Source organism: Phragmites australis, chromosome 6 (genome assembly GCF_958298935.1).
Source record: "Phragmites australis chromosome 6, lpPhrAust1.1, whole genome shotgun sequence".
Taxonomy (NCBI): Eukaryota; Viridiplantae; Streptophyta; class Magnoliopsida; order Poales; family Poaceae; genus Phragmites; species Phragmites australis.
The window spans coordinates 13,028,137-13,097,088 of NC_084926.1; the positions used below are offsets into that span (position 1 = coordinate 13,028,137).

General features: G+C 44.8%; 5 protein-coding genes and 1 long non-coding RNA gene across 8 annotated transcripts in view; 1 reads left to right on the forward strand and 5 right to left on the reverse strand.

The window, feature by feature from the left end:
• Positions 1-312, reverse strand: part of LOC133920470 (probable inactive histone-lysine N-methyltransferase SUVR2) — an 11,054-nt gene extending 10,742 nt beyond the window's left edge. The window contains exon 1 of the mRNA XM_062365088.1: positions 1-312. This exon is cut by the window's left edge and continues 62 nt beyond it. The gene's annotated coding sequence lies outside the window, so the exon portion shown is untranslated.
• An 11,348-nt stretch (positions 313-11,660) lies between these two features.
• LOC133921752 (pentatricopeptide repeat-containing protein At1g33350) lies at positions 11,661-16,953 on the forward strand. Of its 3 annotated transcripts, XM_062366755.1 has the most exons (4): positions 11,661-13,538; positions 15,132-15,214; positions 15,583-15,877; positions 16,108-16,953. In XM_062366755.1, the coding sequence occupies exon 1, from the start codon at positions 11,724-11,726 to the stop codon at positions 13,302-13,304; it is 1,581 nt and encodes a 526-aa protein (XP_062222739.1). In that variant the 5' UTR covers positions 11,661-11,723; the 3' UTR covers positions 13,305-13,538; positions 15,132-15,214; positions 15,583-15,877; positions 16,108-16,953. The 3 variants fall into 3 exon arrangements, with proteins under 3 accessions (XP_062222739.1, XP_062222740.1, XP_062222741.1); XM_062366756.1 differs by lacking the exon at positions 15,583-15,877; XM_062366757.1 differs by lacking the exons at positions 15,132-15,214; positions 15,583-15,877.
• A 40-nt stretch (positions 16,954-16,993) lies between these two features.
• LOC133921753 (ammonium transporter 1 member 2) lies at positions 16,994-18,810 on the reverse strand. Its single transcript, XM_062366758.1, has one exon. It carries the CDS (start codon positions 18,618-18,620, stop codon positions 17,157-17,159), a length of 1,464 nt encoding a protein of 487 aa, XP_062222742.1. The 5' UTR covers positions 18,621-18,810; the 3' UTR covers positions 16,994-17,156.
• A 12,174-nt stretch (positions 18,811-30,984) lies between these two features.
• On the reverse strand, positions 30,985-32,875 carry LOC133920471 (ammonium transporter 1 member 3-like). Its single transcript, XM_062365089.1, has one exon. The coding sequence runs from the start codon at positions 32,822-32,824 to the stop codon at positions 31,235-31,237; it is 1,590 nt and encodes a 529-aa protein (XP_062221073.1). The 5' UTR covers positions 32,825-32,875; the 3' UTR covers positions 30,985-31,234.
• Positions 32,876-43,765: 10,890 nt separating this feature from the next.
• LOC133920472 (uncharacterized) lies at positions 43,766-44,687 on the reverse strand. Its single transcript, XM_062365090.1, has 2 exons — positions 44,381-44,687; positions 43,766-44,294 (listed from the first exon to the last, which is right to left on the reverse strand). Exons 1-2 carry the CDS (start codon positions 44,500-44,502, stop codon positions 44,084-44,086), a joined length of 333 nt encoding a protein of 110 aa, XP_062221074.1. The 5' UTR covers positions 44,503-44,687; the 3' UTR covers positions 43,766-44,083.
• A 7,576-nt stretch (positions 44,688-52,263) lies between these two features.
• On the reverse strand, positions 52,264-53,418 carry LOC133920474 (uncharacterized). The gene is made up of 2 exons (XR_009910104.1): positions 52,952-53,418; positions 52,264-52,824 (listed from the first exon to the last, which is right to left on the reverse strand). It is a non-coding gene; the product is annotated as an uncharacterized LOC133920474 (long non-coding RNA).
• Positions 53,419-68,952: the final 15,534 nt, after the last annotated feature.

Sequence of the window (68,952 nt, forward strand, 5' to 3'; positions counted from 1 at the left end):
CAGCGACGTCCGGCGGCGTGATCGCGCCGCCGGCGCCGCACTCCTCCTACGCGAGCCGCCCCGGAGGCGACGAAGCAGGTGCGACCGCCGCCGCCGCACCCTCCTCCAATGGCGATCGCCACCGCCGAGGCCCGCGGCTAGGGTTTGGGGTTGGCGATCCGGAGAGGCGTCGCAGGCGAGTGGGGTTTTGTAACGAGCCGCGGCGTGGGAGAGAGCAGGTTGGCAGGCACGCGTGACAGGGGGGAGGGGGAAGACGGAGGGTCGAAAGAAAGAAGAGGAGATGCCAGTTGGCGAAAGAGGGGTTGAGAAACAGAGCGCGGATGCCAAAAGAAGCAACCCGGTCCGCTGATCCCGCGGTGAGCCGGTGACTGATATGCTCCGCTTGCTGCCTGTCTCCAGCACCCCCGGGTTGGGTTTTTGCAGGTAGCTCCTTGTGTTATCTTGGAATTGGACCTGTTTTGGGTAACCCTTTTTTGTTCCGTTTGTTAGCCTCACCAGCATTTTAGCACGTTCATTGTGCAATGAACTATGAACTTGTCAAGAAAAATATGGTCGAGTGATAAATATTTGGTGCAAATATTTACCATATCTGAATGATGAGATCAAGAGGTAAGTAAAGAAAAAATTATGGACCCATAATGGAGATGAGTTTGCTAACAAGAGCTTGTTGGAAGGGATAAGTGTGTGAGTTGGTTGAGACTTGGGAGTTTGTTTGAGGAAGTTTTGTTTTGATTTTGAGATATGGTATTTTGTGGGTTAGTTGTAGTCGCATTTTCAAAATACTAACTGGGTGCCCATGGGTTGTAACATATCTTAAATAAAAGGTTTCTAGGAGGTTGTTGGGACATATTGTGCTACATTGTTGAATCTAATTAGCTCGGGGAATATTTTCTAGTTCTAATGGGACCTTTGCGATTACGGATCCAAAAAGGATGCTTCTACTTACAATTGCATCCATAATTAGAAATAAAAAAATGCTTTTGAAAAGCCACCTCAATACCAAATGGAGGCAAAGGTAATTACAAGTCATAAATTTCATGCTAACATATTGATTCTATACAGGTAATTATATATAAATATAGTAATTATGGTCTGTTTGGTAGAACTTTAACTTCAAAGATTTTTGGAGCTGGTCACTCTTAGTTCTAAAAATTCTTAATGTTGAAGTTATCGACAGATTGAGGGTCTTTATTAAAAGATCTTGTTCTTATTTTGAATTAAAAATATATAATTAAATCACTTCATTTTATCATACAAATTCTAAATCCTATATGAATCACGAAACTGAAGCTGTGCAAAATAGAGTCTATATTGAAAACTTCCAACTGATGATCAAAGCATATATATTTTGTTGGGGAATCGCTCAAACTAATCACTCGAACTCACCAGAATCATTGGAACTTCACCGGCTCGGTTTTCGCAGCGCAACATCAGTGTTCGTCAGGTTAGAATGTGCGCTTGTTGAGAGAGAGAGAGGGTGAGCAGAGTGTTTGCGATTTCTTGAGTGATTATTGATCCCCAACATATTTTCGTAAGTTGCTTGAAGGCAACCGTGCGTAGATAATTCCATCATTTGCTGAGGATCCTCCATGGCACATACGTGTGGTAGAACCTACCCACTAGCAACTCTACCATTTTTAATTGGTAAGGATAAAAGAACCATCTCTCTTCTTCTTCTTCTTTTTGTTCAAACCAAGAGCTTTGAAGCCATCTTTCTTTCTTTCTTTGAAAAAAAAACAAGAGCTTCAAAATTCATCAACCGGTAGGATTGTAATCATTATGTAAAAATACATAGATATATGACATCTGATTAATCCAAGTGCATAAGTGTCTACCGGATGATGCTTGCTTGGCACAAGACTAAGTAACCAGGTTTGCATTTCTACCCATATAGAAGTAAGGCATGACTAATTCATCCTAGATCACTTTTTTCATCACATAAACTTTTTTCATGGTTTGATCTTATCCCCTATACGCATAGGAGCAGGTCTTATAGAATTATCCCTCTTCCTGTGATGTTGCCATTGATGCTACGGAGGACAGACGGCGTTGCTACAAAATCAACTACACCATTCTCTCCCAAAACAGAGTTCGAACAAATATTGAGCCAAGAAATCATACCTTCGGAATTGTGCTTCGATTACTGTATCCGACAGGGTGGAGATGACCGAGTTAGCTTTTCCGATGAACAATGCCACTCTTCATGGCTAGTTTTGATGCAATCGCTTCAAGTGGTCACGACGGCGGCACTACGAATGGGTGGGCGAGGGTTAAGGTTAGTAGGTAGGGAGAGACTATATATGAGAGATTGAGAAGGAAATTTAGGAAAGAAAAATCTTGCTTTGATTCTAATCAGACTCTGATTGCTAGCTAATATTTAGGGAGGGGAGGTCATATGGCTCCTTTCACACGAATATAAGGAATGTCATCGTCACCGTCCATCACTGCAGAAGTTGCCGCGTGATTCTTTTTAGGAGAATCTACGAAATAAAAAAGAAACTTGTTTTTCTCCAATATGTGTAATTTGGAAAGGCACTAATATCTCTAATTATACATTATTATATTAAAGACAAGCCGTCAGCCAAACATTAAAATTTGTACAGACAATTTCACCAGCAGAGATTATCATAACCACTTCGATTCCAAACCTAGCCTAAACGTGCTGCTTCAAGTACCTTTGCTGGAGATGAAAAATCTGTGAAGTATACTATCCGGCAAAAATGAGGTCGAAGAGGGCAATGGGTACAGCGTACCGCATGGAGAAAACGACGTAAGATGGTGGATTGATTCCTTTTTCTTGTTGTCAATCTCATTCAGCAAACGTTGCATGCTTCCACGTACCAGCAAAAGTTCGAGTCGAAACGCGAGCACACAATGCGACGCCCTGAACTCCTCGTGTATGTTTGGTTGTTCAAAATATTCTCTTACGTATAATCTAATAAGTATATTTAATTGTTTATATCTATTATTCTAATTTATTTGATGAATGCAAATATATAGTCTTATTTTGATCTAGGAGTGAAGTTTGATTTGAGTTTTATCATACAGACTAGTCTGATGAATACATTTTTTACATTCGCTCGTACAGACAGGTTTACTTACAGATATTATGAAATTATCTTTATACAAGTAACCAATTACAATATCAATATTTATCTTCACTCATATGACCTCAAATTCAATCGAAGAAACAGAAATTTAACTCAATCTATACAAACAAATACAACTTATCAATCTACTTATATAATATAAGTCTCCGAACCTCCTCTAGAAAACCAAACACACCGTGATTGCGTCATGCTACGCCTTCGTATCCGGATGCCAATTGCCATCCATCGATTTGACAGGTATCAAGCGATCAACGATGAACGCGACTCGACGAACGCGGTAGAATTAGGCCCGGGGTGAATCAGGAAATATATCAGGATCTTTTTCTGAACGGAGGAAATATATCAGATTGATACGCACTCGATTTGTTCCTAAATATTGTTCCATGCATTCTCAAACTTACCGCTTTTAACTTAGCTTTTCCCAGTGTAGTTCTCGAAAATATTTTCCAAATCACTCCTCCGTATTTTGTTCTTTCAACCAAGTCATTTATTACCAACTGTCATTTCCAAGGTCATTTACTAATAAGGATAGAAATACAGTAACACATGTCCCAAGATCCCAAGGACAATAAATAAGGTTCTTTGTACGGTTAAGATCTCTCTTAATGTTTCACCTTAACAATTGTTCACCACATTAATTAGATGCCCAACTATACAAAAATTTAATGTGGGGGAGCAAGCTATAGAGTGGTAGGCTCTTTGGTTCGAGGTTTTCAAAATCATTTTACAAACGGTAACTAGATCCAAACGGTTACCAAAAATCGCTGTTATCGCGATAATCGCTCAAAATTTGGTTATAATTTGCTCAAAATTTATCGGTAAAATTTAAAATTTTAAAAAAATTGTCAGATTCACCGTTCGGTAACCGGTCAAATTGGATTGGTTACCGAGCGATTTTTGCGATAAACCAAACGGTTTTTAAGATAACCGAATCCCTAATAACCGAGCAATTTTGATCGAAAACCGAGCGATTTGAAGCGGTAACTAACCAGATTAACTCCTAATCTATGAATTTCTAGAAAAATAAAAAATCAGAAAAAAAAATAGTAACAAATATGGCATGAGATTTGCTATGTTTTGTTGAATAATTTTTTTTGGCATGACCTTTGCTATATTTTAGATATTTTTAAGAAAACAAATAAATACCAATAACAATACGAGCATGACCATATAATTGTTTCATCGAATATATGCATACATTGCATATGTAGCACCTCAAATTAATAAATATGTTGAATTGTCCATACAAAAGTTAAAAACACAATCACATATCATCCATCAGTACTTACCAAAGTGATGATCGATGCTTAAAATGTAGTTTGCATAGTATCCACGCCACGTGCAACCTACAAGATTGAAAAAAATTAGTATAATATCATGGTATGGAAATAAAGTAGTCGCATAAAGTAAATTATCATCACCTTTAGAACCACCAGCTTAGGGGGCGATTAAATTCAGCTGTATTGTACTCCTCGGTGGATATGAGCATTATCCGTTGTGTATTTGCCTTAAACTCTGCCCAAGTTCGCCCCGTCCATGCAGAAGTGGTTGACCAATGTCCTTGCAATATGGCATAAAACTCAGGATCTTACCACTCATAGACCCACTGAATAGGAGGATCTGACTGAGTATCAAGGACAGGATAGTGGTACAGATATGATCCAGAACTACTCTACATGTCATAGTTACTAGAATAGCTCTCACTATCTTATGGTCCATCATGGCCACCCTGAATAACATGACTTTGTGAGGATGGGGCACCGTGGTCCTGGTCCTGTGTGGCATGCAAAAACTGATTCTCACCAGTGAATTGCACGGGAGCAACGATAGATGATGGGCATGGAACATCGTCTCCCTGACCATTATCGTCAGCGATATCTGTCTTTGAGCTGTTGTCATTCGATTCTTCGTAAGTTGGGCTCTTTGGGTCACTATCCGTGCTCTCATCGCTTTGCACTTGTCTTTTACCCTTACCCTTAATCTTCCTGCTCTTCTTTAGATGTGCCATTTGCTTCTTCCTCTTTCCCGTGTGTGTGTCACCTATCACTTTAACAGTCCACCGTTGTAAATCTTGTGGGTTCACTGTGTCTGTCACCAGGTGAGTTGGCAGGGGTATGTCACTGTCTGTGTCCTCCTCATCAAGCTATGGGGCAGCATTTGATCTACCAATTTCCATCCAGTCCCAGAGCAGATTGTTCTCCTCGTTCAATGTGAGCTCCATAAGCCACTAAAATGGATCATCATCAACAGTCGACCTGATGTCTGCATCCAAATTATTCTGTATTCTCAGGTTGTAGTTGATATATACTAACTTATGGAGCTTCTGCAGCTTAAGCGGTCGCGAACTTTCGTGTGGATAAATACAAATATACTCCAATTCCTCTCACACCCACTAGATGAAGTGCACTGAGACACTAGGCGCCTGGCAAGCATCATTAGTGTAGGTGTAGACAAACTAAATATAGACCATCATTGTGCTGCAAGTAGGTAAAGTGATATAACGTTTGGAAAAGTAGATAAAGTGATGCAACAATTAGATATGTCAACACAATTCGTACCAGGTTGAATCTTGCCGTCACAAGCCATCCGTGAAGCGAGAGAACCAGCGAATGACAGAGACTTTATCCGATATATTTCAACCTCAATAAGTGCTTCCGTGGCAGTACTAACATCGATCATCCTCTTGAATACCTCCCGGAGATCTTCGAACAAGTTTGGACCCGTTCCATACACGTAGTGCGTGCGGGGGTTCAATGCGGCTGCTACAAGTTGATGATCAAAGCATTAGTACCATAAACATTAGAACCATAAGCATTAGTACAATAAGGATGCAAGTGGTAGGAGTGTATCACCGGCATTCATGCAGGTCTCATTCGCTAGATCATGCATTCTGCGATCAACAATTGTCATGTACTTTTCAAAAGAATCCCTATCATTGTGATACAACGAATCGTACTCCTGCTTGACAACAGTGTATCTCAGGAGCACCTCACTCAATGTTGGCATATTATCTTGATCAGCAAATCGAAGGAAGGCATACAATGATCAAATGGAATCGACAACTATTTTAAAATTGTCCCACCATGGTAAGCTGGATAGATAACTATGTGCATATCTCCCAATATCAGAACTAATATAATGAGACTGCTGAAGCTCACTAGATGCCATCCATTGCATGAACATATCCTTTCAGCGTAGAAAGCTTTCAAGAAATAGATAGTTTGCGCCAAATCTTGTGGAATTCCATCACACCAACTCCACCATTCGCAATCTTCATCATTTCATGTAGCATTGAATGACTGTAAAGCCATCGCGATATGGACCTTGCACTTTGAATGATAATGTCATGTTCTCTAAATTCACCAACTGATTTCAACATTAAATTTATCGTATGTGCTACCACGCGATAGTAGGATATTCGCTTTTGAGAACCTGATAGGCCTTCTTATAATTTGACCCATTATCAGTCACAATCTACACAATATTTTGTGGCTCCAAATCATTGGCCACTGCTCTTATCTCTTGCATAAACGAATCAACCAAAGAAATATGCAATAATTGAAATACTATGTTACCAACTCAGCAAAATAATATACCTTGTTCAAATACTTTGCATCTTGACTGTAGCCAGTAGCATCTACGGACTTGTAAAAAAACATACGATCATTGAAATAAAAAAGGAAATTAATAGTACTCATGTGCGTCGATCCAGTCCAAGAATCACACATGATGGTCACACCATACTCTGACCATTCTAGCTTCCACTTGTCAAATATTTTCTTCAATGCACTCTCGTTTTCGTCCATGTACTTACCATCTATATCCCGGCCAGTTGGAGATGGTACACTCTCGCCTGTTATAGAACAGATGATCATAAGTCAAAAAGAAAGAAATATGACAACAATAAATTCATTACAAACTTAATCACTCACCCTATTTCTGTGTTTCTTTCACTGCAGAAACAAAGAATGCGTCGTCCGTCCTTCTACCAGGAATACCTGAAGTGTGAAAAAATTTGGAACATACCAAACCAATAGCTTCCTTCGCTTTCTTTCCCTTCGCACTCCATGACCCGGTGTCAATCTCGGCTGCACAGGGGTTTTTGCTACAGCAACATTGTAATCTCTGACACAGGGGCTTTTGCCACCTCTATGCTCATAGGACTTACCTGCCCTTCTTCCGAACTCTTCCCCGTCCCTAGACTGAGCCATGACATGCTACACCTGTTCCTCTTACATGTCCTCATTATCGCTTTGTCAAATCTACCTGAACTCTGGCTAACTCTTGCCTCCGAAACCTCTCCTCAGCCTTTCCCTTCCTCTTATCTCTTGCCTTATCCAGTTCACGTCTGAAATAATCACGTACATGTGGAGGCACCCTATCACAATGTATAATATTCGATCCGCGCCCCTGCCTAATTTTCTTTCAACTTTGTGGCACCATCGCCTTTCTTTTCCTTATTGCAGTAACTGCACCTAAACCCCGGGGCCAAATTATTCCCGTGCTGCCACACCACATCTCTGTCCGCTATCGATTAGTTTGTATTGTCTGTGTTGGAAGAAGAAAACTCAATGGTTAACCTACTAATAATTATGTTCATACATGTTAAATTGATAAACATGTGCTGTCACGTTGCTAGTCATGCATAAATGTCTCAAGAAATAATTAACTTGACCAATATTAACAACCCTTGCCAATACAAGGTAACAATCGTGCGCATCAGGCTAAAAACCGAAAGTAATAGGGTCAGTAACCGAGTGAATCAACCACTAAATCGTCATAATTGACCACACAACAAATTGCCGACCTCCTAATAACGATTACTGAACGAATTACATTAAAAATCGCTAGTAAATGATCGATAACCGAGCAAATCAACCACTAAATCGTCTTAATCGACCATACAACAAACAGCCGACCTCCTAAGAATGATTACCAAACGAATTACATGAAAAATTGCTAGTAAATGGTCGCTAACCGAGCGAATTAAGCACTAATTCATCCCAATCGACCACACAACAAACTACCGACCTCCTAAGAACAATTGCCGAATGAATTACATGAAAAATCGCTAGTAAATGGGTGGTTACCGAACAAGGATCTTCGAAAATTGCTTGGTGTCAGGCGCTCCGCACTGCTCTTTGAAGGCGGACAGTAACCCCTCAGATGCGGTCGGTTACCGACGCTAATCGCTCGATAACCGAAGCTTCAACACCGGATTTTTGCCAGATTTGAATTTTTTGAATTCAAATTCCACTTGATTTGAATTTTTTGAATTCAAATTCGTTTACCGAGCTCATTATGAAACTGAGCCGGACCGGTAAGGTCGGTTACCATGCATTTTGAGCGGTAACCGACGCATTTTTAACCCTGCTTTGGTTACGAGCTCACATGTTGGTTCGATCTCCATATCGCCCATATTTTTTCACTGAGGAACCGATGTCTGTTTGGCTGGGAGTGGGTTCCATTGACTAGTTGAGCACTCCATCGAGGTTCGAATCCGGATGTTCCATCTTCTTCTTAGAGCATCTTCAGCAGCATTAGTAACCGGCTCGTCATCAATAAATCTAGTTAAAAGGTTGAAAAACGCGGTTCTAGCAGGCTCGTCAAACGGCTGGTCATCCCTATAGGCTCGTCATCCCTCTCCACTTACTTGGCAAATTAGGCAGTCACCTCCCTGCTCACCTTCTGGCGACAACACCATGCGGAACATAGAAAACTAGCTGGCTATGTGTGCATATGTGTTTATTTTCCCATTTTATTTCATAATTCTATTTGATGATCTAAAATTTGTCTACAGTTCAAACTAATTTTTTTGGTAATAACATAACTCGCAGGAACCCATTTTGATAAGTTGCACGCAAAAAGCCTGAGCTAAATTTGAACAAAAAATATTCAAAATGGACTGTTTTTCAACTTTCACTAAATTTTTAAAGGTTCAAATTGACTTAATAAAGTTCTGGAAAATTCACTACAAATCTTCATCTTGATTATAGTAATTTATACAATTATTTCCAACCCTATGTTGCATAACTAATTTGTGAGTTTATTGACAATGCACCATTCAACAATTTGAAAAAAAAATAGCCATTACAAAAAATAGCTATTTGAAAAAACCAGCCGTTATGAATAAAATATAGGTAAATAGAATATAGAGAGTGGGATTTGGAAAGTCCTTAGTATCCAGAAATGTGAAGAGAGAATTTTTTAGTAGATAGCCCAATAAAAATATAGAGGATGGAAATTTAGCTAGTCTGCTAAAGATACTCTTACATGATCAGCTAATGTTCCTAACATGGTTTTAAAAATAATAATGAGCTAGTGTCTCCATGAAGAAACTGGAAATCCAAGACATTAGAAACCACAAACATGCATGGGGAAAATGTAGTGTCCAAGTAGTTTTGTGTCTTTTGTCTATTGGCCTTGAAGAGTCTCAGAGAGTATGTATTGGGGGAGGGTGATTATTTCTACACAAAAACGAACTGCACTCTCTCACCTCATAGATATCACAATGGACGTCATGCATTATGTGTGGCTGATCAGTTTAGTTAAATAGGTGCGTAAGATAAAAGGGCAGCATTTGGGAGTACTCACCTACAACCATTTCGATACATGGCCTTGCCGAAGGAGCTCCTCAGCAATGTGTCAACCATGACGCACAGTGTTGTAGCACTGCCATGGAGCAGCTGTTCAAGATCCGCTCCTGCTTCTGCCGGTACGGTTCCGGCTCGGCCGCTGATCACCAGTCGGACGGTGACACGGTGGGCGCAAGGTCTGGTCAGCGTAGGACGACATCAACGATGGCCACGACTCTGTAACAGAGTGTGGTTGGTTGTTTATATAGATCGTATATAACAGGTTGAGGAGTAGATTGAGTGGTGCTATATTTATTGATATAAAAGTGTTTAATTGAATGTATCTGTTTAGATATGTTAAGTTGAATTTTGTTTAGTTGATCGAATTTGATACCGTAAGAGTGGATGCAAGAGTTGAGATTATGATTGGTTATTTGTATGAATGTGGTTTTATGACACTGACATGAGGATCCATCTGTATGAGCGAATGTATGAGTTTGTATCCGTTGATTTAGGCTACGAAAAGAAACTTGAATCGAGCTTTTCCTTCTGAGACAGCTGTGGGTGTACATTTTTATCCACCGAGTCAGTTAAAATGGTGCATATGAGCAATCAAACATGCTTTTTTTCGAGATTATACGCATCCGTTAAGTCAGATTGCTCCCATATAGGCATCCAATCACATCTTTATTGGACGTGTCGGTGCATGGGATGTTGAGGATGCACTGGCATTGATCATGGAAAATGGGGCGGCAACGAGGTGAAGATGAGTAATATAAAACTACTATATATAATTATCCTATACATATACAGATTTTCTAAGATGTCCTATATTCTTAGAACATATATTCGTGTATGAGAAAGAAATCGTTAAACGTACGAAAACTACTTGTAGGTACTGAGTTATCCTGTAAAAAAAATATCTATAAAGATAGTAGAATACTACTTAGAAAGAGGTTCAGAGGAAACACAATACATACATATATATATTTAAAGCCATGGAATCTTGTGGAGGATAAGACAATTCAAGTTACAACAAGCCAAACAGAAACCACAAGTGTTCCATAAACATCAAGCATTCTGTAATTATAATCTACATCAACACCTCACCAAGACCATGGTTCACAAATGTGTTCCCAGCGTATTATTCGAATATTACGAATATGGATCGAAATTCAAAGAATTTGGTGAAAATTCAGCTCAAATTCATACTTTTTTGAATTTAAATTCAAATCCGATCGATAAGCATCGGTTTTCATAATGCGACTGGGCTCGAATTTGTCAATATTCATTTATATTCACGGATATCGTTCGAATTTATGAACTATGGCTGAGACTACACACGAGAAGCCCTTAACTAGATTTTAGATCCTATCTAAACTATCTAAGATCTCTGCTTGTAATCTGTCTCAAAGATCAATACATAAATATATATTGTCCTTTAGAGATCTAAATCTATATAAATTTTTATCTTCCGGTATACAATTCGGTAGGGGAGTGTTCCTACTCTTATGGCATATTTTTAAGATCGTCAGTTTACTGATCGTTGACACGAGGCAAAGACGAGGCTGCAGCCGTGGAGACGTCTGAGCAAGTTGAAGCTGCAGGGGATTCGTCGTGGATGACGATGCGGTCTCGGAGGTCCTAGTGTTCAATCACTTGCGACCTAAGAGATACCATCAGAGCAAATGGGGATTGCGAAGAGAAGCACAGAACACAGGGGCACACCTGATCACGTATCACCGGCACGACGCGCGCAGGTTTTGGCTGATGCTCAGTGGCATTCGAGTTTAGACAATTAGACTGTACTTCCTCCGATCTCAAATATATATTCATTTAGATTTATCATAAGTTAAACTTTTTTAGTTAAAATGATATATTAAAGAACGTGCTAATGTCTTAATGATACGAGGGAACATAGAAGAAGCCCGGCAGGCGTGCCCAGCCCACGAAAACCAAGCACAAGGCCAAAAAAAAACGCCCTCTAAACCGCACGCGAACCGAGCCCCGCGCCCGCGCGGCGCCACCGCACGGCATAATGCGCTGCGCGCCACCGCTCTCCCACCGCGACTTCGTCGCCGTCCTCACGCGCTGCTCCACCCGCGCGCACCTCGAGCAGCTCCACGCCCACGCCTTCGTCGCCGGCCGCGCCGCCGCGCAGCCCACCACCTTCCACCTCCTCCGCTTCGCCTCCATCCGCCTCTCATGCCTCCCCTACGCGCGCCGCCTCTTCGACGCCACGCCCCACCCCAACGTCTTCCTCTACTCCGCCATACTCTCCGCCTATGTTTCCGCCTCCGCCGCAGCCTCCTCGCCCGCGCACGCCCGGGACGCCCTCGCTCTGTTCCTCCGCATGCTTCGCCGCGGCCGCCCGGCCCCCAACCAGTTCGTGTACCCGCTCGCGCTCCGCGCCGCCTGCGCCGTCGGCGTCCTCCTGGTCAGATCGATCCATTCCCACGCCTGCAAGAGCGGCTTCTACGGGTACGATGTCATAAAGACCTCGCTCCTCGATGGGTACTCGCGGTACGGGATGATGGCCGACGCGCGGAATCTGTTCGACGGTTTAACCGAGAGGAACGTGGTCTCTTGGACTGCGCTGGTGTCCGGGTACGCAAGGGCCGGGAAGGCTGGGGATGCGATCGTACTGTTTGAGTGGATGCCGGAGAGGGACGTGGCTGCATGGAACGCAGTGATCGCTGGATGCGCGCAGAATGGATTGTTTGTGGAGGCAGTGGGGATTTTCGGGAGGATGGTGGGCGAGGGGTTCCGGCCGAATGCAACCACAATTTCTTGTGCGCTATCTGCATGTGGGCATCTCGGTATGCTGAAGATCGGGAAGGTGATCCATGGGTACGCATGGAGGACCTGTGTTGGTTTTGGTTCATCTGTTGTGAATGGGTTGATCGATATGTACGGTAAATGTGGGAATTTGAAAGGGGCAAGATGGATGTTCGATGAGGTTTCAGACAGGGGCCTGATCACGTGGAATTCTCTGATCAATTGTCTTGCATTACATGGGCACAACAAGTGTGCAATTTCGGCGTTTAATGCGATGAGGGATGAAGGGGTTGAACCTGATGAGGTCACTTTTGTTGGACTGCTGAATGCTTGCACTCATGGAGGGTTCGTTGATGAAGGCCTTAGATACTTCGAACTGATGCATCATGAGTACGGAATTGAACCAGAGATTGAGCATTATGGGTGTATTGTTGACCTTCTTGGTCGGGCAGGCCGGTTTCAGGATGCGCTGAATGTTATCAACAGCATGAGGGTTGAATCAGATGAAGTCATTTGGGGGTCATTACTGAATGCCTGTAGAATACACAGACAGCTAGAACTGGCTGAGCTTGCTGTCAGAAAATTGCTGGAGTTGGATCCAAATAATGCTAATTATGTGGTGATGCTGGCAAATGTATACAGTGAAGGTGGCTTCTGGGAAGAGGTGAGGAAGGTAAGGAATCTCATGAAGGAGGAGACTACAGGCAAGAAGCTTCCTGGTTGTAGCTGGATCGAGGTGGACTCCAAGACACACCGGTTTTTCTCTGGTGATGATGCTCATCCTGAGACAGAGGTTATATATGACACTCTTGAGGATTTAGCAGCCTCAATGGAAATCTGACAAAATATAGTGCCAATTAACCATATTCTCAGAAGCTTAATAGTTGAATAACTTTCATAGTTTGGCTTCTACAGTGGAAAGTCACGGGCTTAACATATATTCTGTTAACAAAGTGGGCTAAATTAAACATTTGACCTAGTCGACAAATTTACATTTGGAGGCAGACACGAAGATTTTCCATTGAAGCCAAGCTACTTACACAAATTTACATCATGGCAAGAGCTACAGCAAGAGGTAGTATTTGTGCCTGTATTGCACTGTAGTTATGCAGTGCAATACCGATGCATGAAAGCTATTACCGATGCATGAAAGTATGCACATATTTTTCATGTCATTCGCGTTGCTTGTTTAAATTATGTATGTGCAAAGATACGATGTTCATCTTCTTTATTTGATACCACAGTAGGAATGCTGCTATATTCTATCAGCCCCATATTCAACCCACATCTTGATGAGCTTTTCTATCTTCTGTCTTCAGTTTCTTTTGAAAGTTCACTGTTTTGCGTTGCCAATCATGCCGTTAGTTTGGGGTTCTCTTGCCTGACATGTGATTTTTTCCTTACAAGTAGTCAATTGCCAAATATGGCTACTTTTGGAAGAAATGGACAGATGTCAGCTAGCATTTTTTATCTTCTACTACCTCCGTTCTCTTTTAGATGTCGTTTTAGGATTTGAGTTTTGTTCTCAAATAGATGTCGTTCTTGGTTTTTTCTAGACATTCTCTTCCCAAATAGCCCCTATTAAATTTTGAGGAGTCACAAGGTTTTGGTGAGAGATTAGTGCACTGCAGGTGTATTAGCACAAGCTTTTGACTACTAAGGAAACAATTGTGTTAATTGCTGCTGGAGATCGTTCACTTGCCATCATTAAAGCTCAGAGACACCTCCGGTTCATGGTCTCCTCGCTATGGACGTGCTAATGACAAGATCATGTTTAGTCGCCTCTTTAGCTTTGCTTACCCGTGACCTCCACCGCACAAACGTGCTCTCAACCTTGTCTCGCTCCGCCGCACTATCGTCGATCAGTTTAACTCGCTTTGCCACCCAGCAAGCAACGCAACCTACCAGCTTGCTCACGCTTCAGGCTGCAGCACGCCAACAACCTCTCCTCTACGCGCAACTCCCGTCGAGGCAAGAGCCGCTCGAGCTCAAGCTCGAGCAGCGCCCGCCGCAAGTCATGGCCGATCCCATCCAGAGGCCATGGTTCTTGGTTCTTGGTTGAGATTAAAGCAGTGCCCACGTGCTGGTTGAGACTGGCTGGGATTATGGAAGGGCAGGACCGGTGAAGTAAACGAAGCGACGGGTCCATCAAAGGAGGGCAGACATGTCAAGTGATACGGTATTAACTGCTGCCTTGTTCTGTGTAGCGAGGTCTAAAACGACATCTAAATCCGAACGGAGGTAGTACTTATCAATTGTTAAATGTTACATGTCAAGCAGAGATTGGTAGGTGCCTGCTCGCATATGTCCTGTTGCCTGTCAAAGAAACTCAAATACTTGGTAACAAACAGATAGCACTGAGGACAACATGGCAGGATTTGTCGGATTGATTGATATAAATTCCGTATAACTATAATATATGTCGATAATCATCTTTTTATGAAAAAGAAGTGATTTCTGTCCATCCTTATTTGGACCAAGTGTGCCAGTGTGTTTTCAGTTCAGTTCCAAAGTGGTGTGAAATGTTAATCACGATTCAATGTGATATTGATAAAATTTAGTGCGAAATGACTGAAGTAAACTAGATAGCTGTTGTCAAATTACTTGAACTAGTACTTGCTTGGAACTGCCTGTTCCTGACAGTAGATGTTTGTCCACAATGATGCAGATCCAGATGAGAATGGAACATGGAAAATAATCTAACAATATATGTGAAGAGCCTTGCAATTGCTGATAATTGCAAGACATCTGGTACAACTTGTTACACCAGTTAGTGATTACGGCGATGAGCCTATCATTTTGTAACAGTTGCTGCTCAATGACTGTTTTAGACGGATGCTTTTGACCAAAAAACCTTTTCCATTTAGTGACCATGTTGTTCGCCCTCATCTCTGCTTGACATTATCTCACTGTTCGTAGAAAATTATTAGGTTACTGTTTTGTAGTCTGATTTTAATGAATCTATATGCTCTGTTCTAATTTATACTCTGTGTTATGTGTAGTCTGATTTTAATGAATCTATATGCTCTGTTCTAATTAATGCTCTGTGTTATGTTACGTGAATGATGCTCCTGGCGTTTAGCATTATTTGATTATTCATGCCTCTATTTCTTGTACAGTACAGCGAGTAAAAAGGAAAGATGATGAGAGAAGCTGAATATTAACTGAAGAACAAATAAAAATACTTGTCCATGCATTTCCACTTATCGATATAGCATGTAATTCAATATTTTTAGCTTACTCATTTTGCAGAGTTCCATTGCAGAATGCTTAGTATTTTGTATTCTGTACATAGCAAGAAGCTTTAAACTAGCAGCCGGGAAAGCTAGTTGGGGCAATGGAAAGCTCCCTTAGTCAGTTGAATATATGATGGGAGTTGGAATCAGTTGTACATCCCCTGGTCTTAACAACATTGTAAGTGTCAACCCATTTACTTGGATGAATTGTGGCATCATTGTCCTAAGAATATGTTCTATATCCATGATTCAATATGCACATACATGTTGTCATAGCAGATGTTTTGCCATTTCTTAGCTTAGCTGGGTTCTCTTTGGTTTTCTCCCTCTTGTCATAGCAGTCACTTTTTCATCTTTCATCCAATCAAATATTTTCCTTGTTTTAACTTATTTATCAATGCATTGTAGATGGACTCGTTCCCAGCCTTAGAACATGTCTCCACAACTTGGTGAAAAAGTGATTCTATGAAGGAACAGACCAAGGCCATGGATATGTTATGAGATGCTTGCAATTTCCATATCTTCCAACTCGTATATTGTGTCACGTGGCAGGATCAAGGGGGAAACATGGACAGATGAGTGCCATACGTTGCCATTGCAACCCAGTCAGAGAAAAGGGTGGGTAAAAAAAAGATGGTGCAGGTTATAGAAACAAGCATACAAGGTACAATTAAATGGACCAACAATTTGAAAAGGAGAATAAAAGCACGCTATCGACTTGGTCTGGAATAATTCCAATGCAGTGCAATACCTCACCATGTAATTCGAACGGTATATGTCACCCTGATCGTCCATAAGCAGATAATTTTTTTTTAAAGTTTCAGTGCTTTTATCCCGTTCAAAGGCAGGCTGAGTGACTGGAGTGATATGTAGTCAGGTCTTATCTCAGCAGTATTATCAGGATTCAGGGCTCCTTATTTATGAGTTGATTTTGGTGTTCCATTCAAGGAGTAGGATGGATTCCGTGTTTCCAGTTCAAAACAGCATAAAAGAGACATGTACAAAGCAGGGATGCCGTAAAGATTCTGCAGAGATGGTCGTGGGCTCATGGCAACCATCGACGGGCCACGATGGTGGATCATAAACTTCGGAACACGGCGGGATATGCCTTACTTGGAGCAATTTTCTAATGCATGGAAGCACTAGTCTGTATTACCAGCCTTTCTTTTTGGACGAATATTACCAGTCTTTCTTAGAACGAAAAAGAGAGGGAGCAATATGTATGGAAACCGCTGGATGAACCATCCGTGCAAACACGCCGGGCTCCACACAAGGTCAAAGGAAATATGCAGTCTTAGACAAGAAGAGTATATCCCTGGTTTTTATTGTACAATCATCATGTAGGAGTAACATGTAGCATTATACGATGAGACCCAACACAACAGAAGGGAGACCTGCGTACATTGCGCGAGGTGCCCTGCCCGCACCTGCGTAATAGTATCGGTACTGGTATGTCGCTAGAACTCGCCGCTCGACGCGGCCGCAACCCGCGTGTTCTGCACCGGTTTGTGCCTGCCGCCCAAATCCTCGTCGTGGTACACGTACGCGAACCCTCCGTGGCGCGTCTGGTCCATGCCGGCCATCTCGTCCTCGGCAGAGACGCGGAGCAGACCCAACTTGTTCAGCGCCAGGAACAGCGGGGCCATGGTGCAGCTCACCCATGCGGCGATGACCAGGATCAGCACCACGTTCGCGGCGAGCAGCCTCCCGCCGCCGCCCATGAACAGGCCGTACGGCCGCCCCGGCACGCCGTAAATCTGCTCCACGTACTCCCTCCGCGCGAACAGACCCGTGAAGAGGACCCCCCACGCGCCGCACCCGCCGTGCAGCTGCGCCGCCTCCAGCGGGTCGTCGAACCTGAGCCTTGCGGCCAGCGCGTTGAACCCGATGAGCACCCACGCCGACACGAACCCGCAGATGATGGCCGCCCACGGTTCGACCACCGAGCAGCCGGCGGTGATCGCGGCGAAGCCGCCGAGGAGGCCGTTGCAGACGTCGAGCACGTTCCAATGCCCCGTCTGGATCCTCTTCCCGAAGAGCGTCGTGAGCGCCGCCGTGCTGCCGGCGAGGGTGGTGGTCACGGCGGTGCGGCCCACTGCCGACCACTGCCCGTGGATGCTACCGGCCGGGCCGTAGCTCTTAAGGATGGTGAGGAACGACCCCGGGTTGAAACCGAACCACCCGAACCACAGCAAGAAGGTGCCGAGCACGACGAGCGACGCGCTGTGCCCGCGCAGCGCCACCGAGCGACCGGCATGATCGAACCTGCCAATGCGGGGACCCTCGATGAAGGCGCCCCAAAGGCCAGCGATGCCGCCTACCATGTGGACGACGCTGGACCCGGCGAAGTCGATGACGCCGGACTTGAAGAGCAACGGTCCCGACGTCCGGGTCGCCGAGGCCCATCCATCGGCGGACCAGATCCAGTGGGACACCACGGGGTAGACGAAGCCGGTGAGGAAGGCGGAGTAGATAAGGTACGCCACGAACTGCGTCCGCTCGGCGATGGAGCCGGACGTGATCCCCGCGGCAGCGATGGCGAAGGCCCATTGGAAGAGGAAGAAGTCGTAGTCGAAGCCAATCTGCGGAAGCTTGCGGAGGCCGAAAAACTGCTTGCCGATGAAGCCGTTGGACGGGGTCCCGTATGCGAAGGCGAAGCCGAAGAGGTAGTAGAAGAGCGCGCCGGCGGCGGCGTCGAGCACGTTGGTGAGCATGATGTTCATGGTGTTCTTGGCGCGGACGGAGCCCGCGCAGAGCATGGCGAACCCGAGCTGCATGGCGAAGACAAGGTAGGCCGAGAAGAGCAGGTACGTCGCGTTCACCGCCGACGTGGTGTCCGCGAACTGGTTGCACAGGTAGTCCGTCGCGTTCGCCGCTGCCGGGCCAAGCAGCGGCGCCAGGCTCGCGGCGCACGTCGCCATCTTCACGACCTCGCTTCCTCTGCTCTCTGAGGTTCTGCGCGAGGAGCAATGGGAAATGGAGATGTGCGGCGCGAGGAGCAATGGGGAACGGTGGCGTCGGATTTATAGGCGTTTCGAAGGACGGGAGGAGCTAGAATAGAATCAGGAGGCGCGTGCTGGTCGCTGTTGTTCAAAGTTTTCCAGGGGCCCACCTGCCAGTGAATCTTCTGCTGAGACTGGGGTGCGGACCCCCCCCCCCCCCCCAAGGCGTCTTTGTTGAATCTGGAGGAATCGAAACTGATACTCTGAACAAAGCGAGTGAAATGTGATGGGACAATGGCCAGAATTGTGTACCAGTTGCGTACAGATGCTCCACAACTACTATCTTGCAGCGTACAGATCTTTGTGTGTGCCTGAAAAAGTCAATTCAATGTCGTACCCAATCTCTGTTCAGATCATATTTGTATATGAGGTTATTAGAGTGCATGCCATTTTTTCAACTTGAGAAACATGGATGTGAATGTGGAACGAGTTTGTATTCGACCCGTTTCCAAACCTACCTATCCCTGTTCCCAAGCACTGATCTTCGCATCGAATTTTGCCACCACTGATCTGCTTATCTACTTCGTTCACTGTCGATCAGCAGGTCAGAGCGTGATGCAATGCAACAACCATTGCGGCCGCCGGGACCATTGGAAATCACAAAACAAACGATACCCAAACGACACAAGCAACGTGGACTTGTGGGGATCCCACGAAGCTGGAGAGCCAGTCCATCGCCATCGCCGCAAAGTCCACGGCCTCCCCGACCGGTTAAAAAATCTCAGACGCTGACACCCTTCAGGAAGACTAACCGGTGCCATGAGCCTACGAAAGCGTCCGATTTGACGCTCTGCGCGTAAGTAATACTATCCACTTGTGGCATCTGCAATAGCCAATTTCCCCTTTGCATGTTCGATGATTCGGCTGTGTACTGCTCTTCTGTGGTCCTAACTCCCAAGAGCTGCGGCGAGTAATTTGTGCCGTGTCCATGCTCCGGAGACATTGATGTCATTGGATCCCTGTTTGACTTTGGATTTAAAAAAAGTGTTTATCTGTTTCAAGAAACATGATCGGACTGACATCGCCCAACTGCTGCGGATTAGACCACTGAGTTTGCAATGCAATTGCCCTCTGCTCTGACTTGCTGAATCCGTTATGAATTTTCTACTTTAGCTGCTAGCTGTGGCGGGAACAGTTCGCCAATTTAGCAAAAGTCCAAACGTACGTACAGTAATAAACCAAGACAATAGCGGCGCCGTAGCACGTTCCTTTTGCCGATCGATATCTCTCATATCTAAATATGTTCAAAAAGGTTGAATTTACTGGACCGGTCCGAACACGGCTTTAAGTACGGTCCGATCTGAGCTTAGACGGGCTAGATTGGCGCGGCACAAGGCCTCGAGGTGTATCTGGGCCGAGCGTGCGGCACACCGGGCCGGTTCGGCCCGGCGCGTATTTTTCAAGCCGGCACAAGCTTGGTCCAAACCGGGCAGGCACGAACACGGCCCATACCGGCCCGGACACGCGATGGCCTAGGAGGCACAGCTGGCCCGGCACGGCACGCGGCGGCCAGGCGGCACGATCGGCCCGGCGCGGCACGGCCCAGCGGGCATGCCTGGGTCGACTGTAGCCGTTGTGCGTGGACCCAGCACGGGGAGGCACAAGAGGCACGGACGACACACGGGTTTAACGGGTTAAACGGGCCTGGAACAGCTTGGGTTGGCCCGTTTAACCTGTTAACCCGATATTTTTGAATTTTATAGTCGTTTTTGTGACCGTTTGAGCTAAAAAAATTCGAAAAATTGTAAAAATCACTATTTTCCACATATAAATAGAGGATCACTCCGCCTTTCAATTGCACACCAGCAACACCATTTGCTCTCTTGTTTTCTTCTTTCATTCTTATCTCAAAGTTCTTTAGAATTAGCGATAATTTGGCAAAATTAGTTTGAATTGTTGCAAAAAATCTGAGCAATTCCAAAACTGTCATCCTGCTATCTTGACGTTAAAGAAATCTTGGTGATTTTTTGCATCGTTGTTCATTCTTGTTTTATTATTAATTTTATTAATTGATTATTTCTAACTCTGAATATTTATATTTTTTTATGCCATTCGACATTGATCATGGATGTCGATGATCATGATCATAATACATCTATCGATCATGATTTTTTCTCCAAAAACTCACAGGGGATTACAGCCTTTTGATACCAATGCTGCTGGTGATAATGGACCCGACGGTGAACCTCCGGTTGGTTCACATGCAGGTGATGCAGCAGTACTTCCATCGTCAGGCACTACAAGTGCACACGTATCAGCAAGCACCGGCTCTAAAAGATCAAGAGTCGGTACTTCTGAAGTTTGGCAAGACTTTGAAAGGTTCTACAGAAATGAAGATGGGGTACGTGTCAAATATGCTAGGTGTTATATTTGCAAACATAAATTATCTACAAAGCTCTCAGGTGGAACGGGATATTTGAAGAGGTAAGCCACAATTTGTAAGCGAAAGAGTAGAGTAGCCATGAAACAGACGGTGCTGCAGTACAGTCCCGATGGCTTTGTTCATCATTGGGAGTATGACTCTGCCAATGCTCGAAAAGAGTTATGCCGCTTCATTACAAGAGTAGATCTTCTACTCAACATCGGTGAGTCTCTTGCATTTAAAGATTACATTAAGCAAGCTCATAATTCTAGGTTCACATATATTTCTAGACAAACAACTAGTAGGAATATTGTAAAATACTACTATACGTGTCGTAGCAAGCTTAAAGAAATGTTGCAAACATGTACATTTTCAGTTGCTTTGACCTCAGACATATGGGCAGGTAGGGCTAGAGAGGATTATCTTAGTGTTGTTGCTCATTTTGTTAATAATGATTGGGAATTAGAAAAGAGAATAATAGGTTTCAGGTTGATTGACAACGCGCATACCGATGAAAATATTGCTGAAAAAATATCTCAAGTAGTTGAAGACTTTGGTCTCATAAATAAAATATTTTCTATCACTTTAGATAATACCGGTGCAAACTCTAGAGCCATGTATATTCTTACTCCGTTATTTAGTATATATGCTGAATCTTTCTTGTTACATCAATGATTTATTTGTCATATTATCAATCTTATAGTAAAATCCGGTTTGAAGAGGTTGTCGCAATACCTAGATAATTTTCGTACTGCAATATCTTTTGTAAACTCTTTTAACCAACGAATTGCAGTATATAAGCGATATTGTGTTACAATGGGTGTGCGTCTACGTAAGTTTACTGTGGACATACCAGTAAGATGGAACTTTAGTTTCATGATACTCAAAAATATTGTACCATATAAGAGCACATTTGATGTGTTTATTCATACACATTATTATCAGTATGTGGGTCAAACTTTACTCACGAAAGCACATTGGTATGTTGCCAAAAGAATACTAGAGTTTCTTGAATTTTTTTATGATTCAACTGTGAGTTTATTGAGAGTTTATTATCCAACATCTTGTTTAGTAGTGCATAATAATGTTGAAATTGCTACTCATTTAAATATGTATGAAAATGACAATCTTCTAAGAGATTGTGTGGTTCCTATGAAGATAACAATCTTTTTATTATATGCATTTGCCTTTATTTTAGATCCTAGAGCTAAAATCGCAGATTTTTGTAGAGTTCTCACAATTCTAGGTGATGCTCTTGGCCATGATTATTCTACTTATTATAATAATGTCCGTTCTAAGTTATTCAATATTTATAGTAAATATGAAACAAAGTATATCGGAGTTCGCTTGCAACGACCTCCACTAGCACCCACAAACAGAAGACGACAATGTGGGGAAAAATATTTGGTGGATGTTCTTCATCAAGAAGTTCAGAAACTTCGTCACGATCGTCTACGACTAGGAGTGCTAGAATTCTAACATCCGGAAGGGAGATAACTACCTTCATCAACAGCTATGTTATCAGCCATGAACAAGAAAATTTCAACATACTGCAATGTTGGCATGAGCACAAGATGAATTATCCAGTGCTTTCACTGTTAGCACGAGATTTGTTAACGGTTACAGTATCTATAGTTTCTTCTGAGACTACCTTCAATCTTACTGGAAGGATAATCAAAGATAGAAGAGCAAATCTCATAAGTGAGATGTTAGAAATACTCACCATAGTAAAAGACTGAGAACAAGCTAAAACGCGAATGCAACACACTGCAGAGAACACTGAGCTTGATGCTTCATTAAAAAATTTGTATCTAGATGTTGTTGACACTTGAGAACGTGTAATTTCTAATTTTTTTAGCTAGGTTATACTTTTTTTCTTTACTAGAAAAGTTTTTAATGAGGCAACCTATCAATAAAGCTCATTTTTAGAATTAATTATGTCTCCCTATTATTTCTGAATTTTTTATGATTTTTTTTTAAAAAATTTGAAAGTGACCTTGGACCCGCCACCCATCTTTCATCTTAGCCTATAAATAGCCACTATCCGTCTATACCAAACTCCCATTGATCCAAACTCCAAAACCACTTAGCCACTTCAACAAATCAATTCTATTATTTCTATATTTCTAATTTTTCATTTATGGATCAATAAACGTTGTAATCTTTTTTCCTTCTAGTAGTAAGGATTTTAACGAGCCAACAAATTAATAAAACTTATTTTATTTATTTTCAATATTTTTTGATTTTTTTAGAATTCTGTTACTATTATTTTTATTTTTTTTCTATTTTCGAAGTGCTGCCGGGTCGGCGTGCCCAACCGTGCCGTTCGGGTTGCCCATGCCTCCGTCGGGCCGCCCGTGCCTCCGGGCTGGCCGGGCCACAATCGTGCCCGTACCGACCCGGCACGGTCGAGTGGATGATCAGGCCATGTCGTGGGCTGAGGGAGCGGTACGCAGGTCGGCACGACACAGTTCGTAACAGTACCTGGACAGCTCGGATCGGGTCATAGCTGGGCCGTGCCTAGATGGGCCTGTGCCGGGCCGGCCCGAGCGGCCTATTTAGCCATCTCTGCTCATATCATCTCTAGCAGAATCGGCTTTATTGCTTTTTTCAGTGCTACAGGGAAGTAGGCGGCACTAGCGATCGGTAAATTTGCAGATGGAAAGAGAAACCAATGTCACTGTTTACAAAGTATGCGTTTGGGTTCGAGAGAGAGCAGAAGAGTAATGGAATATAATAAATAAGGTAAATGTTAGAAATAAGAAAACAGATACTATAATAATATTAGAAGATGCTATAATAATATTATAGAAAATAAATTTTAAAGCATAGGTTATAGATGATCTAAATCCTGATCAATTCAAGCGAAACAAGATGGTCTGGACGCTATCGAAAGACGGTGACTGCCTCGTCTCGCCATGGCCACGCGCTATCGGGTCCGCTTGCCTCCGTCATCGGCATCGGCGGCGCTGCCGACCTGACGTTCTCGCGGTCTTGGTGCTGTCGACGTGCCGACGACGGCAGAGTCCAGGGGCGCCTCGCAGAACACCAGCGTGGCCAAGAGCCTCTCCATTGGCCGTCCCGACCACGCGTCACTCCTCGGTTGGGGTTTGCTCGGCGTCAGAGACCGAGGACCCGTTCCCTGCTCGTCTGATTGGGTCGGCATGCTCTGGCACACGCTGATTTCATTAGCTTGGCAGCGGGCACGGCCTTGGTTCGTTTCCGGTTCGAACGCCGACGCCGAGGACGTGTAGTAGGTGTCGGCTGTGCGAGTCTACGAGTCAAGTCCGGGCGCGCGCCGGATCAGCACCCGGGAATCTTCACGGTTAATTGGCGGTTGGAATTCGAGGATACCAGCCACCATCAAATCGTAGCGGCCGTCCTTGTTCCCGTGGATGTATCACGGTTCAGGTTGTTTGGTTGCTGGCCGACCTCTTCTTCTGGGCGCGGTGGAGGCCTCGGGTCTGCAGGGTGACGTGGGTAGTGGACCGAGCCAGACCTTGCGATTTGTGAAAGTAAAATTTACAGGATTTAGTTCTACAAAAAATTATCTTCTCTGTGATGACACGTGTTCACTTACTTTACCTCTTTTTCAACTCAACTATTGAATCAGGAGATGAATGATATAAATAAAGTCTCGTGAGGATCTTTCTCCACAGGATCATATAAAATTTGTTTTCGTGATTTAGGAGGAGGGCTCCGTGATGCGCGGTACACGATGCCACGGTGCTCACAGCCTGTGGCCGTCCGAAGGAAAATTTTTATATATCAATAGGTATGTATGATTTATTGTAATTATTTATTTATATTAAAATTTATGTTAAATGGTAGATAAAAAACTCATGTGATAGATGAGAGTCAACAGATAAACAAATATTATATGAAAAGGATGGATAAACCAGATTAGTCATATGTGTACACGTGGATGTAGACTTGCATTTCCCTAGGGCATGCGTCGTTTGTGGAGCTTTTTATGAAATAATATTATTTTATTAAAAATTGTAAATATAATAGCTAAATTTATAAAATTACAAGAATATGTACCTGTCGGTATACGGAATACCGACTAGGGAACCGTGTGCCGACATCCTATGTGGTAATAAGTCTGTGGCCTGTCCGCACTCCGTGTGCCGATAGGTCCTATGTTGTGTAGATAACTTTTAAAAAAAATTATAACTTTTTCATATGAATCTGGATGAAGATGATCTTTATATGACAATTGTAGACATTGACGAGATCTACAATTTTGTAGTTGATCACTTTTCCATTTGAATCCGTTTAGATGCTCAAAATGTGGCTAGAAATTCCAGATCTAGTTTTTCAGATCTGAAATTTATAACCACTTTTTCGGCATATAAACAGATTCAAATGGAAAAGTGTTCAACTAAAAAGTTGTAGCTCTCACCGAGAGATAAGAGACTTGAGAAGTAAAATTCTCAAACTAGAGAGTAAAACTGGACTTATAGAGTTAAGTATAGAAGAACGGAATCAGAGATATAAATGGGAAATGAACAAATCTACAGCTATGAAGAGTTGATGTGGCAGAAAAGGTGTAGTGAAAACTGGATTCTACACGGGGATTCAAATACTGGGTATTTCCATGGGATTGCTAATGGTAGGAAAAGGAAATGTACACTCTTTTCTCTAGAAGAAGGTGAGAGAATAATAACTGATGAAGAAGAGCATAAGCAGCACATAGTAACATACTACAAGGATTTGTTTGGGAGAGAGAATAGAGGTGCCATTTATCTCAACCCAAACACTTGGCAGGAACAAGGATCAATATCCAGGGAGGAAGCTGAGAGGCTTGTTAGACCATTTACCATGGAAGAGCTTGAAATTGCACTAAAAGAGATGAAAACTAACACTGCACCTGGACAAGATGGTTTTCCTGTAGAGTTTTATAAACAATTTTGAGACCAAATAAAAAACACTATGTTAGAAATGTTTGACAAATTCCATAGAGGTGAACTGAACATGAGTGGACTTAATTATGGACTCATCTCCTTAATTCCAAAGATGAAAGAAGCAAATACCATTAAACAATACAAACCAATATGTTTGTTGGATGCGGACTACAAATTTTCACCAAAGTTTTAGCTCTCAGATTTACTCCTTTGGCAGAAAAAACTATCATAATAAATCAGACTGCTTTCATTCCTAATAGAAACATTCTAGATGGAGTAGTCATTTTACACGAAACATTACATGAATTGAGAGTTAAGAAGCAAAAAGGTGTGATTCTCAAATTGGACTTTGAGAAAGCATATGATAAAGTACAAAGGAGTTTCCTAGAAGAAGTAATGGTGAGAAAAGGGTTCCCTGACCTCTGGATTAAATGGATTAAACAAGTTGTAGAAACAAATAGAGTTGGTATTAATTTCAATACAACTGGGACAGGTTACTTTAGAACATACAAAGGGCTAAGGCAGGGGACCCCATCTCTCCTCTTCTGTTTAACCTAATTGGAGATGCATTAGATTCCATGCTGACTAGTGCCAAAAATGCTGGTCATATTAAAGGGTTGGTTCCTGACCTTGTGACAGGAGGTTTAACACATCTACAATATGCAGATGATACAGTGATCTTCTTAGAGTTGGATGACCAAGTGATTGCACATACTAAGTTCCTTCTATACTGCTTTGAAAACATGTCTGGGCTTCAGATAAACTACTTGAGAAGTGAAGTAATGGTGGTGGGGGTTGATGATGTGGAGAAAAATAGAGTTGCAAACCTTTTTAACTGTAATGTGGGTACTTTTCCACTGTAATACTTAGGTATACCAGTCAGTGAGGTTAACCTTACCTTGGCAAAATTGAGTTATGTGAATGAGAAAGTTGGAAAAAGATTACCTACTTGGCAAGCTAGTTATCTATCTTATGGGGGCAAATCTGTGTTGATAGAGTCATGCCTCAATGCAGTGCCTAATTGTACTATGGGGGTTTATCTCCTACATGATGGGATTCACCACAAAATGGACACATATAGAGCTATTTTTTTTTCTGGCATGGACCAGGTCAGAAAAAGAAATATCACATGGTTAAATGGGAAGTAATGGCTAAACCTGAAGAATATAGAGGGCTTGGCTTCACTGATACTAAGGTTATGAACAGCTGTTTGCTCAATAAATGGATCTATAAACTGGAAAAAGGTGAGAATCATTTGTGTATAGAGATGTTAAGAACGAAATATTTAGGTACTCATAGTTTCTTTAGCAGCTAGTCGAGCAGACGATTGTTCCCAATTTTGGAGAGGCTTGTTACAATATCAAACAACATTTTCATAGAGGTGTGGTGTATGTGGTAGGAGAAGGAAGGAAAACAAAATTTTGGACTGATGTTTGGATTGGAGACTGCCCCTTGAGTGTTTCCTTTTTCAAACTATGTAGAATTTGTAGAGATCCACTAGCCTTAGTGTGCTAGGTTATGGCAAATAATGACATTAATACAGAGTTTAGAAAAATCTGGTCAATTTACCACTTCTTCTTAATATAAAGCTATCACTCATCCAGGTTTGGTAGCTGTGAGAATGCTTGATATTTGGCAATCAAAACTACCTTTGAAGATTAGAATCTTTGTTTGGATGGTGCACAAAAACCGAATTCAATCTGCAGATCAACTTCTGAAAAAGAAATGCCAAGGCAGTAAATGGTGTGAACTTTGTGGGGCCTAGGAAGCGGCTGAACATATGCTCTTCAAATGTCCTTTAGCCAAATTTATTTGGTGTGTGCTTAGAGATGCAATGCAATGGGCTACTGTTCCCCAAAATCTGAACAATTTCCAAGAGCTGTGTCTCAAGTAAGGAGGTCATAAGTCTAATGGACTCACGATCTTCCTTCTGGGATGCATAGCTTGGACTTTATGGCTAACAAGAAATGATTTTGTTTTTCGTAATCATAGTGTCCCGTCCCCGACGGCAATGGCGTACCGGGTGTTCTCTCGTTCGTCCAGAGATGGAAACTGCTCAGTAAGAAAGAAGAACAAAGTAGGATTGAAGATATCCTGGGCGCTGTCAGAGGACGTCTGCTTATTCTTCAACAAGAAGTCAATATTGCTAGTCTGCCGGCTGGCATTGGATAATTAAGGATTGTCTCCTTTTGATGTAATAGTCCTTAAGTCTACGATAGTACTGTCTGTGTGATACTTTGATGATGCTGGGTCATAGAGGTGGTTATTGGTACTTGGTAGAGATGTCGATGAGAGGATTTCTTTCAAGAAATCTCTCTCCCCTTTGCTTAAACCTATGTGTCAACTGGTAACCCCAGTCATGCTTTCTTTAGCTTTCTAATAAAGCTGGGCCAAATGCCTTTGGTCTAAAAAAAATCCAAGGCCAAGATCAAGTGTGGTATTTGTTGCACTACTACGTACCTTGGCTAGTTGGCTTGGTTTGCCTGAACCAAATCACACTACCACAGAAATATTGAAAACAGACGTGTCTGTAACAAGATCGTCGTCTGAATGTACCTGATGCCATAGATAGTTTTTATAAATCTATCTATTTGTATCGTACAGACACAGACAGTATTTAGAAAAAACCTATTTGTAATATTATCATAGACGATTTTTTTAAGATATGTATGTGTCTGTACGATAGACACAGATGAATTTTTTTATACCCGTCTATAGTAAAAGACCTGGGAGCTATTTAAATCTGACCGCTCGTCTCCCCTTGCACTTTGACCTCTTACACATACAACCCACTCATCTCCTCTTGCTTTTCGCTTCCCATACACACAACCCGCTCATCTTCCTTCGGTCTTTGGCTTCCCACACACACAACCCGCTCACTGAATATAAATCGACGAGGAGTCCTCCCTCTTCTCGACGCCATCCGAGAGCCCATTCCGCGAGCTAGAGTTGTTTCCACGTCGGAAGAGCAAGATCTGGGCGTCGAATCCCCCTTCACTGAGGTGAGTAAAGTATGTGTGTCCATCGTGGTTTTGTTAAGGTTTCTTAGGATTTGCTTGGATCTGTGTAACTGAGGGTAATACGGTGTTTTCGTTATAGATCTGCAATGGCTCAGTTCACTGCTATCAGACGTTGGCAGGAGGGGGTTGTCCCTATGGTTGCTTCCACGGCATGGATGCTTGGCGTCAAATTCGGTCGTATGGACTTCGTGTTCTTCGCTACTGTGAAGGGCCCCTCTGTGGACCCTATTTTTGCTGTGAATCGCGTTCTCTATTCTGTTCTTGCAGATAGAAATTTCTCTATTGATGTTCATCACAATGGAGACGTTTTCGTGAACTGCGAGACTAAGCAATGCAGTTTTGTTTTGGCTCATACGTGAGATAGTTAGGATGGAGCTTGATCCGGATGACAACGAGATGCTCGTTGAAGATGATGCTTGGGTTGATATTGCACTAAAATGCAGGAGGCTGAGATGATGCCAATCATTTCGTCTTTTTGAAAGACGGTGTCGACCAATGATGTCGATCATCTCATCTTTCTGGAAGACGGCGTCGCTAATGATGTCAAGTATCTCATCCTTTTGGAAGATGGTGCCAATGTTGTATAGCTAGGGATTGTGTATAGCTAGCTAGGTTTATGTGTTCTGAACAATGTGTGATGTGTATCTGTGTGATATTTTTAACCTTTGTGATATGTAAATGCATGTGTTAAAGTTCTGAATAATACGTGGTCTATGTTCTGAACAATGTGTCAATGTGTGATATACAAATAATTTCTACGGTGTTGTTTAATTTGTAAATCATGAAATATGTACGTCATATCATGAGGACAGCCAGAAAAAAATTGCTTATAATAGGGAAAGGATCGCACAGACGGTTTTTTAAAAAACTCTATCTGTATCACTTTATACAAATTGGTTTTAACAAAATCCATCTATAACCCTTACTACTCATAGATGGTTTTAAAGAAAATTCGTCTGTGCGCATTTTTATTATAGACGAAGTTGTAACCGTCTGTAATAAGATCAATATCACAAACATTTTTACAGAGACGGAACTTATAACCGTATGTGATATGGTTTAAAATTCGTCTGTAATAATCTGTTGTAAGGTAGTGTCAACATCGCAAAATTTATATACCGCCTTTTGGTACTGTACTAAATCAACATCATGAATTTTGTGCAAGGGTTTATCGACATTAAAAAAGAAAGGTTGATCTAGCTTAGTTAAGAGTGACAGATATGATGGGGTTTTGTTCGTTATCGCTCGATTTTTTTGTCTATATATATGCTTTGAGAGTCATTGATGATGACCGTTGAGTCCATAAGAGGATAAACATAAGAAATTAAGAAAAGGTAAAATCTAAAAACGACACGTGCATTAGTCTTATGTTATACACACCGATTTTGCTCTTGACAATATACAAATTTGCTTGAGAGTTTGAACCAATTTGCTTTTCTGAAATATACTTGCAGCAAAATTATTCACAAATTGTTCTTATTTTTATTAAAAATATGTAGCAGCTAGATCTGATATTGCTTTTGAATAGTTCTAATTTATTCACAAAATTTGTTGAACACCTGATCTGAATTGTCTTAACTTATTTCTTAAATTGCTCATAGATCTATTCTAATTTTTTTATGATTTTTCACAAAATTTCTTACATAATTACATTTAAGAGGCAGATGACAAATGAATTATTTATTAAACGCTTCATCTGTTTTTTCCATGCATTAAATTGAGTCATAGATAATTGTCGCAAGTCCATATGTAATTTTTTTTCTTAAAATAGAATAAAATGCTTATATTGAGTCTTTTAAAAAAAATATATATGTGCACGCTATAAATCTAAAGCATGTATGCACAGTTTCTAGATATGTCCTTAAAAAATCACAAAATTTGAGTGACATAGTTTGAATTTTCACTGAAAGATCAACCTTTTTTATTCCACTAGTATATTGTACAAGCAAATTGCATGACATGCAGATCGAAATGTTCTTGACATGCATGCAGGATAGAAAACAGAAAACGACAAGCCCACAACGGCGTGGGACCAAGGGCCATACAAATTACAAACCCCTCAAATGCACACTTTTCAATCTCAAATGAGTCGGCACAAGTACTAGCTACTCCAATTGGCCAGCTTCACCAGTCACCACCATGCATGGCGACGACGCGGACCAGCATGGAAATTAAGAAGGCTACACCGCCTGGCCGATTGTTGCCTTCTCCGGCCTTTCTCTAGGCTCCACGCGAGCCAGCCAGTTAGGCCGCCACAGGCGGGCCACCTTGGCAGGGGCACGCGCCGTCCACGTCGTGAAAGACGTACCCGGACCTACCGTGGCGCGTCACGTCCATGCCGGCCTCCTCGTCCTCACTCCTGATCCGGAGCAGCCCGAGCCAGTGAAGCGCAAAGAAGAGCGGTCCCATGGTGCAGGTGACCCACCCGACGATGGACAGTATCTGCACGACGTGCGCCGCAAGCAGCCGCCCGCCGCCGCCCATGAACAGCCCGTACGGCCGCCCTGGCACGCCGTAGATCTGCTCGACGTACTCCCTGCGCGCGAAGAGCGCGGTGAAGAGGATCCCCCACATCCCGCACCCGCCGTGCAGCTGTGCCGCCTCCAGCGGATCGTCGAACTCGAGATTCTCGGCCAGCGCGTTGAACCCGATGAGCACCCACGCCGACACGAACCCGCAGATCACCGACGCCCACGGGTCGACCACGGAGCAGCCCGCGGTGATCGCGGCGAAGCCGCCGAGCAGGCCGTTACAGACGTCGGTAACGTTCCAGTGGCCCGTCATCAATTTCTTGCCGTAGAGGGTCGTCAAGGCCGCGACGCTGCCAGCCAGCGACGTGGTCACCGCGGTGCGGCCCACCGCGGCCCACTGTCCGTCGATCGTGCCCGACTGGCCGTAGATCTTGGAGATGGTGATGAAGGACCCCGGGTTGAAACCGAACCACCCAAACCACAACAGGAAGGTGCCGAGGACAACGAGTGAGGTGTTGTGGCCTCTGATCGGCCCGGCGTTGGGGCCGAACCGGCCGATGCGAGGTCCCTCGATGAGGGCTCCCCAGAGACCAGCAATGCCGCCAACAAGATGGACGACGCCGGAGCCAGCGAAGTCGATGACGCCCGACCCGAACAGCAGCGGCCCCGACGTCCGGCTTGCGGACGCCCACCCGTCGACGGACCAGAACCAGTGGGAAACAACGGGGTAGACGAATCCGGTAAGGAAGGCGGAGTAGACAAGGTACGCGCTGAACCGCGTCCTCTCGGCGATGGAGCCGGACGTGATCCCCGCGGTGGCGATGGCGAAGGCCCACTGGAAGAGGAAAAAGTCGTAGCCGAACCCGGTCTGCGGCATGCGCTTGAGGCCGAAGAACTGCCTCCCGATGAAGCCGTTGGACGGGCTCCCGAACGCGAAGGCGAAGCCGAAGATGTAGTAGAAGAGCGCGCCGGCCGCGGCGTCGAGGACGTTGATGAGCATGATGTTCACGGAGTTCTTGGCGCGGACGGAGCCCGCGCAGAGCATGGCGAACCCCAGCTGCATGGCGAAGACGAGGTAGGACGAGAAGAGCAGGTACGTCGCGTCCACGGCCGACGCGGTGTCCGTGAACTTGTTGCAGATGTAGGTGGCAGCCACGGAGGCGTTCGCCGTGCTGCCCAGCAGCGGACCCAGGTCGCCCGTGCATGTCGACATGGTGTTCCGCTGTCCACCAGCAAGTGTGTGCTTGTGAGTTGTGGCAATGGCAATGCTGTTAGGGTTTGGGACGCTTTGGGTGCTGTGTGATTCTGAGGAGACGGCGAAAATTTTATAGGGGAAGAGAATTGGAATCCATGATGATACCATGGTTCATTATTTGATTTGAAGATTCATGGTCATGGAATCAAACAAACAGCGGCGAATGCAAAACCGAGGTGCCCGTGGCTGCATGTTTGCTGTTTTTGATTAGTTGTAGCTAGCTCAAAGGACATCTGAAAACGTCTTGTTGATATGAGGTGAGCAAACAATGAAGGCTGAAATAAAATGTCAACGATCTGAAGACGTCTTGTTTAAAGATTTGTCCTACCGGTGGCTCCACATCGGTTCTCTTCTTTTTTTTTTCGAAACGGAACATCGGTTCTCTTCTACTTATCGTCTATGGAGTGCACCCAACCATGTAATAAAATGTAAAACTTCGGCAAACAATATGCATACATGATTTACATTTGCCACGAGCAAATAGTACTTCGTCATCAGCAAGTGTGTATCGGCAGAACCAGCTCAAATTCAATGTCACGGCTATGAATTGATCAAACATTTGACATTGTTTTAAGAGAGAGAAAAATTCATCAACAATATTTGTTTTCAGATTCCCTGACAACGAATCTCATTTTGTCAACGTCAAGGATCCCGGTTTTGGGTAATTGGGTATCTCCTTGCATCCTTGCACGGGGCACGCCAGTACGTGTTGCTTCTGCGTAATTGGCTGAAGAACTACACATTGAATGCGATTTCTGATACAAACCATTTATTCCGGGACGATACCGTCGGATTCGTTCCTTGTTGCCACGTCAACTGATTCCTGTAAGATGTTTGTAGCAAAAAAATTCTGATCAAACCTCCCTGAAAAATCCAGGCATGAATTAAACAATACGATCAGTTCTAGCCCCAACCTGTTGGCTATCCAGCAGATCCTTCTCGAAGCTGTGGGGATAATTTCTGTATTACTACTTTATGTACCAAGTCATCCTCATAGAATACACGCTCATCATATGTAATATAGCATTAGCTTGTAATTTATTTGATGGCATTGCTGAGTGCTAGTGCTTGTCTAGCCCCGAAACGGAACTTTTTTACTCTGAAACACTCAAACACAGTTGGGTTCCCAGCCATCTTGATTCATACAGCATGACATGCCATAATCCATAAATCCATAAGCTTTAGATACCAAAACTTTCTACTGCAGTGTCCTATAAGCCATGCGCCGCTGCTTTGGCGACTCGCCGCCGCAGCCCTCCTGTTTCCACGCCACTGCCCTTCCCCCGCCGCCCCCAGGGCCGCCACCACCAAACCAGCCTAGACTCACCTTCCACCGACAAGATCCAGCTCCTAACCTCTCCCTCCCAGTTCGACCACCTCTCCCTCGCCCCCTTCAAGGCGACAAGACGGACTTTCAACCGAGCTTTCAATTTTGGCATCCACCGCTCGGCGCTTGCTCTCTCTCTCTCTCGCCCGCTTTCAAAAGGAGACCTCCAGACACTGCTTCAGATGCTTGGCAACAGACCATCGCGTCTCCTTGTTCTGAGACCCAATCAGGTGTTTCAGGTGTCGCAGGTTCGGCCACCGACCTCGCATCTGCAAGGTCCGCACGGCGCACCGGTCCACAACTTTGGCGCGTGCTATGCGTGGCGCTCCGAGGAGGATGGCCATCGGCGACCCTAACACACGGCCGGAGGAAGATACCTTCCTGGTACCCATGTCGTTCGACCTCAACCGCGAACTCCACAAGTGGGAAGGCACTGCCCTAGTGCCATGGGCCATCAGTGCCCCCCTGCGACCACCGCGAGGGATGTGGAAGACGCCATCATCGCCGATCAGCATCTCCGTCGCGACGACGTCACCGTCTCACAGCACCATCCAGAGCCCTTCCTCATTAAGTTCACAAACCGGGCTCACTGCATGACAGCACTCAACCAAGGGTGGATCAAGTGGCACGGCATCGAGCTGTGTCTCCGTCCATGGAGGAGCTTGATCATGGCCTTCGACGCTGAACTCTTCTTCTGGGTGCGGTTGTGCCTCAATGGGGTGCCTATCCACGCATGGTCTCCGGATGTCATCGAGCGAATCATCTCCAGGTCGTGTGCTCTGCAATGCATTGAAATTAACTTGGTGCAGCCGGAGGACACCCGGACGATTGACCTCTAGGCGTGGACCTCCGACCCGAGTGGCATCCACAAAGCGGTGTGGCTCCTATTCACGCATTGGCTAACTGACTCCGCCCAGATGGTGTTCATCTCCATCGCCAACCTAAAGCACTGGCAGCACGGCATCAAGTACCGTGTGCTCATCCAACTGGAGATCATCGAAGACAACTGAGCTGCCAAGAACAATCCCTTCGCATCCAATTTCAGCTCTGCGGGATCGGCGGCTTCGGCGCTCGTCCCATCCAAGCACAGGCTGGACTGGAGGTATGGTGTGGTGGATGGCGCGCCTGCCGACGCCCCTTCAACAGTTCCGGGCCGCCACCCGCTCCCTCCGCGCCAGCACGGTGACATCGACTCCATCCGCGAGGATGGACACCAGCGACGGGATAGCTGCCGACAAGACGACGACGATCACCCTCGCGCCGACCCAACGCGGCACCGCCGTAACGACGATGATGATGAAGAAGGGCGTCACCATCATGACGATCGCGAGCGTGCCCGCGACCACCCTCGCTCGACGGCCATGGAAGACCAAGCTCCGCACCGAGATCGCACGCGCTCTCCACACAGACGACACTGCGGTGGAAGCTACCGGCGCCCGGTGGAGAATGGGGAAGGTTCAAGGCGTCCGACGGACATCAAGGTGCATGATGACCTCCCACTCCAGCAACTGGTGGTGTCCTCGACTGTTTCCTAGTTGTCGGTGCCCGCAGGGAAAGTGATGTCCGTGTTTAGCAGCTGTCGGTCGACCTCCACGATTTCAGCCCTCTCTGCCAACGATGAAGGAGCCGTGGGAAAAGGAAATCCGCTACCTTCAGAGCACCTTCGTGCACTAAGCCACCATCCTACATGGCGAGGTGCAAAACATCCTAACCTTGAAGGAGACCGGCCACGTCACCGAGCTCGTCTCCCCTCTGCAGGTGTCCTTGGATAAGTGGCATCGGGCTAGCAAGGCGTGGCTCGGCCAGGCAGAGGACTACATCTCCAAGGCTTATTCTCTGGCTGACCGTCTGTGCATCATCAACGCCCCGCAGCGGTAAGCGTCGACCTCTGGAAATGGGGCATATCCTGGCATTGCCACGACCTCTCTCCACAACAGCCCACCATCCAGAACACACGCTATGGAAGTGTAGCAAGCTTGGTCAGCCTCCTCCGGGCCTTCCATTGCTGATGTTGAGGAGGCTCTCAACAGCTTGTTCATCAACAGCGCGCCACCTGGCTCGCCACCACAATGTGCGTCCATGGCGACCCAGACCAATGAAGACCTTCATGGGTCTGCTGATCACTAGAGACGCACTTGTGCCAGGACCTTTCATGCCAACTCTCCCCAAGGCCCCCGATCTGTCGGAGTTGGCTGGGGAAAAGGCCTGGTCCGAGAATGCTGATACGACGCCTGCACCACACCAGTATACTCCAGCGCCAGGGCACCCTATTGTTCCTGCTTTTTCGCCGCCCATTCAGCAGCGCTCGAGCACCCCAATTTCTCCACCTCGAGTTCCTGTTGAGGCTCTAATAGTGGTTAAGCACACCTTCTCCAGGCTAAAAGTCCAACTCCAAATAGACTTAGAACCACAGGTGCCACCGCCCACAGCCAAACCCTTCCATGCTCTAGCACCACCACGCCCTAAGGATCACCTCTTCGCCAAACCCACCTCGCCGATCCTTAAATAGCTTCCCGCTTTGCCGTCAAAATCCGCGCCGGTCCGTCACAAGGATCGCGCCAAGAATGCTTCCACGGTGCATCAGAGCGCACGGCTGGCAGGAAGAATCTCCATGACGGCCATCCAACTCACCCAGCTTAACCTCAACAGGAAGCTGGGCCTAGCCCCTTCGGAGCTCACACCGACGGAAGAGGTTCTGCGAGCATTTGTCGCCCTCTTCCAGGGACCGTTGCCGCCTGAGATCATCGCAACCCTCACGGCTTCAAACTTGACAAGGACGATGCAGAGTGCAACAACGCGGCAATTGTGCAGATTGTCGGTGAAGGTATCATCGGCCTTCAGGAGTTTGCTAGTCCGGTTCGGGAATGAAGACCGACCAGCAGCCCGTCGCAGCCGGACGCACTGGTGAAGCACCAATAGTTATCATGTCAAGAGAGCAACCTCCTCTCCTCCTTTTGCAGCCCGCGCGCTGTATCTTCTTGTTCATCTCCTGCTTTTATGTAATCGACTGCAAACCATGCTGCTTAATGTCGACGAACGACTATGTCCTCATGTGCCCAGCAATCCTCCTAACGCCTCTGATGCCCTTCAGCCATCACGATGCCTCAAGATGTCTCTCACCGCACTCTTCTGTTGCGACCGCACAGACTATATTCATGACATGATAGGGCCAAACATCAATATCGCCTACTGGAACGTAAGAGGGCTAAACTCAATTGCATGCTGCTCTGCGATCCACGAGATGCTCTCGTCCACTATGTGCCATCTTGCCTGTCTCCAAGAATCGAAACTATAAAGCATCGACGCTGCGACTGCAAGTTATCTGGGCACATATCGACTCACAGGTTACACCGCCAAACCTGCGGTGCACACGAGGGGAGGCATTCTGATTTTTTGGAATGAAAACTTCCTTGAGCTGCAAGATATAGAGAACCACACATTTTTCATCTCCGCCACTGTCACCATAAAAGAGTGTGGCAACTCCTTCCGCCTCACAACCGTGTATGGGCTAGCACATGCGAGACACAAGGCCACCTTCCTTCAGGAGATCAGTGCTCAAAGGCCGGCACCAGAATTACAATGGCTATTTCTAGGAGATTTCAACCTAATCTACTGTGCTAGCGATAAGAGCAACAACAATCTAAACTGGCGGCTCATGCGCCTTTTCAGAAACACTATTGACGAGTGTGACCTCAAGGAAATCCACTTACAGAATAGAAAATCCACATGGAGTAACGAAAGGAGGAACCCAACTATGGTGAGACTAGACCGAGTGTTCTACAACGACACCTGGGATACGTGCTTCGAACAACATATTCTGCACGCCCTATCCTCGTCGCTCTTGGATCATTGCCCTCTCCTTTTGCAAATCAGAGCGGTCCACGGCGACCTCGAACATTTAGATTTGAAAACTTCTGGCTCAAAATCCTGGGTTTCTTTAACGTGGTCAAGCGTGCATGGAACCAACCGACCGCACATCGGGAGCCATGCCACATTCTTTCCCACAAGCTAGCGGCAACAGCCAAACACTTAAAGTCATGGAGCCAATCCATCATTTCCAACTCTAAGATGAAACTGCAAATGGCTCAGGAGGTTGTAAGACAATTAGACATCGCACAGGAAAGTTGACTCCTCGCCCAGCAAGAATTCCACCTTCGTCAAAACCTAAAAAGAAGGATCTTGGGTCTGGCGGTCATTGAAAGATGCCGAAAGAGACAAGTGTCAAGGATCACTAATACCAGGGTGGGAGATGCGAACACGAGATACTTCCACATGAAGGTAAATGCTAGGCGCCAAAAAAACCACATCACAAGACTTCAAAAGTAGCAGGGATGGGCGGTTACTCATGAGGAAAAAGAACAGGAGGTCTTCTCCCACTTCTCTTCAGTGATGTCCAATCCGCCTAGATGCCAACATGACCTGAATTGGGACACGCTACAACTGCAGTCCCATGACCTTGACCACCTTGATGACCCTTTCACAGTGGACGAGATTCTCTACGCCATCTAATAGTTACCTCCGGAGAATGCCCCTGGACTGTATGGTTTTACTGGAGCCTTCTTCAAGGCCTATTTGTCAATTGTCAGGGAAGATCTCATTGCGGTAATTAACTCTTTCCATAGCTTTCGATGCTCCCCGCTAGCCGTAGAAAGAGTGGCAAACTACATACTAATTAGCCTGATCCATGCTATGGCCAAAATCACCTCCAAGATCCTGGCCCTACATCTGTCCCCTCATATGGACTCCATTACTTCACAGAGCCAAAGTGCGTTCATCAAGTGGCGCAGTATTCATGACAACTATATGTATGTTCGGGGTCTATGTCGTCGCCTTCACTAGACAAAAACCCCGACGTTTCTCTTCAAATTGGACATTTCTAAGGCCTTTGACTCCGTCCGTTGGGACTATCTTCTTGAACTCATGCAAAGAAAAGGTTTCCCCCACAGATGGCGCGATTGGGTTACTCTGCTACTCTCAACTTTGACATTGCACATCCTTACGAATGGCATCCCCCCCCCCATACAGCACGACCGGAGCCTCAGACAAGGCGACCCGCTATCGCCCCTACTTTTCATTCTAGCGATTGACCCGCTGAACAATATCCTGGACAAAGCAACGGAGGCAGACCTCTTGTCCCTGATCCGAGGGAGATCGGCCAGGCTGAGAACCTCGCTTTATGCTGATGATGCGATAATCTTTGTCTCGCCGAGTCGGGAGGATGTTGACTCCCTCGCGCGAATCATGCACTATTTCGGCGATACAAAGATTATCGCATATACTTAGCATTCACAATCCATATACTTTATGGTTATATATGTTTCCGTTATTCATCTATTCCTTCATTTATATGTTTTGGACAATGCTTGGTAAGATTAGAACACTAGGAGTATATAGAGCTGCCATTTACACATTCCAGGCATGGTAGTTTCTTTCTTCAGAATTCAGATGATTGCAAAACTAGTACCGATTCAAAATTCTTTGCAAATGGAAACGTTGGGATAGGGAAGTTGGGATCCATGTTGATTCTTTCGAGTACGACTTCTAGATACCCCACATGGAATCCTGACAGCAGAACGCGGTGCAGTACTGCAATTGAAGTACTCGGTTTTTTAAAATCTTCCTTTGGTTCAGGTCACACGTACATCTTCGAGCTGGCGTGTATATTCATGCATCTCAATTTTCAAGTGGTTGATATTCGGAAGCGCGAAGGATTCCCGAGTGAACGATTCGCCATTGGACGGAGACGAGTGCATCTCCTCGGTAACTTGCAGAGTTAGGATCGATCTTCTCCATCAGCCAGACGCTGACGTCTCGACAGGAGCACTACTAATTGCTCCAGCAGGGATCGATGAACTCGGTCTTCTTCGGAAGAAATTGTTGTCAAGAACGCGGCCGCGGAGGGTTTTTTTTTCAGCTCCTCTCCCTCTTGACTACGCACGCACCTACCTTGAGGAGCTCAGCAACGGCATGCGATGATGCGAGCGACACTGCAGAGGATCGGAGAGTTTTCCACAGGAAACACTTTTGCTAACGACAAACTAATGAGGCAAGCCAAGCCAAGGCCTGCAAGCGTGCGTGAGCTACAAACGAACAAGCCGTAGCCTGATGCATTGCAACCTTGGACCCCGGGCACCCTGCATGCGGGCGCAAGGCTGCAGCTGAGCAGCCTGAGCTACCCTAACGTATCGATCGGCAGCTCGACATGCAGAGGTCATCCGGTTGCTGGTTGCCTCTCGATCCCCATGGAGCTAACTCGCCCCACACTGGCCAGGTAGGCTGACTGCCTAGGAGGCTAGGAGCGGTATGAATATAACTGGTAGACTGTAAGTGCAGGAGAATTTTGGTCGGCCACTGGGCTTCCCGGGATAGTTACAGATGTTGTGCACCTGTGGCCTATGTTTTGTGTGAAAGGGTTCTCATCATATTCGAATCGACTGGCAAGATGAGATGGGGCATTTCTGGAGACTCAAACATGCCAATGGCTGTGTTCAAGGTGATTCAATGGAGAGAGAAACTTTTCAATAGGTTCCCCCTGTTGGAGCATCCAACGATTATATTCCAGCTAAACAGAAAATTTGCTCCACAGCGGAGCAACAAACTACTCAAGTATACCCATTTTATCAGTGTGTTAAGCATTGCAGAACTTGACGAAGGAGATGCTCGGCAGTCGCCATGCCTTCACTAGAAGTTGTTGCTGAGCCGTAAGCCACTATTTGGATTTTTGTTAGCTACTGCCACCACTCAATCATCCTTAGCCGTCGCCGCCGTCGCCAGTTCCGTGTTTTAGTTGATCCACGGTCATCGCTACCCTGTAGATTCATAGCTTGCCGATTGGCGCTACTTCTCAATTGCCAACTGGTTGTCAGTTTGTCACTACCGTCATTGATCTCTCCTTCCACAACTCCAGTGCAACTCAGGGGAATCATCAGTGTCGGCTGCCGGTCTATCGCGCGTGAGATCAGTCGCTGGTCGTCAACGACAGTCCACTATTGATGTCACAAACGGGGACTACTCCCTCCGGTCAAAGATTGTCGTTTTGGGTTACATGTATAAGGTGTTTAAATTTTTATCATCGTTATCTCTTTGAGTATTTTGGTTAAACATATGAAAATGATATAGTTAGATTTATCTTGAAAAATAGGTTCATAATATTACAACTTCTCTATTGATCAAAATGATGTGTTAGTGATGGTGTCCAAAATGACTGAAGGGAATATTTGTTACAAGCAATGTCACCGCTTATATTTATACAAAGTTGGCTCATCAATTCGCTGGATGCTCCAAGAACTGCACTCGATGGTTGTGTGCATAATTCGACGACCATGTGCCTAACTACTGTATAACCCTGTCGCGTGTAGGTATGCTTATTATTGTGCATTCATTCAGTCAAAAAGGCACCACTAGCGAATGGCACACGACGACAAGGGACATAAACGGCAGGAGCATTTGTTTTTTTTCACTCCGAGAAAGTGACAATCGCTCATTTGCCATACTGTCCTAATATGAATAGATTCAGGACGGCTCACATATCATCCTTAATAGTAATTACTATTTGTTTAGAGTGTTAATTGACTAATTATCCCTAAACAGCCACAGCACTGGTCAAAGTGATAAATCCCTAAAGCACCCTCACTCACATGATGCAGCCGCACTTTCGGTGGCTGGATGGATTGGAGCTTACAGGTCTACAGGGCCACCTTCCAGCCATGCAAGACGGCCGGCCGGCCGGCCATGACTGATCTATCAGAGCCACACAAATTAAGAAGGGAAGCTACTGCTCCGTGCATGCACCACCACTGTCCACTGCCACCCCAGAACCCAAGTCTAGTCCAGAATCACCCAGCCATGGACCATGCACGCGATGCATCCGGCCATCAATTCCGAGCTCAACCACCTAGCTAGGGGCGCTACAGAACCAGCTGAAAACTCGGCTAGCTACCAGCCAGGGATTCGGCATTTGCTCTTTTCTACTGTCAGATCCTCAATAGTGTGAGCTCTCCTCCAGGAGTTTTGGGGATTTACTCCAAATTTGTACCAAGTCCTAGGCATTTAGATCACAAAACGCCTTTTCCAAACAAGCATTTAGGAGATATGACTAACTAGGAGCATTTCTAACCGATCCTTTAAATGTGACTCCCTATTCTCCTACATAGAGAACTCTTTATCCAGATTTCACTCTCTATTTGCCAGCACACTCCAACTGACTCTATAAATCTCGCTCACTAAATTTCACTCCTCTATATTTTATTAGTATCTTATAAATAAAAAATATTTACAATGGCTATATTTTCAATGGATACATTTTGTATATGTTTGAATTCAAATTGAATTATAAGAAGAATATCACATAAAATTATAAAAATACATATAAATAGAGTATTACAAAGGAACCTAGTTTTTTATCATATAACCTTGGGCTGAATTTTTTTAAAAAAAATTAGTCCATCACATAAGAAGAATATTATTGATTTTTTCTAGATTTTTGAGAATTTATTTGAGGCCCTAACAATTGCTAAAATTTATAAAAGTAGCATTTTTTTTAGAATTTTAGTTTAAATTATACACATGATTTTTAGGTGAATTCAATTAAAATAGGTTGAACATGGATTATAGAACACGTACAAAAAGTTCTAAAATTTTTGGAGTAACATAGTACCACTATTTTGAATAGAGAAGATGTGAAGAGAAAATTGGAGCTATTGAGTACTGTTCACAGCGGGTCCACAGTTATCGTCCACAAATAGCGAGCCGGAGACGCTCGCTGGATGTGGCGAGCAAGGCCTAGTGGATAGCAAGCCGGTAAAAATGAAGAGGCAGTTGTAGAGCTAGTTGGAGAGCCAGTTGGAGACCATTTTTTTGCCGACTCATTATTTTTTACGATGGCGAGCCAGATAACGAGACGGTTAGAGTTGCTCTAACAAGTCCGAAGTTGATATTGACTAGATCATCTATATACATGTGATTGTTTAGGTGGATTCGAGATGGCACTCTTTTTTTTCTTCACGCATACAACTACAACATCACTATTTTCTTCGCTCTGTATATGCGCCAATGTGAACCTTTATTTTTCCTATTCTAGCGAGAATCGAATGTTTCCTATAAAATTTCTGTAAAAAGCCTTTGAAATTTGTGTTACAAATAAATAGGACCACCACACTATTAAGGCCAAAACCAATTAATTAGGTTTTTTCTGACAACTCATATGTGTTATGTATTTCAATTTATTTGCAGCTCTTTTTGGAGTTGTTGTGCTTCATTTTCCTTGAATGATGATTAATTTTCATGTTAATAAAAAGTAACATAAAATACTAACACTTAAAATTACCCAACAATTTCTTTATAGTCAAGGTTTGGCACCACAAAATCTAATGGCCGTGGTAAATTGGTGACCATGCCCTCCAAACTTTCTATTATACACCCTTCTCAAAGAAAGCCGAGATTTCAAGATATCCTAACAAAAACCATTAAATCCTCTGAAATTCCAATATGCTAAATTGTTCTAGTGTTAAAATGAGAACATGGAGGGAAAGACGTCCCCTCGGTATTTCATTGAATGTGATACTTGGACTCAGGTGTGCTGGGTGAGTTTTTTTTCTTTCTCCTCAACCACTAGAACGGTGAGAGGGCAACTAAATTGCTTTGATGTTAAACGTTGTAATCCAAATGGTCCTAGTATTTCAGCCTCGGGAAAAATGGCACAAAAAAAGGAGAAACGAAAGGGAAAAAAGGAGACAGCGTAGTCCCAGTACGCTGGTCAAAGACGCATTCAAAATGAATTGCACAAGGAGGAATAAACAAGAATACTTTGAACAGCCCCTGCATTGACCGGTTTTTTCAGTTCATGGAGGAATAACAACTGGCCTACACAGGGGCTAGATACCCTGCACCCATTTTTTTTTACACAACGGGGAAGACAATTAGAGATAGACACAAACTACATAAGCAAATTAGCAGCAGAATTAGGCTAATTAACACAATTAAGCAGCCCAATCAATAAGCGGCCTGACCAATCAGCGAAATCTATCGAGCGCGAGCGACGATCAAGATGAGTCGAACTTGTAGTACTTGTCGACGGCGGCGACGACGTCCCAGGTGCAGCTGAGCCCCTTGGGGAAGACGACGAGGTCGCCGGCGCCGAACTCCACGCACTCCGACGAGCCCTTGATGTGCGCCCGCACCTTGCCCTTGAGCAGGTAGCACGTCTGCCGCGCGTCGAACTTCACCGGGAACTTCCCCGGCGGGCAACCCCACCTGCACGGCAGCCATTACGTTGGGCAAGAAAAGAAGCCAAGAAACCAAGAAACGGGCAGTGATCGGCGGCAGCGCTATGTACTCACTTGGGCCAGGACTTGACGCCGAGCTGGAGCAGGCGCGACTCCGGCGGGTTGCGCTCGATGGCGATGGAGAGACTGCCGGGAGGGTCGCTGTCCACGCTGTCCGGGTTTGAGCCCGAGGCCATGGGCGAGCTAGCGCTGGAGGAGATCGACGGAGAATGGTAGCTCGGAGAGTTGGGGCTCGGCAGCAGGAGGAGCACCAGTTATGTGTGTGTGTGTGTGTGGGGGGGGGGGGGGGGGTTAGTTTGGTAAGCGTAGGGTAAGGTGAGGAGAGGACTCTTGGTAGTGGGAAGGAGGCAGTTGGAGTGGTGCCTTTAAAATGGGTTGAGAAATATTTTATTGTTTTCCGTATGCATGTGCATAACGTTTGGGGCTGTTGATGACAAAGATAAAAAGTGGTGAATTATTGTGCTCCTTGCACAGTTGCACGACGGCTTTTCCCTCCTGAGTAAGGAAAATTGGTTGATACAAATACTGGAAAACTGGCTGTGGCCTACTATTACTTGGAGCGCTACCCGGTAAGCAAGGAGTGCTAAGATACCACAGGGGGGGTTACCAAGTGAACTACGGACATAAATTCAAGTAACTGATATACAAGTAATGCTGTCGCGTCTAACATGGGACTATCTTTTATGTCTTAGCTTCATTCGTCAAGTAACGGTACAAAGGCGTTGCCGAAAGAGAAGATATCTTTTACGATTAAAATATGGCAAAAATCTCTTCTAAAGAGAAGATTTAAGTTTTAAGAAGAGATTGAGAGGAGACCGAACCAAAAACATAAACACGTTGATAGTAAAAAAAATTGATCATCTAGCCTGATGGTCATATGTCTGTATTTATAATGCCGCTCAGGATGTAAATGTGTAAGTATGCTCTTACCGAGATAGCGATACAAACTATCATTATACCACAGCGGCCTAGAGCCAAACGAGTCGCACAACATGAACCTAGGTAGGATGTATTACCCCTAATAAAAAGATATTATCTACCATGGTAATATAATGGTGCAATTGACTCTAAGGGCGTGATACTTAGCCAGTCGTCTATTGTGGCGCCGTATTGTCCAAGATGTCAGTTTGACTCTCACTTGCGCTGAGAAGTCAGGGTGGTCACCACTTGTACTGGTATTAACTATCGTTCACTTCGTGTTAGGTTAATTGTCTCTGGTGTTCTCCTTTTACTAATATTCTTTTTCGGAGGCTAGCTACTTCTCTTGTCTTGAGAGGCGGTGGTCTAAGGGGTTCATGTCCTCTAAAAGCCTTAGCTTCTGCAGGGAATCCGGAGCTCAAGACTTGGTGATGTCTCCTTAGTATTATCCGTGGACTAGGATATTCCCCAATAGTACCCCTCATCTGTTGGCCTCGAGGAGTGGAGGGGCCAGCAGATATAAAAGAAACTAGCTTCAACCCAGCCTCATAGTCAGGATATTCTGATTTAACCTCTAGTCATTGAAGAGCCTCTCGGTGATGAACGTAAGCGATGGTATCGAAGCCAGATGGAGATGGCGTAACCCGGAGGAAACTGTGTGGTCCAGAGTCCAATGACGAGAGTCAGATACGTAGTAGATGTTGGAGCCGAAGGCCATCGAGGTTCGAACGGAGGCAATGTACTCCGAAGCCCATGCTGAGGCCGGAAGTGTAGAGGCGTTGGAGTCAAAGTCCGTTGAGGTTCGAGCGGAGACAATGTGCTCTGAAGCCCATGCTGAGGCCGGAGGCGTAGAGGCCTTGGAGCAGAAGACCGTTGAGGTTTGAGCGCAGGCAATGCGCTCCGAAGCCCATGTTGAGGCCGAAGGTGTAGAGGCATTGGAGCCAAAGGCCTTTTGAAGCCCTACGGTGATCAGAGCAAGCTCTTCAGCTTCTTTGATGGGCCTTTTCGCCATTTGAACTGTCATAATGGAGATCATATGTAGAGGCAATATTTTCTCTGCACCGCTGTTAGGGCTTGTAGGTTTCTTCTCCATCCTTTGTTAGTGCTTTTGGTCCCGAGTAGTTCAGATGTTAGGAACTCAGGAAGGCATGTAAGCATCTTTTGGATGTAAAATTTGTTAATATAATTAAGTTTTTGGATCCACTTAGTGTTGTTTATTTTCTTTGATCGAAGTGTAAGGTGATCCTCCGGGCATGTAGCCAGACATGTTTTTTTTGTGTTTTAGGGGCGACTGGAGCGACGAAGTCTTACATAGGTTTAGGCCTCAATGCAACCAAGGTACATGTCATTGACGTGCGGAGGGTTAGTGACCTCTTCGTTCCTAGCGGATGAGGTGCATCCGATAGTGGGGCTATGAGACGAGTTCTTTGATAGAGGCGAGGTAGTTTCGGAATTTAACACCCGATTTTCAAAAGAACAAAATCGGACACAACACATGCATACCAGGATCAAATTTCATATATACGTTACATCATCAATGTCTCATTATAGTGTCATTAATACAATAACGTAATTGACTTAATACAAAAGAACCCAAAGGTCTAAAAGGAAACATAGCGGAACAGAAGATCTTCAGCGCCAACGGGCTTACATCTTCCACAGGCGTCAACCGAGAGCATTCCAGCCTATAACAGCAACTCCGGGTCGAAGTTGTTTTCATTAAAGGTTGCAGCTTCATGGACGGCTTCTGAACAGTGGTAGAATGCAAGAGAAGGTACAATGGGTGTGAGTACAAAAAATATACTCCGTAAGTGTGGGAAAAACATGCTATGTGGCTAAGTCAAGGAAAGGTTAAACACTGGTTAACTGCACTAAGCAACTATGACCTATAACTTCAACAATGAGCATCCTATTTACTAAGTGAGGAGACACAACTATGACAAGGGAAAACAACTCATCGGATTCTATCCGACTACCAAGACTCACCAGATAATTCCATTACCCGGCTACCCGACAACTATATCAAAACCCTAATTCCAGCTAATCAAGAAAAAGTCCAAACCACTCTTGATCGTGAGCACGACTGATTGATCATGTTTATACTCTACAGAGTTTGCACAGCTTTCCCTACGAGTCGTGATTTCTGTGTTGCTTCACACTTCTAGGATGTGGAGTCGGGGTCTCACTACAAGGCCTTTACAAATCTCCCGCCAACTTTCAGGCACCCACTGAGGTTTCATCGCTAACAGACGATTACATCGCTGCAAAAGCCCCCTCTTGTGCCTCTCAACCATCCAACGGTGCCCACCGAGTTAGAGAGGCGGCTAATTATTTGGCTAGACCGTACCTATATAGACCTCGTGGTTGTGCGGATTCATTTGGTTACATGTTCAAGAATCGATCCTTAGGGGCCCACACAAGAACTAACACAAGCCTGCGGTTCAGCACCACCTCAAACCAACCATCATGTTATGATCCCTATACTATGTTGCTACAAGATTACCATACATGTTTCTAGTTGCATAAACATTAGTCAAGATTAATATTTTCTCCATCTACGACTGCACTAGCATATACTATCTATTTTAACCTATAGTTAAACAATAGTGACAAGGAATAATCATACAAAGCTAGTAAACGCTAACATATGATTCCAATTTAGACAAGCATACATAGAAGAAATAAAATAGCTACATATGAATCCTAAAATAAGGGCAAAATATTCAAGGACACTTGCCTTCAGCAGAGGGTTGCTCAAAGTCCTTGAAAGCTTGATCTTGAAGATTCTCGAACTGCTCAACTCCTAATCGACATACCGAAAAAAGCACACAAAGAAAACTACTAAGAACAATACATCATATAGTACTAAAACTAGGTTTAAAAAACCCTACAAAAAGATTCTACACGTCGCTACGAATATTTGGGTGCGAAAATCACCCAAAACGGAGCTACGAGCAAAAAGTATTAAGCTTTTGAAGTTTTAGGGGCTAATATGCAAATTTTACTTGATTTATAAGAATAAACCGAATTGATTTTATACTGAAAATTCTATTTATGATGTCATAAATTAAATACCGAATTATTTTTCAATTAGAAAACCGGTGGAAAAGGTTTATGGGCCCATGGAGCATGGCCTGGAGGCCGGTCCATGGGTCCACAGTGGATCAATTATGAATGGATAAAGGGGTATGTGATTTTGGCCGCAGGATGGAGATCGGACGGCTGGGGTTCAAAGGAGCTTGGCTGGGCGGCGTTGGACAAGGAGGCGGTGGCCGGTCGACGGTGGCGGTGGCCGGAGCCTCGCCGGAGTAGCGCAAAAATGTGCTACCGACCACGGATCTCAACGGGAAGCGGCGCAAAAGAAAGAGGGCGACACGGGGAAGCTCACCGTGGCCTTATTGCCGGCGGAGAGGGGCTGTGGGCGGCTGGCAATGGAGAGAGGCGGTCGGCAGCACTTGAGCTTGGGTGGCGATGCTCCAGGAGGTCGGGTGACGCTAGAAAGGGTCGGGAAGCAGTGGGACAGTCCTCCAACACCAAAGGGGGATGAAACGTGACCAATGGTGGCTCGGACAAAGAGAAATGGCACGGCGACGGAGCTCTTCCCGACGATGGAGAAGAAACCGGTGCCGGGGACAAATCCGAGTGGGCAACTGAGGGGAAATGAGTGGAATGGGTGAGTGTCGGAGGGTGAACTCCTCAAGTAGGGATCCGGAGGGACCCCCTTTGAGATTCTGCCGGGAGATGATTTTGAATCCGTTTTGCGGGTGAAATAAATGGGCGTAAATGCGATGCATGTGGAATGGAAGGATCGGGTGCAGGAAGTAGTAAATGCTCAGGGGAGTTTTAGACAGATTCGGGCCGCACTGAGCGTAACACCCTACTCCTGTGTGTATGCTATAAATGCTCTGAGAATGTCTCTCTGAGTGTTTGCTGGGTTACAAGAATATTTGTCTAGTCTAGACCTTCGTGCTCCTTGTTCTTCGGTGATCTACGCTTCTGTGCTTGTTGTTGTCCAACTTGTCTGTGCTTCTCCTTCGGTCCTTAACTTGACTCTGGTTGTACTGAACCTGCCTTCTCCGGGGTGCCCGCCCGGCTTAAATACCCGCCGGGGCGGTAGCGTGCCCAGAAAGGGATGGTGCGAGTGTCAAGACGTCATAAATGGAAAGCAACCATCATGAGCTGCTGCGCGAGGTGATGGGGAGGGTTGAAAACGCGCCCCGTCCGGTATTGTACATCATCATGCCGTTCTTCAACGGACGCCGCGGGGAGGGCCCACCGGGCAGCCACCGAGCAGCCCGGTATGCCCGCCCGATCAGAGCAGGCCTGACACAGTAAGGCGGTAGGCGGAGTGCCTTGGGCTTCGCGATGTTATCCCGAGGCGCGCCGGATGTCCCGCGATGGGACCCTTGCATTAAATGTCCCCACGCCTCCCTGCCAGGCCATGGCAGGGACTGACAGCAAGCGTGGGGGAGCAGTTGGAGGTGACAGGCCACGCGCCCTCTTAAATGCAGCATCGGGCCTTTCATTGGTTGATATCTCACCGTTGGGCCTCTGTGGGGGCCACCGGCGAAGGACTTCTCAGGCCCTCGGGGAACCGAGTGCTCGAGGGCTATTGTTCACAGCCCCGAGCACTCTCTCTCGGATATGCCCTTTCTTGGTCCTCGGGGAACCGAGTGCTCGAGGGCACTGTTCGCGGCCCCGAGCACTCTCTCCCGAAACTAACTGTTCGGGTCCTTGAGGAACCGAGTGCTCGGGGGGCGCTGTTCACGACCCCGAGCACTCTCTCCCGGAACTGACTTCCCTTGGATCCTCGGGGGGCCACTGTTCGCAGCCCCGAGCACCCTCTTCCCGGTACTTAGCTTTTCTTGTCGTCGGGGGACTTGAGTGCTCGAGAGCCACTGTTCGTAGCCCCGAGTACTCTCTTCCCCGGTACTTAGTTCACTCGGGTCATCGGGGAACTCGGGTACTCGGGGACCACTGTTCATGGCCCCGAGCACCCTCTCCCGAGACTTGGTCTTCTCGTCCCTCGGGGGATATCCCCCGCAGGAGGGCGCCACGTGGCAATCTGCAGATCCGGCCTCGGGACTTGGGGACCCCTGGTTCCTGTGTCACCGACAGTGAGGAACGTCGCAAAGAAGGGGACGAGAGGCTTATATACTCGAGAGAGGGAGAGAAACGACCAGATTCGAAGAGACATGGCCGGCGGCTTAATTCCATAAATGCGTCGATTTTGCACATTTGAGAGGGGTTAAGGAGGCGGAAATGGCCGAGAGCTCGTGATTAAGGGGTAGGGATCACAGTTGCGGGGCTTAATTGGAGCGAAACAGCTTGGGGAGACCCGATTTGAATCGGTGGCGGCTGAGATTCGGGGTGGATTGGGTGGGCGATTTGCCACTGGTGTGAGCTCTGCTATGATCTGGCCACGCTGCCTTTGATTGTCGTCACTTGCGTGTGTTCTGCCGTCGCCGTGTCAGGTGACCTAGTTGTCGCCGCCGACGTGCATGTGCTTTTCCCGCCGTGCTGTCCGCCACTGATGGGTTGGCCAGCATGCGTGCCTCTTGTGTGCATTGAGCTGACGAGTTGTTGATCTTCGGCCCTTGTGTTGATGCCGTTGAGTTATTGATCTCCAGCCTACTAGCGTGTGTGTCTCTTGTGTGCGTGTGCCCTTCTCGACCACCTTCGTGTTGCTGCCCAACACCGGCGAGCTTGCAAGGCCGCCAGCCATGTGTTCTGTACAGAGCCAGGGTCGCTCGACGGCGCTGCTCGGCTGCTGCCTTGCTCTGGCGAGGACGGGAAGGAGAGGGCGAGAGAGAAAGAGAGAATGACATGTGGGCCCATGAATATATTGTTAGTTAGATAATACTATTAAAAAATAGGGGAGAGAATATAGAGGGTAAAATATGGATGTGTTGGAGTAGTGAAGTAATATAAAGGGTAAAATATGGATGTGTTGTTGGAGTAGTAAAGTAATATGAGGGAGGGAGATCTTTATAGATGGTAATCTATACGGAGATATAGATAGTGTATTATAGATGTTCTGTTGGATATGGATGTGTTGCTCTAAGAAGATCATCCGACATTGCATTTTCTGGGTCAACTAAATAAATCAAGGATGTTTCTTCTTTGCTTTCCGAGAAAAGATGAATCAGTGTGAGATAATGCATCATATTTCTATATCAAACCTTTAAGAAACAGGTATCTGATTCCATACTTCTAAAATGAATCATGTGGAAGGCTGAACAAAATTTGTAACTTTGCAATAGCAGATGATTCTAAATTTAACACGTTGGAGTCAAATGAAAGAATCTTTCTTGAATAAATTTGTTGCTCTGACATAAGGAACATAGATCTTCAGGCATAAATCCTTCGGGTACAACGAAGCAATGTTGAAGGCACCATAAATCCTAACTATTCATTCTCTTATCCAATACATCCTTAACTAAACCGTGAATGTTACATAATGTTCCTGCTACCCTATCGACAAAAATGAAATAACATTACAAGTTTACAACCATATGAATGTTATGAAATGACTTAATAAGAAATGATATAAAAAAACGAAAATAAATAGCTGTCAAACATATTACAGGTGCTATGGAGTATAGAATAATTCACATAAGAACAAGTCCTTAAAACATAAGAAGCACCACAGTAGCTAAGTGTAATGCTTTCATCAGATGGTTTGTATCATACTAGACTAAGTCATGTTTTTCAGTTTTTTAGTTCCTTAAAGTACGAGTTTGTAGCAGGCATTAGCTGAAGTTCCATAGTGAATCAGCTAAACAGCCTCCGTTCCATAAGAAATTCAGACAAACTAAGAGCAAGAAACTGACATTATCCGATGTATGATCTCAGGACAAAAGACACGCTTTCTTGGTTTGTTTTAACCATTTCAAGGTTTTGTTCAGTATCGAATTTTATCCAGAAGAAATTTGGTTTGTCAAGGCACATGCACAGCAAGTTAGTAACAAATTTGTACCAGTGCAATGAAGTGGAGGCGTGCAATTTTCACCACAACATAGGAATATGAATCAGCTAAGAAAGACACTTAATCACCCATCATGGAGAGAAAAGAATAGCAACCAAACTACTACAAAAACACCTAAATGAGATAGCTACTACAGACCTCATCAGCAATCAACCCTAACTGTCCATGCCAAATTTAGTTTGCTTCCTCCGTTGTCGGTTGTGGCATCAGCACAAAGCCGCAAACGAAACAAACTTATATCAACCAAGGGGCAAGTACCTATCCTATTGCTGGGTGGATTTGATTACCAACATTCCATTAACGTCGATTTGCCGCTACTGCTCATTAACCACTCCCTGATTCTGCTAAATTGTGAGTTTGTGACCGCTGCTAGCACCAAGGCGCAGCAGTTTCTGCTACGTGGGCAACGCAGCACACAACAACACTGGCTAAGGCGTCATTCGCCCAAGTTTGAACTGAAAATTTGAATACTCCCCAATTCGAATCTAGGAGTTTGGGCACTGTCACATTCTTGCAGCGGAGGCACTTACCCGCTCGAGCTTTCCGGCCTTCCCGCCCGCCCTGGCGGCGCACGGCCTCCGGGGCGCCTTCCCTGGAGAAGGACAACGGAAATGGCAAGTTAACCTGCCAGTCGGCGACCACGGAGAAAAGGATGGAAGGAAATAAAAAAACTGAGGTGTGGGGAGCTGCGAGAGAGATCCGGAGCGGCGGAGCGTAACTGGAGGCAGTCCTCGAAGACCTCGCCGCGGACGCCATCGATCATGTTGAGGACCGCGTCGACGAAGCCGCGGGCTAAAACCCGGCGCCGCCACCGCCGCCTCGCTCTCTTCCATGCTTCCCTTCGAACTTCTGATTCTTCTAGGCTCTCGAGTCTCGAGCGGTGGGAGGCGGTGCGGGGGATCGGAGTGGTGAACTGGGGGTGGTTCGGCCGCCGGCAATGCGCCGGGTCGGGCGAATTTTGCGCTGGCCGCTGCCACTTTTTGAGAAGAAACTGATGCCTCCGGCCTCCGTCCTCCGGCTCCGGCGCAGGCTTGCGGGCTGTCCTGACTCCTGACTGGGCCTGGTAATGAGCTAGATCCTATGTAGACGCGGTCCGGGATGGAGGCTAATCCGAGATTTCATTTCACATTTTCCCGCGTTTGGAGGAGGGGAACGGGAATTGGAGGAGGAAGTTGAGTGGGACTTGGACTTTTAATCCTTGTCTCTCGTTGGGCTTGTGATGGAAGTTAATACAAGAAGTTTAAGAGGAATGATTTATCACCGTTTGGTTGGTAGGGTTAGGATTGGACAGTTGAAATATAAGTTATGGTGAACAAGATATTTTCAAACCCTTGTCTCTAAACTTTCATTGCCTCTTACCCATTACCCCCAACCAAACACCCCATAGAAGTCAGCATGGATCATTGAAGATAATGTATGTTTGTCTCAGGTAATCGAAACAAATTTGGTATGCTTCGTGCTGCTCTGCACCTGTTCCAAATAGCAACTAACTAGTAACCACTTATAACAAAAAAAATGTGCATTTGGTGCATCTAGCAAGATTTACATAGACTTAGGATCTGATTATTTCAGTTGTAGATTTTTAAAAACAGTTTTTGGATTTTAAAAAATAGTTTTTGGATTATGGATTATGAAAAGTTGGATTATGCAAAGCTGAGGGTTTAAAATCTAAGAATTGTTTAGCAACTTGGATTCTAGATGAGTTGGATTGCTATTTGTGCATGTCAAAAGTCTAAAATGCTCTCATCTGTCTTAAGTGTCATGTTTAACATTTCGTGACATGTTTCTCATTCGATCAAACTTGTAGTTTATTTGTAAAATATAAAAATGCATAATTAAATTGCAAAAATATACATCATTCATATAAAATTGAATTCATAATTTTTGGACTTTTTAATTATGGATTTAACCAATTACAACACATTTATCAAATTACACAAATTCCAGCATATCTCCCTTGTTGACCCGACCAAAATTGATAGGAGGCCGCCATGGTAGCTCTGCTCGAGCCCACTGGCGGCGATTGGTGACGTAGCTCAACAATCAGAAATCAGAAGGGGCTCTGGCACGTGATAGGAATCCGTCCAAGGTATCACTTAGGGACTCTTGGAGTTCGGCCGACAGTGGCAAGGGTGGCACGACGACCTTGAGCTATGCGGCGGCAACGGACAAGAGGAGAAGGAGTCACGGGGAGGGCATTAGGAGAAGGGCTTGAGTATCAGGGCGTCTCCGAGGAGATCACCGAGGGGTCCGTGGCAGCGGAGGAGCTCTGGAGTGGTCGGTTGACAGTGGGGAGATGGTCGAGCTCACGCGGTAGCTAGGGTTAGGAAAGATAGCTTGCGCCCGAGCTTGATCAGTGGGAAAACGGCAGCAGCACTTAGATCCAGGTCGAGGAGGAGGGTGGACATGTAGCGGAGGAGGTTAGGGCGGCTAAGGGCCGACGGGCGCGGCAGAGCGCGGATGTAAGGATGCGAAAGTTGGGGGCGGTGCGAAGGAGGACGGAGGGAGCGAGGCGAAGGAATGTCAGGGAGGAGGAGCAGGGGGCGGAGAGGAGGGAGTTGAGGGTGTGGGTGGTGCGGATGGGGCAGTGGAGAAGAGAGTGACGATTGGCGTTTGACGGTGTCGCATGAGTACCGAGGTAAAGGAGGGGGCAATAGTGGGTAATTTTACTTCAAGCTTGATAGACAGTTTGGTCTTTTACAAATCAAAAGTTAAAGAAAGCTGGTGGAGAATGAATTATGAGATTGTGACAATCTAACAATCAGATGGTAAAATCCAACTTATAAAAACTAAAAAAAATTATTTTCTATAATATATAATGGAAACAAACAGACCTTATATTTAGGATCAGCACTGCTTACAGACACAAAATATGGCCAGCATCTACGAAAACGACGGGCAAAAGTGGCTTCCATCAGATTAGTGGACCTTTCTACTCAATAGTCTACATCATAAAGTCAGCTCCCTCCCCTGCCTTTATCGGAAAGGAGAACGATGGGTCCTTTTCCGGGAGCGTGCGTGCATGAGCAGGATAAGCTAAGCTGCGCCCTCTTCTCTCCTATCACCTTCTATCGTACACATAAACCATTTTATACTTTGTCGGTTCCTCTACTGGTCTGACACTCTGGCTCTCAAGATTGTAACAAAATAATGCATGTGTGTCAATGCATGTGTGTCAAAGGAAAGGAAGTTACTTTCCGGAGTAGATGCCTTAATCCCTCGATTTCTCTGTCAATCGAGCAAAACTAGCTCTGAGTTGCGAGAAGATCGCAAGCAGCTAGCGCTGTTTGGCTTACGTCGAGGATGTGGAGTTGTGGACCATGCAATCATGCATTGTCGCAGTACACAGAAAAACACGCGTACGTGCGTGCGTGCGTGTACATTAGCACGTGAACATCTCCGGCACAAGCACATGCATTTTAGCGCTAAGGACAGCCAAAGCGACTACACACGTTGCATGCGACCACCTGCTGCCAGCAGAAACCAATCAGGGTTCTGAAATCTCCACGAACGCGACCAGATGAGTCTCAACTCTCAACTGCACTCGAATCATCGACAGCCAGATCACCGGCTTACCACTCGATGCATGCTTGTTGGGCAGATGAAAATTCCCATACTTGCACAGCAGCCGGCCGTGTGCACGTTTTGCTTTGCTGATGCTGCAGCAGCGCCCGCGCGAGAGAGATGGGTAGATGCCGCCGTGCTGTTATGCATAAAGCGCGGCCCCCTCGGCGGACGCCGTTTTTGAGGGGATCCCAGGCTTTTCGAGGGTAAAGTTAGCACAAAAGCGAGGGCCTTTTCACCTGCGCCCGCGTGGCTTTCCGTGGTGGGGTTGCGACACGCAAATGCAGTGCGCTCGCCCGGCTCGCTGCTCGTCGCGCCGTCCCACTCGGCATCATTCTCGCCTTTCCCGTGCCGACGAACAGCATCAACTCGCACGCAGACGCAGGCACGCCACAGGTGCGCGGCAGCCTGCAGGGTGACCTCAAACTTGCTTTGGTTTGCCTTCCTTCCAGGGACATACAGCCCATCCATGCGCCGTGTGCAACTGTGCACTGTGCTGTCTGCAAAGGCATCGAGGCACGAACAAATAGATCGATCGAGTGGTGCTTGTGCGTAGGATTTTGCCAGTGGTGTACAGAATCTGTGCGTAGCTTTTCTTGGGCTATGATTCCTTCTCCCATCATTTTTGCTGCTGTGGAGCGGCATCGATCAAGTTTGTGCGAGTGTCTGCCTCGCGTCGAGAGACCGTGGCATGGACGGTATGATTGTTGTGTTGTTGCTGTTCGCTGTGCTCCCGTCTGGATTGGGATGAGCAAACTTTGCTCAGGGTTGGAACGGAGACGCACGGCTCATGACTTGGCAGGCTCAAGTGCAGTTCAGTACGTATTCACATACACTGATCACAATATTGTATTCGTTACACATTGGTTTGACATGACTTCAAACCTCTCAAATAGATTGTTTAAGGGTTTCTTTTGAATGCAGGAATGAAAAATATAGAGTAAGATAAACACGATATTTTGATAGAAATGCAAAACATAGGAAGAGTTGTGAAAATGGCCATTTGGATGAAGTACGGGAAATACATAAGAGTTTGAGACTGAGAAAATTTTCCATTAGTTAAATGGTGTTGGTGAAAGAAAAAATCTTCCACAATCAAGTGCAGCAAAAGACTCTTCTAGTGAGGAGACTCAAACTTGTAGAAGAAGTGGAGAGGAAGAAGAACTCACGTGACTTTACCAAAAGATTGGTTCCCAGTCTTGATGGTCATATGTCTGTATTTATAATGTCATATGGGTGTAAGTATATAAGTATGCTCGTTACAAATATAGTGACACAGATTATCACTATATCACAGAGACCTAGACCGGTTGAATCACACAACCTGGGTCTATGTATAATACTTTTACCCTTACACAAAGATATTATCTACCATTACAAATATAGTGGTGTGAACTGGTCCAAAGAGTGGAGCTTGGCTAGTCGTAAATTGCAACGTCGCACTATCTTGGGTGTCAGAGTGGTCTCCACTTGCATTGGGATGTCAGAGCAGCCACTATTTGCACTGGCATTAACTGACAGTCACTTCGTGTCAGGCCAATTGCAGTTGGTGTTCGCTTTTTGCAGATATTCCCTCCGGAGGTCAGCTACTTCTCCTGTCTCGAGAGGTCGTGGTCGGAGGGGTCCACGGCCTCTAGGAACTTTTAGCCTCTTCAGGGAGTTCGGAGCCTGAGGGCTCTGGATGAGCTCATTATGGCGTCTCCTTAGTGATGCATGTGGGCTGGAATATTTTCCCCAACAGTACCTCCTCATCTGCTGACCCCGAGGTGCGGAGGGGTGAGCGGATGCCGAAGAAACTAGCTCCTGCCTAGCCGCATAGTTAGGATATCCTAACATAACTTTTTGCCTTTGAAAAGCCTTTCCATGACAACTGCAAGCGGCAATGATGAAGCTTGATGGGGATGGTGTAACCCAGAGGAAATCGTATGGTCCAGAGCCCAAGGTCAAGAGTCGAAGGTGTCAACATGGTTCCTATGAGGTTTTGATGAGGGCAAAGTAGTCCGAAGCCCGGCGGTGATGGCCTGAGGTGTGATCGTCGTCTGACCCTTAGGGTGATGTGTTTGGCGGAGGCGATGAGTGTGAGAGTCTATGACCCCCTCGGTGGCTTGCCACGGCTAGGCTCGACGACGATGTTGGAGCCAAGGGGCATCGAGGTTCTAACAGAGGCCACACGCTCTGGGGCCTATGCGAAGGCTGGAGGCATAGCCAATGTTGGAGCCGAGGGCCGCCGCAAATCTGATGGAGGCAACACGCTCTGGAGCCTATGCGGAGGACGGAGGCGTAGCCAATGTTGGAGCCGAGGGCCGCCGCGGTTCTGATGGAGGCAACGCGCTCCGGAGCCTATGCGGAGGTCAGAGGTCGGAGGACACGCATCATCATTGGAGCGCTTGCTTCAAGTGGAAGCAAGTAGCGGCTAGTCACAATTTGAGAAGCGTGCTAGGGTTTCACGGTTTGATCTTAAAATCGTGGAAGGACTAGATGAGTAAGTGGCACCATTGTGAAGCTTGCAACGAGGCGAAGGTAAGTCGTAAAGGAGCCTCGGACGTCCGATGAATGAAAAAAAATGGACTAAAATGCTCTCGACGGTAGGTAAAAATATACTACAAGAGAGGGGTATTTTGGAAAAAAACTAGAAAACTTGAGGGTCAAATTTCCTAGGCCTATAAATAGAGGGGTAGAGCTATAGGAGAGGATAAACCAGCCACTTGAGCCCCCTTATACCACCCATTTGAGAGCTTAGAGCTAGGGTTTTAGAGGAAAGGAAGAGAAGTGCTTAGCCTATGTATTAGGTGAGAGCTTGGTGAGAAAAAAAATTTGTAATCTGTTTAAAATAGAGCTGAACTCTGCTGTAATAAAATTTATTTTTTTTATGCTATTGTGCTCACCTCCTTCTAGCTTTCTTCTATTGGTTCCCTTGCAAGTTTCCAAGTTTTTTAGTTTCTAGATTTGATTTTCGTTTTGGTTTTTGGGCTGCAATTTTTGCACCTTGTGAGCTCATTCTTCTTGTTGCCAGAGGCATAAAATTCACATACACATACTTATGTGATAGGGTCTTGAATTCTCTTGCCTCTAGATAATCAACTTGGAGAGTTTCGTTGCTCGGTATTCATCTTTTCTTGTTTCTTTGCAAATTATGATCTTTCAAGTGCTAAGACACATAGATTGATCTTATATGGAACCTATGGTTTATATACCATCCGTGGTGTCGTGTTACCTTGATTTTTCCCTGTTAAAACTTCTCTCTATTTTTGCTTCCGCTTAAGTTTTGAGGTCCATTGGGTGATCCAAATTGGAGAAGGCCATGGATTTCGCAAAAAATTTGTTGAGACACCTATTCACCCCCCTCTAGTCACCATTATTGGTCCTTCAATTTGTATCAGAGCCGGTTTGGTCACTTGTTGATAACCGGCTTTGTGGTTCATAGGCGATATGGAGAGAAGTGGGAAGATTCTGTTGTTTAATGGTCGTGATTTTTTGTACTAGAAGGTGCACCTTGAGGATTATCTTGTAAGCCAAGAAAGTGCAATATGGAAAGTAGTTGATTCCCACTATAAGATCCCTGCTGCTTGCATGACTCAGGTTCAAATCGAACAGTATGAGGTCAACAACATGGTCAGAAATATTTTGTTCACTAGCCTGAAATAGAATGAGTTTGACATGGTCTAGCACCTCTGTACTGCCTGAGATATTTGGCATACTCTGAATGTCTTTCATGAAGACGATTAAGCCCAAACGTCAAAGCACATACAACCAAGAATACCAAATGTTTGTGCAAGGCTCCAGAGAGTCTTTGGATGCAATATTTGCTCGCTTTAATGGGATTATTAGTAATTTTCGATCAACTAGTGTTTTTTCCTATTCTGACCATGAGAGAGCGATCAAGCTTCTCTATGCTCTTGACCATAGCATATGGAAAGTGAAGATCTTGAGCATTGAAGAGTCTCTAAATTACGACACGTTGACTTGTGATGAGCTCTTCAGTAAGCTCAAATCTACCGAGATAGCTAAGCCGGCTCGAATCAGTCTCGAAAATCCCCTATCTCAGAACATGGCATTGATTTTTGGATCTAGTGGTGGCAATCAGTCTACAGTTGGCTTTTCTTGTGCTAAAACTTTATCGAGTTAATTTTCTTTGTCTTCTTTGGTTTCTACCACAGAGGAGCATGTGAACACGCTAGATGATGAGGACCTTGTGCTGATCGTGAAAAAGTTTACCCGCTTCTACCACAATCACCGAGACTGGAGGATGGGTGGTTCTCATGCTTTCTTTGAGTGTGGTGATACTATCCACTTCAAGGCGGACTGCCCCAAGCTCAAGAAGAGGGAGGACCGTGACCACGACCATAACAAGCACAAGAAGAAGAACAAGAAGCTCTTCTTCAAGAAGAACAGTGACAAGATAGCCAAGAAGGCGGCCAAGGTGGCTTCTAGGGCATTCGTGGTGGTTCTCAGTGACATCGACACTTCTTCCAATGATAAGAAGAGTTTGGAGAAGGATGAACCGCAAGCAAAGAATAAGAAGAAGGTCAAGGACTTCACAAGCCTCTGCTTCATGGCAAATGACAACAACGACGACAGTGATCCCGAGCTAGATCCTTCCGAGGTATTGCCTTCCTACGACCAGCTTTCCATCCAACTCGATACCTTGAATGATGCTCTCGTTAGTCAGGATAGGTTACTTAAGAAAGTTGTGCGTGACTTGAAGGATCTTAGGCCTAAGTATGAGTCTGTCTCTACTAAACTTGTATTACTTAGGTCTAGACCCGATGTTGAGGAGTGTGAGAGTTGCCTGATTGTCATGGCTGAACTTGTTGAGCTTCATAATGTGCATGCTCAAGTCGCCAGTCGGCTTGAGAGTGTCGAGAAGAAGCTCATTGAGGAGGAGTCTAGGTCTACTCTCTTAGGTGCTTTTAAGAATTATCTTTGCTTGTAAAGGATATTGAATTGAAAGACAAACGTCTGAAAGAGCTAGAGTCTAGCTTGGAGAGTGTTGTGAGTTCTACGGATATGCAACAAAATTGTTCCATCTGCACCATCTTTTAGGACAAACTCAGCTGGGTTAGAGGGCAAGTTCAAAATCTTTTGACCTGAGAATGAGTATCTCTTTCTTTGGTGGAGAAGTGCTCAGATGGCAAAGGAAAAAGGGAAAATGAATTTGATCTTGGCTAAGACCAAGATGTGTGCTAACAAGATAGGTTTGGCTCTTGGGTTGAGTTTTGAGAGGGTGGCTTACAGTGGGGAGAGTAAGACTGTGTTTACCACACCTACTACCTTAGAAACTGAGAAGTACAAAATCAATGTCACAATACAACTCATCAAGAAACCCATTCCTCAACCTACAAAGAAGAAACTTGCACCACAACCTAAGAGAGCTCCATAGCCTAAGATGAGAGAGCCCCGAGTGACCAGCAATCGAGTTTCCAAGAGACGCTACTACTGCACTTAGTACCAGAGAGGAAGTCACTTGGTTGGGTTTTGCTTCCGCCGTAGGAGAGATGAGCGGCGTGAGTAGGAGTGGAGCACCTGAGACATGTACCGCCCCTCTGTTGGTGTACATGAGCCTTTTTCTCGCTTTCACTCATGAGTCCCTAGCGCTTTTCAGACTCTTTTTAGAGGTGTTACCCGACGTGAATTTTGTCATAACTCATATGGTTTTTATCCATGTATAAGAGGTTTTGAGTTTCAGCGCTTTGGCGGACCACGTTTACCTCATCGTGGTATTCTCTCTCATCGTACTAGATCTGTTTTACCTACACCTGCTTTTACCACTTTAGTGTGGATGACCCAGTACTGGATTCCCAAGAGGTTTTTGACTAACCCAAGTACCGAGTCATCAACCTATTATTCTTCTCATATATAGGTGGCAGACGGAGGCCTGAAGAATAAGTAGCTCATTAACTCCGGTTGTTCGCACCATATGACCGAAGATTCATCATGGTTCTACAGTCTCACCGCCGTGAAGCGACATGAGTACATCACATTCAGGGAAGATCGGAAAGGAAGGGTGAAAGCCAAAGGTATGGTAAAGGTAAATGAGAGTTCCATTTTCAAGGATGTAGCTTTAGTGAAGCATCTAGGATACAACCTTCTCTCTGTATCTCAGTTGTTGGATGAGGACTTAGAAGTGCGTTTCAAACGCGATACTTCTCAAGTTCTCGATTCTTCTGGCTCTTTGATTTGCAAGATTTCTCGAGTTGGGAGAGTTTTTAGAGCTGATTTTTCTGAGTCTTTTGGTTTTTCTCATTATTTGATTGCTCAACCTTCTTCTGAGCTTTGGATGTGGCATAGGAGATTAGGACACATGAGCTTTGATTTGCTTACTCGTTTGAGTGCCCAAGGCTTGATCCGAGGATTGTCCAAGCTCAAGTTTAGGAAGAATCTTGTTTGTGCTCCTTGTCGGCATGATAAGATGGTTGCTATGTCTCACCCACTAGTTAATCTGGTGATGACTAAACAACTAGGAGAACTTCTCCATATGAACATTGTTGGTCCTTCTCGAATTCATTCGGCAAGTGGAAAGTGGTATGTTCTTATCATTGTTGATGATTTCTCTCACTACTCTTACGTCTTGTTTCTTGTGAGTAAGGATGAAGTGTTCTCACCCTTTCGAAGGTTAGTTTTGAGATTATTCAAGGAACTACCTGGTGCATTGAAAGCAATTCGCAGTGATAATGACACCGAGTTCAAGAACTATCTTTTTGATGCTTTATGTCTTGAGCATGGCATTGAGCATCAGTTTTTTGCCTCACACGTCCCTCAGCAAAATGGCTGGTTGAGAGAAAGAACAAGACTTTGGTTGATATGGCTAGGACAATGCTCGACGAGCATAGGATTCCTAAAAAGTTTTGGGTTGAGCCCATTAGCACAGCGTGCTACATTTCAAATCGGATTTTCTTGCTCTCGATCTTGAATTTGACTTCTTAGGAGTTGCGCTTCGGGAGGAAGCCGAAGGTTTCACATTTGAGAATTTTTGGGTGTCGGTGCTTCATCCTAAAGTGTGGCAATCTTGACAATTTCTAGCCACGTTCTTTCGATGGTATTTTCTTAGGGTATTCTCTTCATAGTCATGCTTACAGGGTTTACAATCTTAACACTAACATCATCATAGAATCTTGTGATATGACTTTTGATGAGTCACCCCCTTGTGCTAATACTGTCCTTGAATGTGCAGGTGATCAGAAAATGAGCAAGAGCATCTTTGTAGATGATGACCTTCCAGCTCTTTGATGATAAAGATGATCCACTACTTTCTTTTATCACGCCTGCTCCAGAGTTGGCTCCTACTTCTTCTACTACAGCAGAGAGTTCTGCAGCCTCTACTTCCACTTTAGCTGATTTCAAACCTACACCAGCAGTATTTGAGGGGGAGGTACACTCACATCATGAGGCCCCTCAACATATTCAACAGCAACACCCTCCACAGACAATGATCGGTGATATCACTGAGAGGGTAACGAGATCCAAATCTGCTTCTCATGCTCATTTTACTGATTCTGCATTCGTTGCTTCTTTTGAGCCACATGATGTTGGACATGCTTTATCTGATTCGAGTTGGGTCAATGCTATGCATCAAAAGCTTGAGAATTTTGAGAGAAACTAAGTTTGGGTCCTTGTAAAGCAACCCCTAATGTTCACACCATATGAATAAAATGGGTCTTCAAAAATAAATAGGGGGAGGATGAGTCTGTAGTGAGAAACAAGGCTAGACTAGTGGCTCAGGGTTTCACTCAAGTTGAAGGGATAGACTTTGAAGAGACCTTTGCACCTATAGCTAAGCTAAAAATCATTAGGATCCTTCTTGCATTCGCGGCATCCAAGAGTTTCAAGTTATATCTAATAGATGCCAAGGGTGCGTTTTCTAAATGGTTTCATTCACGAAGTGGTCTATGTTAAGCAACTCCCAGGCTTTGAGCATCTCAAATACCCACATAGAATTTACAAGCTTAGAAAGGTTTTGTATGGGTTTAAGCAGGCACCTAGAGTTTGATATGATAGGGTTATGTTTTCTTGCTGAAGCTGAATATGTAGCTGTTGCTCACAGATTTTGTGGATGATGGCTACTGTGAGGGATTTTGGGTTAAATCTTAGGAGTGTGCCACTTTTGTGTGATAATACCAGTGCCATAAGCTTAGCTAACAAACCAATTCAACACTCCAGAACCAAACACATAGATGTGAGATTTCACTTTTTAAGAGATCATAATGAGAAGGGAGATATTGAGTTGAGCTACATAGATATCCAATACTAGCTAGCCGATATATTCACCAAGCCTCTAGATGCTACAAGATTTGCATATTTAAGAGGAGAGATTGGTGTGTGCCATCCCTATGACAGTGTGTGAAGGGGAGTTGTCATTTGTACATGCTTTATCTTATTTTTATTGCATTTGCATTATATTTCATTATGTAAGATAATCATAGTAGTTGAGCTTTGACTTGTATATTTTTAGCATTTTCGATTGCTAGATTTGAATTTAGACTAAGTTGAGTAGTTGTGTGGAGCAATCTTTTAATCTTAGGTTTTACTTGATGCTTTAATATGATACATTTCAAGCAAGATTGCTTTTCTTAAGATGAAATTTAGCAATTTTATGAATCATATAGGCTATGAAATGCTACATTCTTGATCACCATGTTCATAATTGCTTAGTCTTAGTCAAAACTTGTGTTAAGGCTAGTCTGATGAATATCTTGCTATAGATCTTTTTGATTCACGACAGTGGATTGGAAAATATTGCACTATATTTTCTGTCTTTGTTAATTGTTTAGCTCATGATAGAACTTTGGAGGAATATGTGTTTCTTGTCTCGCAAAGGCACTACTTAACTTGATCTTGTGACTATTTTGATAACTTATGAAAATTGAATGATCACAAAAAATCATGTCTCTTGTGCGAACATGTCATCTAATATGGTTATCTTGAGGTCTCAATGTGTTTACCGTACCCAGTCGCGCGATATTTTGCTTGGATAAGAGGCAACTTGAGGAGAAAATGAAATTCAAAGAAATGTGCCTAACTGTTTAATTCTTTTTAATCACTTGATCAATCTAAGTCTTAGTTTCATATGTGAGCGTTTGTAAAGTCTATTGTCATGAATGCTTGTTTGCCTAGTTTGAGATTGAAGTTGGCTAGTTTTTAATGCTTGTATTATCTTGGCATGAGTGGATGCTTATGTGGTGGTCACTTTTAACATGATTTGGCTATGTGAACTTCAATGCGCCAACCAATTCTTCGGATTTAGCTTGTAAAGCTACATGTTCTTGTGTCACTGTCTCTTTTTGAGCCTCTATGTGATTGTAAGCTCCACTTTCTACTTTTTGGAGCCCTTTGATGTTTCGAGATTTTGCAAATGCTTTGTGGTATACATGTAAAAGCTCATTAGGTTTGCATTTTCATGCATTACATAATGTTTTGTCCTTGATATTTGCATTGCCAAAGGGGGAGGGCATATGCACAAAGATGAGAATATGCAGAAATATGCTACAAAGGAGGAGAAATGAGAAAATTTGCAACAAACCTCAACGAAAATGAAAAATGTACATTCATCAAGGGGGGCATTTGTTTTCGAGTTTTTGAGCTTTTCTTGATCTTTTGTGATTTTGGCTTGTCTTTGCCTATCTTCGACCTTTTGCAATCTGTCTTATGTCAAGTGATTTGTGTTTACTCTTTCTCGAGTTTTTGTTCACTTGGATGTGCTTCACTTCTTCTATCACCAATCTTTGTGCTTTGAGGGTTGTCAATGCACTCATCAAGGGGGAGATTGAGAAATCAAGAAGAGAAGTGCCTTAGTTTGCATGTGATGAGATATTGACAACAGTTGATGTATCTTGAACTTGGTTAGCATGTGTTTGTGGATGCTTATTCTTATTCATGTCTAACTCAAGTTGGCAGTGTTTGAAATTGGCGAGTTCTTCTCTGAACGCAGACAATTACACACACCGGAAGTTCCGATGTTCACTAGAAGTTCTGATGCGGGCAATGTGTACTCGTCGAACTATTTCTTGTAGAGAACGATTTTTCAGGTGAAAATGGAGATCAATGCACCAAAAGGTCTGGTGAATGTGGTGGCTACACTAGAGGGTATCACCAGAGCATTTTCAGTGCTAAAGCAGAAATAAAAGCAAACACTAGATGATCCAGTGATAGACTTTGAGAGCGCCGAAGTTTTTTCTGCAGAGAGGAGATTTTTAGCGCCAAGTTTGATTATGTACGCCGGATAGTCTGGTGCTGAGATTGTGAGCACCGGAGAATGTACTAGATCTTTTGTTGCATATAGGTTGCAGAAGGGTGGTTCGATGGATTGGAACATACTTGATTATCTGGTGATAGATATGAGATCATTGGAAGCTTTCACTGAACCTTTTCCTGCAACGAGCAAAATTTTCTTAGAACAGATAATGTTACACTCACCAGATGGTCTTGTGTTCAGGAGCAAAACACACCGGAACATCTGGTGTTCACATTTTCTGCAGAATATGCTCTGAGTTGAAGTTTTGATTTTGTGCTAATATGGAGATGTTTTGGAGCGTGAAGAAATATGTTTGCTTATTTTATGGTGTGCAGGTGATGGATGTAACTTGGCGGTCGATGACGGGTGATCGGGGCTAAGCGAGTGCTTGGTGCTAGACGATCAAGGAGAGTTATACGGAGTCAAGGGTAATCCTAGTTGTACACATGAAGGTCAAGCAAACATGAAACGGAGGATGAAGATGACGTGTTGACAAAGTCAGGCGAAGGGGATGCCGGTGCAAGTGACAAAGCGGCCCGAGAGATCAAAAGCGGGAGAGACTTACCGGCGATCAAGATCACAAGACGAAGGACACGCATCATCATCGGAGCGCTTGCTTCATGTGGAAGCAAGTGGCGACTAGTCATGCTTTGAGAAGCGTGCTACAGTTTCACAATTTGGCCTTAAAACCGTGAGAGGACTGAAGAAATAAGTGGCATCATCGCGAAGCTTGTATTAAGGTGAAGCTAAGTTACAAAGGCGTCGCTACCGTCCGATAAATGGAGAAGAAAATAGACTAAAATATCATCGGTGATAGGTAGAAGTGTATTACAATAGAAGGGTATTTTAGAAAAAAAAACTAGAAAACTTGAGGGTCAAGAGGTATATAAATAGAGAAGTAGGGCTATAAGAAAGGATAAACCAGCCAGTTGAGCCCCCTTGTGCCACCCATTTGAGAGTTTAGAGTTAGGATTTTATAGTAGAGGAAGAGAAGTGCTTAGCCTGTGTATTAGGTGAGAGTTTTGTGACGAATTTTTTTAATCTACCTAAAATAGGGCTAACTTCTGCTGTAATGAAGTTTATTTTTCTTCATACTATTGTGCTCACCTCCTTCTAGTTTCCCTCTATTGGTCCCTTACAAGTTTGCAAGTTTTTCGGTTTCCGGATTTGATTTTCATTTTGGTTTTTAGGTTTAAATATTTGCACCTTGTGAGATCATTTTTTTATTGCTAGAGGTATAAAATTTGTACACACATGCTTATGTGATGGGGTCTTAAATTTTCTTGCCTTTAGATAATCAACTAAGATAGTTTTGTTGTTCGGTAATCATCTTTTCTTATTTTTTTGCAAGTTGCGATCTTTTGAGGACTAAGATACATGAATTGATCTTATATGGAACCTATGTTTTATATATCATATGTGATGTCATGTTGTCTCGATTTTTTCTTGTTAAAACTTCTCTATACTTGCTTTCGCTTGAATTTTGAAGTACGTTGGGTGATTCAAATAGAAGAAGGTTATCATTTTCACAACAAATTTATTAAAGCGGCTATTTATCCCTCTCTGATCGTCTTTCTCAGTCCTACATCTACCTCTCGTGGTGTTTGGTTGGCCGCTGCCTAGTCCTGTACTCCTTTTCTAAAAACAAAACTTGCAAGGCATTTATTTAGGACCGAACAGTCTAATCAGTCTTTATTCAATTAAGCAAATTATTATTATTCTTTATTCAACTAAGCAACGTTGTTTCCCGCATGATTATCATTTTAGTCATTGTAACAATCAGTCGCCAAAATAAAACGGGCATGTCATATTGAATTGAGGATTGAGGACTAAAGAAAAGCTTAGCTGGTCAAACCAACCAAATAATCACGCTTCATGCAAATGCCAAATGCCAATGCTCTTATACTTTAACGTCGAATCATTCACTCGAGCATAACCAAACGTTAGACCCCGTCCATGATCCATCCCGGAGGCCGGCTTAAATCTACCTGACGATCGATGCACCTTTTTTCACAGTCCTTTTGTACACTTACAAAGAATCCCCTTCCTCCTGACATAAAGCTCATGCCGCTTTGTGGGCAGACACCAGAAAAGTGACACCACTACACTCCTACCTGAGCACAGAGCAAGAGGTGGTAGTGGTAAACTGGTAATACGTAGCTTAGGTGCCATTGATCCATGCGCTTAAGCTAGCGTTATCATGTCGCACGCATGCATGGCTTCGCATCTCCTCCCAGGCCAGCTGCCTTTTCCTTCCCGCGACCACATCACGGAAATTCTGCTAGCCTTTACGGATGCAAGTCATACCAGACCTGTTTATTTTTTTTATTAAGATTTATGTTAAATAAAGTAGATGAAAGAAATCATAAGATGAATAAAAAATTAATAACTAGATAAGTATAATATGAGAAATATAGATAATTAAAATATATCGAACTTGTATAAAGAAATATAGAGTTGCATTTCCGGTCACGTCACGGCGCGTGGCGTCCGCGTCCCACTGGCGATATGGCCTCGGCCTCGGCCCCTAAAGTAATCTGCGTCGATTACCATATATATAGATATATACAGGTGCAGCCAAGCCCATGCGTCGGGTGATGGCCGAAAGGTCAAAACAAATGGCCATTTGGTGCGAGGGCTGTTGGGTGGATCTGCCGAGGACTCCTCGTGCGCGCGGGGTGTCGTGGGAATCTCGGGTTCCAGAGATCGTCTTCACGTGCTGGATCGCGTTCGTTCGTGCACCGCATGTGTAGCGCGGATTCGCATCGCTCGGTGTTCATCTGCCACAGCGCAGGATACCATAAAATTAGTTGAGAAGATCAACGGCAATGCCTAGATACGTAAACGATCACGTGTTTTTTTTAAAAATAGTTTCTGCGACTAGAGAATTTCCGAATTTGATTGACCTATTAACTTTGTCGTTTTGCT

Bases quoted from the DNA above. Each gene is read 5' to 3' on its own strand.
- LOC133920472 (XM_062365090.1), bottom strand. From the start codon at position 44,502: ATGGCCTCGGGCTCAAACCCGGACAGCGTGGACAGCGACCCTCCCGGC. The intron at 44,295-44,380 runs GTGAGTACATAG...GCTGCCGTGCAG, and splicing joins GGCGTCAAGTCCTGGCCCAA to GTGGGGTTGCCCGCCGGGGA.
- LOC133921753 (XM_062366758.1), bottom strand. From the start codon at position 18,620: ATGGCGACGTGCGCCGCGAGCCTGGCGCCGCTGCTTGGCCCGGCAGCG.
- LOC133921752 (XM_062366755.1), top strand. From the start codon at position 11,724: ATGCGCTGCGCGCCACCGCTCTCCCACCGCGACTTCGTCGCCGTCCTC.
- LOC133920471 (XM_062365089.1), bottom strand. From the start codon at position 32,824: ATGGTATCATCATGGATTCCAATTCTCTTCCCCTATAAAATTTTCGCC.